The sequence below is a fragment of the Ambystoma mexicanum genome, chromosome 3q (genome assembly GCF_040938575.1).
Source record: "Ambystoma mexicanum isolate Mex_15411 chromosome 3q, UKY_AmexF1_1, whole genome shotgun sequence".
NCBI classification, from domain to species: Eukaryota; Metazoa; Chordata; class Amphibia; order Caudata; family Ambystomatidae; genus Ambystoma; species Ambystoma mexicanum.
Genome location: NC_090926.1, coordinates 1,027,294,760 through 1,027,366,848, shown reverse-complemented (window position 1 = coordinate 1,027,366,848; position 72,089 = coordinate 1,027,294,760).

Genomic DNA, 72,089 nt, shown 5'->3' with positions numbered 1-72,089 from the left:
AAGGGAGGCAGGGTGAATCTTGGGGCATGCCGCATCTGGGTAACCATTCTGCAAGCTGCTAATTAAAGTGGAGATTTATGCCTAGGGGTGTAACCGACCCAATCACAATGGACCAAATAATCTAGGGTCCTATACCTAGTAGAACCAATGAGACGTCGTACTTGTAGTGACGTCTAGCATGAGTGATGTAGTGGGATGGGCATAGACGCTCACCCGATAAGAGTTATCCAATCCTCACACCCCGTTACCATATACAGTTATTGTACCTATACTTAAGTTATCTTTTCCAACCAATAGACTTGCATGACAAACTTTCGAGTGTTACACGTCAATGATGATGAATATTGCCTATAAAAATTGCTGTTTGAATGAAGATTGTGGAAGTTCAAGCGAGATGGGCGATCGCATCGCTGATGATTTCCTAATGTTTGTCCGTGTTTTGTACTTGTCATTAAACGGACTTCCCTTTGACAAACCATTTGAGTTGTCCTTATTGATTGGTGTTGGAGTAAGATAATCCTGCACCCCATCCTCCTCAAGGTGCAGCTATCTCGTCTTAAAGTACTGAAGGGTGACCTCTGATCCCATGGGTGCTCTCAGAGGTCGCTCTGCCCTCCTGTACACACGAACATTAAATATGAGGTTTTTTACTTATTTCGGGAGGATGGGGTGCACCTGTTTATGATGGAGAAAGAGTATTTCCTGCTGGATATGAGGATGGCTGTGGAACAGTAGATGAAGACTTGGGGGTAATAGATGGGCAGAAAAAACACCTCAGGGGAGGATCTATCTCAGTGTCTGGGACACAGTCTTTTGGAGGATGGTTAAGAGAAGCAGAAAGAGTTATTAGCGCGGTAAAGGAGGGGGTTAACACTGTTTGCATGGACAGGCTAGCCCAGGGGGATACAAGAATGGTGTAGAGGTATGAAAGAAGGAGGAGTGTGGCCTGGGGAGAAGATGGGCAGAAATGGGGAAGAAGGGTGAGAGAAACAGGGGTTGAAGGAAGAGACCAAGGAATATTAATTATTAATGAATTAATTAATTATTTGTTTAGTTCATTGTTAATGGTCAGAAGGCTGTAAGGCCAAAGAACCAGTTTAGCGGTTTGTTGTAAGCTGTGGCCTCTCACATTAAAACAATATTTTCCACTACGTGTGAGTCTGAGGGGTTTTGTGCAGTGCAGCCCAAGAGGTCCGAGGCAGAACGCATGTGATCACACAACCACAGTTGCTCGCGAGTGCGTGTACATGCGTCACATGATTTCCCTCAATTTAAGGCAATTGCTGGACGGGAGGCTGCTCTTTTGCTGATACTCTCGCCCGCGCTTCACTGCCCGAACCTTCTTGACCAGAGATGACCAGGTAAGAAATTACAAGACATGACGTTTAGAATGAGAGATTATACTTTTAAGATAGATCATGGTTTAACAAGTGAATTCTGTGATTCACTTTTCAGGGACACCTAGAGGGAAGCCAGTGAAATATGACAACTGCATTGGATGCCTAATATCACAGCCATCAGTAAGTGCATACTACTTTTACTCCTCTTGGAGTACATTTTCTGATTGAATAGCAGAATATAATGGCCTTTTTTAATTGTACTTACAACGTGATTTTGACTTAACAGGGAGACCAGAACAACAGTGATATCCCATAAACGGGTGCCAGACGGGGCCAGCCTCCTGCCAGTGTCATCCAAAAGACACCATTCAGGTGTGAGCTACAATACACAAGAATATCAGATCAGTTTATCTCCTGATTGATAACTGAGTCATAGTTGATGATAGATGCTTTAAGTTTAGAGTTAACCTAAGAATTCCTTGGTTTAACCATAGCCAAAGACACCATCGCCATTAGAAAGACTGACCAATCCATCTAAAGTAACTACAATCTCCTATCCCTTAAAATCACAACCTCACACAACTGCATTATCATATTGCACATTGTCTGCCGCCCCCTTGTCCTCTAGCTGACTTCCACTCCTCCATCACACACATCCTATCAAACAACCTCAAAACCTCATCCAGGGTCATCATTTTAGCAGGCGATCATAGCCTAGGACTGCATGATCCTAGTGATACCCCAGCTATAGCCCTAGCCAAAGCGCTGGAAACACTAAGTCTCTCACACTCTATAATTAACCCAACCCATAGCAAAGGCTGCACCATTGACTGGATATCCCACCACAGCTGCCCACCGGTTGTCACAGCCAACTCTCCCCTCCCATGGGCAGACCACCACCTCATCCTCTTCACCCTCTCCCCACTAAAGATCCAAAAATCAATCGCCACGCCTCTCCCCTCCTCCTGCACCAGAAGCGCACGCCTCCTCACTAAAGAAAGGTTAGCCCCTAACCTCAGTGCCCCAGCCCTTTTGGCTCCTTTCTCCAAAGACCCTAATGCTCTCACCCTCTCCCTCACCACCATTCTCTCTCAGGCAATCAATGCCATTGACCCCCTAACTGTCCGCAAAGCCAAGCGGACCAAGTACTCCAACACATGGTTCACTCCGGAACTCTCGGCCCTGCGCACAAAAAAGCATGCAGCCCTATCAAAGTGGCAAACCAATCAACTGGCCTCAGACAAACTTGAATTCAGCAAACTCTCCAACGAATACAAAAAAGCCATCCTTTTCGGCAGGTCCAAATCATTCAATACAAGAATGACCAATGCCAAATCCAACTGTTAGGAATTATTTACCATCTTCAGGGAGCTAGAAACCCCTGTCCACCCCCTACCCCGAGCCATTCAAAATAATTAAGCCTGGTGCACTGACATCCAAGCAACCATGCTTCACAAGTTTGGCACCCTTCAGGGCAATATCTGACCTAATATACTTCATCCACACCTCCCCAATCCTGCCCAGCCACCTACCACCACCCATGAGGCCTCCAACACAACACTCTTCTCGTTCAGAGAGGTCAATGGGACTGAAATTGCCGCAATCATGAAGAAAATTAATCCCGCCACGTGCAAAGTGGATATCTGCCCAGCCTCCCTTATCAAAGAGGGTGCAGACCTGCTCATACCCTTCATCACAGCGTTTATCAACGCCCCATTTGCATCAGGACCGGTTCCTCCCAGCCTAAAAGAAGCTTGGGTTTGCCCCCTTCCAAAAAAAACTTCACTTGACCATCCAATCCCAATAACTACCGGCCCATAACCCATGTGCCCTTCCTACTTAAAAGACCCCTCGAGGTCAAAACACATGTCGGCTGACCACCACAAGGCTATGGGCCTCATTACATGGTAGGCGGTAGCCATGGCGCTATTAGCGCCATGGCTACCCCCTTACCGCATTCTGTGTCCGTGTTCCCGGAATAGGGACTTACCGGGACATTCCGACCTTGGAGGACCCGGTAAGTCCCCATTCTGGGAATCATTCCCCATTCCCATTTGAGCCCTTACAGGACTCAAATGGGAATGGGGATGGAGCTAATAACGGGCCCGCTAATAGCGGGCCCGTTATTAGCTCTGAAGTCCCTCAACGGGTCCCTTCCCTAACGCCTGGTAAAACCAGGCGTTAGGGGAGGGACCCGCTAAGGGACCTCGTAGTAGGGCGGTAAGGGATTACTGGCACCGGTGTCCTTACCGGTGCCGGTAATGCCTTACCGCCTACTGTGTAATGAGGCCCTATGAGTCTACACTGTAATACAAATCTCACTGTAACAACCATGAACTTGATACCCCAGCCCCTTTGATGAGTAGCAATTACCCTGGAGATGGACGGGGATGCAGACTTTATTCATACATCAATAATAGAGACAATTCAGGAAGTTGGCAAAAGGAAGACTGTTTTAATATCAAGTATCTAAAAGAGGGAGCATAACGAACATCAATGAATTTGCTTGATCCTCTTACTCAATGCATTTCAGAAAAAATTTAGATCTTATATGCAATACTTGTCATCAATGACGTCTAACCTACGTGTTACCAACGTCATCCTACGTGGCAAACTACAAAAACCTATGAGTATGGGTGATTGGCTCTAAGTGAATATCTAAGTATATGATCCATACTAGTCTAAAAAAGTGTAACTATATGATTGGCTACTTAATATCAGGTGGCGCTCTTCCTAAAATGACCACTATGAACGTCACTAAATACACAATGTCACATTGGTTTACACAACTATAGGACCCCTAAATACGCAGTCCTCTACAATTGGTTGGCACTCTAACCTCTGTCAGTACATTTCTACCTATGTCTAGCAGCCTGCGGCCATCCAGGTGCTGGTGAGTCCGTCTTAACATTAGCTTCCCACCAATTAGCATATCAATACATCATCACATCAGTGATCTACTGTCAATTAGGCCTTTGAAGCATGACCTTGGAAGTGTTCTTAGCTCTGAGAAATTTAGGGCGAGAGACGCACGTTCTGCCCTCGTGCATTGGTGTGATAATTTCATTCGTCCAACTTCATGCTTCCATGCGACTGGAGACCATGGAATCGAGCCTTTTTCATGTATTTAATACTATTTTTTTAATAATCCTCTGACATCTTCCTTGTTATGTTCATGCCTTCTGAACAGGAGTTTTTGTTTTTTCACACGATTTGTATCCAATGTCAGTTCACTCCAGTTTGATAAGACCTTGGCTTCTTTGGGAAATCCAGCCTTGTCTGCTAAGATTCACTTTGTAATTCAATTTGCTCTTTACCTGCGACATATTAGAAATGAGGCCTTCTTCCTACTGTCCAGCACCACCTACGTGCATCAATGACATTTGTGATGTCATCTTTCATGTCCTGGGTGTTAGTGTTAGCAGTGCACAGTGGTGCGGGCAGGTATGGTTGCTTAGCCTACCATAACTGGCGAATTTCAGGGGTTTTTCGGTTTTGCTTTAAACCATAATGTCACTTTTGTAAAGTTTATTTAGTGAATTGCACAGGTTTTTAGTAGCGCAACTTAACCATAACGTCCCCATAACAAAGTTTTTGTTTGTGAATTTTACGGGTTTTTACCAGGGCAACTGAACCATAACACCCCTTTAAGAAAGTTTTATTTTAGTGATTTTTACGGGTTTTTAGTAGGGCAACTTAACCATGACGTCCCTTTAACAAAGTTTTCTTTACTCATTTGGACAGGTTTTCAGTACAACAACTTAACCATATCGTCCCTTTTTCAAAGTTTTTTTGCTAAACATGATCGGTTTATAGTAGTGCCACGTAACCATAATGTAATGCAACTTCCTACTTATTTAAACACTTTGCGGAGAATACCACTTGACAATATGCTCGTGTATAGCACGGTAACGTGTCCCAGAATCCGTAAACATTTAACAGTAAAATGTTTGCCTCGTGGACAATGTGGAAACAGATTTTATATTGATATATTGACCTGCAACATTTGCCTTACACAGCACCAACACGTATTAGTACTCAGCCATTAACAATGTAGTACACATTACATACTTTTAGCAAAAGTTTTAGTTATGTGAAAATGACACCAGCTATGGCCATCCCTCCTCCCCAAGATACAGCAGCACTACTGTAATGAAGGAGCATGACAAACACTGGCCCAACCTTATAAATAACAAACGCACAATATTTTTGCACCAGCCACCCACCTCCCCAATTCACTGTTTGATGCGTCTTTTCTCATTTCCTTTCGCAAAAGGCCTTATTAGCTGTAATACCAAAAAACAAACCCATCCGTTAACAAAGTAAATGTTGCGTTAAAAAACACCTTTCGCAATGTAAATGTTTTTTTTAAAAAATCGCATTCACTCCATGTACTTTAAATTTCTCAGCAAAGGATATAGATGCTATAAGATTTATCAGTGATAGTATAGATGTGCAAATAAGTAACGTATACTATGGAAAAATAGGATTTGTGGTTATAATCCGGACCGACTCCGGCGGTCCGGATTACAAAACAAAATCATTTTCCAAGATTGCCATCATCGAAAGGAAAGGCGGTTCTTGCATACATGTCCCGTCCTCATTTTCCATGGCAGCAAGGTAAAAGCAAAAGTACGTGCTGAGACGCAGAACGTCTACATAAACATACAGCGATTACAAATCAAAATCCTTTTTCAAAATGGCCACCATAGAAAGGGAAAGCGGTTGTTACATACATTGCCCCTCTTTGCTTTCCATGACAGCCTCCAAAAAACAACAGCACGTGCCGTGACGCAGAACCTGTAAATAAGGTGGTTGTAGCATACATAGCCGGTCTCATTTTCCATGGCAGCAAGAAAAAAGCAAAAGTACGTGGCGAAACGCAGAACCTGTACATAAACATACAACGATTACAAAACAAAATCCTTTTTCAAGATGGCCACCATAGAAAGGTAAAGCGGTTGTTATATACATTGCCCCTCTTCGCTTTCCATGACAAACTCCAAAAAGCAACAGTACGTGCCGTGAAGCAGAACCTGTAAATAAACATACAGCAACGTCTAATATGGTACCTAACATTTTGAAAAAACATTTCAAAACAGACACAAACATTGTGGAAAGTAGTACACAAATGGAAGTTGACAAACATGACATTTTAAGGAATTATTGGTGTTGACCATAGGTACATATACTGCAAGCCTACAAAGACCGCGAAACAGCAGTCGTTGTAACGGTTAAAAAAATGCCAACTACACAGTGAGCGGGTAATTCAGTTATGAAGCCAACATGAATGGGCAAGGAAGAAAAAATTACATGTCTTGATGTTACACAAGACCAAAAAAAGTGCAACCTGATAGACAAAGCTATGTGGGCAAGCATAACGTTTCAAAGAAGAAGAAGTAACGGTCAACAAGTGAGACTGTACTCATAGCCTTCAAACGCTAACAAAGGGCACTCTCTGTTATTGAAGGAAAAATATAACTACACCAACAAAAAAAATACTTCAGTTACATTGTCACAATTAGTGTTGGGTAATATACGGATGGATGTAGAGTCGTCAAAATTAAACTTACATGATCTTGACAGCCTCCATTGCTTTTCGCAAAGTCAGACAGCAATGTGTTTGCAGCAAAGAATCTTTGTGAACTGATATTTCATGTTTCTTACAAACCATTTTAAAACATAACCTTATCAAACGATATGTTTTTCCAAGCTCTCATTCCTTGCATAGCTTTTGAAGTTTCCCTTTCCCTCAAGGTCAAAAAACAGTAGCCCCTTATGGATTGACTTGGATGCGTGGGCCTACTGAGCTCGCAACCAAAAAAGCAAGTTAACTGATCTTCCCTTTCCCTTACCAAGATGGCAGCACAGAGTGCGAAAGGGGATTCCACAGAATACCTGGGGTTGGTGCTCGGCACTAAACACCGGGTACCCGGGGCTAAGAGGAAACCTGTGAATGGAAACAAGAAAAAGAGCAGGAAGCGACATATTGATGCTCGTGATGTCGAGGAATTCCTGCAAGATGTTCAGGTACAAGATAGGACCCAAGGGTGAGTGAGGGAAGTTTTCATAACGACGCCCTGTCTGCGGCGCAGACAGACCGATCCTTTTAGTTTAGCACGGCAAAGGAGAGGCCGATGATGGGATGGGATGGGAGGTTGAGAGAAACATCGCCTACACCGCGTAGGATCTGAATACCCTGCCATAATGTGCCTTAGGAACCCCAAAGTCACTTCCACAAAGACGCATGAGTTTATTTCAGGACCCCGTGAAGAAGCCAGCGGGACAACTGACAATGGAGCAGTGCACCCCAGTCACCTTGCACAACAACAACCATCCCACATTCTAAAATAACCTTTCGGGTGTTGAAAGGAACACTAAACTATTAACGACAATACTAAAAGAACCCTACCACACTTCCCCTTCCCGGATGCATTCCACCTCCCAAACCCTTATTACGGTGACTTACATGTGTGGGTTGACACCACCAATGGGGCAGGTGTATGCACTAACATTTTCCACATACCCTTAAACCCAACGTGAGCTACTGTGGCGCTGATCGTGCGATCCCCAATGATTCTTATAAAAAATGTGGGGTTGTCCACATTTCTTGCTGATAAAACTGCCTGTACCGCCTCTCCTTGGCTCCCTTTCTCAGTAACTTCCCGCATGCTTGCATTCGACTGTTCGATTGCTCTTGCCATCTCCATGGTTTTGTCTAGTGGAAGATCATTATCGATCCATAACCTTTCCTTATCTTGTTGTTACATGTCTGCATCATTATTTGATCCCTTATATATTCCTCCTTTATTCAGGTGAACTTTAACCCAGTTGTGCTCTAGGATAAAACATGGTATTGCTCCAATACTAGAATAGGTTTCTTGCCAGGTTTTTTCATGGCTGTTTTCGTATTTACTTGTGGTAAATTCTCCCATGCTGCAGTTACATCCTCGCCTGGGAGATTTCTGAATACTCTCAAACCTTCAGTGGCAAAAGAGCTGCTTCCTTCTGATCATCAGTGAAGGTAGCTCCATCTACCCCCCTTAAATACTCTAAATGTGCCTATCCACAAATCCCAAACAAAAGGAGGATCTCGAGAATTGTGCAGGTGCTTGCTGCACTTTGGACACCCAATGAATTATACACCCTTTCGCCCACCCAAAAAAAGTTGAAACTGCAGGAACAATCAAACTCTATGCGCGATGTGCAGTGGCTGTCCACTGAATATTCTTCAGTGCAGATTTACACAGTACTGATAGCATGTCGAAAGTAGGCAGTGCTCACAGCTTCGTAATCTGTCGTGATTGGGTCCTTTCCTGTAGTGTACTGTGATAATGCTCGTGCTTGCCGGCCCTCCCCAGCTCTCGCTTTGCAGGCCTCAACCCAGCTTGCCAAAAAACGGCCGTATAGTGCTGGGCTACACCTTGCATCAAGCTGCCCGCCACATTTCGTGGCAAATTTCTCGGGCCATGCTAGTGCCTGGCCTGGATGTGCCGCCTCGTCATGCTGCAGGCTGCTACTCACTAATCAATCAGTACGCATGGGTCCCGAAATCATGGTTCGTGATCCTGCTCATCGTCCATGAAGTAACTACCCCAGAGGCGCATGAGTGAGTTTATTTCATGGACTCCATGATGAAGCCAGTAGAACTGACCAATCAATGTCCCGCTCACCTTGCACCAAAACAACCTCACATTCTAAAGAACACTGAACAACTACAATACTAACCCCATCTGTAGAGCTGGTACCCCCAATATTCTTAAACATATTCTCGTGAAACGGAAGTCCCTCTTCCTGACTCTGTCATGGAAAACCGAGCCATGGTGGCCCCATAAGAGGCAGTGGGTATGGTGCCTGGCTCGCTGGAGCTACATAAGGAAATGCAGCACTTGGTCCTTCTTGAACACGTTTTATGGTCCCAATCGCGCAAGGCCAAGATCCCCCAAAGGTGGGTACACTCTAGCCAGAGGGATTTGCAGATTGCTCACCATGAGTTCTGCCCAGACTTCACGGTGAGCAGATGGCAGTCATACAAATCTAAAGGTTGTAAAAGCATCTCTCATACCAACCTTATTAACCAGCAACAGTGCATGAATGGGCGACAGATGTGTTCAAACTGTAGTTTGCTGGCCCTGGGTAGTGAAGGAGGCCAGTTAGGGACCAGACTGGACTCTGTAGTATAGAAATGGTGAGTCTTTAATGAACTAGAGGCAGGTGAACTGAGTTAAGAGACTCGGTATGTTGCCATCATGCCTGCCCCATCTGACAAAGATACAACCCTTACCACTGTGCAAGCCACATTCTATTCATAACATACCACAATCACTCAGCAAAAAAGGTTACACAACACCTGTCTAAAACACAGATGTTACCTGACATGCAGCGTATATTGCATCCCAACAACGAGGATCTTGCACGACCATCAAATACTATAGGTATCGCTAAGATAACTGAACACTCCCTTCCTGTTCACTATGAAAACTGTCACTGAAGATTAATTGGAGCTGTCAGAAAAAAACTGAACCAATTCCCTTACATATCGAAACCATACAGGCTAAACACCTGAAATTAAGTAACTCAAAACTGCTCCTCCAGCGATCAGTCAACAAGATTTGTCTGTCCGCCACTGGTATGCTGCTCCCTCTTACCCCCCCTGTGAGCATGTGTGCCTCACCCCACCTCTTGCCCCGTGAGCATGTGTGCGCCCCACCACCTCTTGCCCCTCGTGAGCATATGTGCCTCCACCCCACCGCTTGACCCCCGTGAGCATGTTCTTGCCCCAGTGAGCATTTGTGTGTCCCTTACCGCTCCTCTTGCCCCCCGTGAGCAAGTGTGCCCCCACCTCTTGCCCCCGTGAATGTGTGCCCCCCTCCTTTTGTACCTCTATTCCCCCTTGTTGTTCCTCTATTCCCCCTCCTGCCCCTTCTGCAGGAGCTGTCTGTATACATTGTGTTCATCACCATTGGGATTCTGGTGTTTCACCTTTCCCATCCTTCATGCTGGACTTTCACTGCATTTTGAACTCATGGTGGCATTTGTTTCATTCGTTGACCATCCTATCTTGAAGCCTTGTCTGCATTTGATTGTTCTCTTGCATCGTTATGTGTTATTTATGATTACTGTAATTGTTATTACTCTCCCACTGATCCCCTGTTCAGTCTTTGTGCTCTCCTCAGTTGCCTTTCAGTCCCATTATGTCTGCCCACTTTCCCTCTTCTTCTGTCCCACCCCCCTTCATCCCTCCACTGTTTTCCTTAGCACTTATGCTACTCATAAGTTGTTACCTGACCTGTTTTAATAACTTCTTTTTTGTCTCTCTCTCCCCCGCCCCCATTTGTTGTCTCCTACCTCTCCCCCTCCAGTGCTATCTGAAATGTCGTCAGGCCTAGTATGATAGTTCGATATTTGCTTGTTTTGTTCTTCCCCTTCTCCCTCACTCCTACACCCCCACCTCCTCCTTTTTTATTCCAGCAGTAACGCAATTGTCATCAGGCATAGTAATGAAGCTTAAAGAAAATACTAAGTCCTTGGTTGCGGTTTTACTGAAAAAACACAATAGAACGCTTTGTTATGATTCAATATTAGTTATTTCATGTCAAGGTAAAGAAATAATGATGTTGAAAAATCAGGTAAGGTACACTGGTCTAAAGATGGTTTCTTTGACAATCTAGTTCAGATTTACTGGTTGTCAATGGTTATAGTTCATAATTTCAAAACTCTAGTTCAGATTTACTGGTTGTCAATGGTTATAGTTCATAATTTCAAATCGAAATTCCGCTGAATTTTAGAAAATTGTAGCGTGTACCCTGTAATTTTGACAATCTAGTTGTGATTCGCTGGTTGTAGTTTGTGGTTTCAAATCCTATTTGGTTTCTTCAGAATCTCTGAAAGTTTGTTGCATGTACCCTCCACTGAATTGCTGAAGAGTGATACGTGTGGCCTCGACACTTGTATCCCCGCTCTATGTTGCAAGCGGTTCCTCAGGAGGTATGTTGTCAATAGTACTTTAATTTTGTAACAATAGTCCACTCTATATTGCAGGCGGTTCCTCAGGAAATATGTTGTCAATGGTGCTTGAATTTTGTAACAATAAGGCAGACCTTTTGGTATATTTTCTTTGAACAATGGAACTATTGGTAAGGATTCTTTATATTAGGTGACTATTTAAATAGCCCCTTGCATTAGTATGCGTGAATTGTACCCTACAAAACAAGACGGAGCAAACAATTGTGGACATGTATAAATTCAAATAACTAAGTTTACTAATGAAACATTTTACTCACTCGTTTCTGACTATGAATAATGGATTTCAGTTTCAGGACAAGCATTTGAAATTATGATTGAAATTGAAGCTATTGTAGTTAGGTAAATGGAAGGTTACAAAAAGCGAAATAGTTCCTGGTCAGAGTTCAGGCCCGAAATGGCATGTGTCCATGGTACAAATCCATTGTGCTTCGTGTTTCCTTAGTAGATGTTCTGTGTTACCCCATCGGGAGGATGGGGGGGGCAATACCTTTTCTATGCCAAAGAATGTCAGCTCATCTAGTTGGTCTTGGTTGTGCATTGATTGAAAATGAACTGCTAGTGGTGATCTTTGATCCTGATTTTTAATGGCTCTTATGTGTTCACCAATTCTGTTCTTGAGCGGGCGAATTGTGCTGCCTATACATAGGAGATTTCATATACATCTAATGCCATAGACTACATTTCTACTGTTGGAGTTAATAAGTTGCTGGAAGTGGTATATTGTGCTATTGGGTCTAGAGATGATGGGTTTGGCATTTTCTGAGTACGGGCATAGTGAACATTGGCCACATTTGTAGTTTCCTAGTACAGGTTGTTGAAGCCACATTGTTGCTGATGGTGTGTCTGTTGATTGCTTCTTGATCTGTAAATGTGACAGACTAAGGGCCTGATCACGACTTTGGCGGTAACCCTTAAATCCGGTGGTAGCGCTAATACTGCCGGATTTAAGGGTCCGCCAAATCAGGACTTTGGCGGATTTCGCCCCAGCTCTTAGCTGGGGGGAAATCCGCCGAAAATTCGCGCTATTACCGCCGGCGGGATGTCCGCCGGCGGTAAGAGCGCAAATTTTCCCCATTGAGCCCAATGGGGAATGGGGCATTCTCGAATGGGCTCAATGGGGAATGGGGAATTACTTTACAGCCGAACTCGTGATCCGGCGCTATCAGCGCTGGGGAGTTTGGCGGTAGGGCTATTACCGCCGGTGGTAAAACCGCCGGCGGTAACGCCCAAGTCGTGATCAGGCCCTAAATCTGTTTTTCAAGTTATTGGCTTTTCTAAAGGTGATTGTTGGGTGATCTTCTAATGCTGTATGAAGATCTGGGTCCGCTCTCCAAATGTTCCAATTTTTTGCTAGAATCTATTTGATTGTTGAATTGTTGGTACTATACGTAGTGATGACATTTATTTTTCGCTGTGCACTGAGTGTTGAGACTTTTTTGTTCTTTGCTTGTAAGAGAAATTGTCTACTCCTGCTGAAGGTCTTATGATAACATTTGGTAATAAGGTTCTCACTGTAGCCTCTGTCTTTGAAGTTATTTGATAAATTCTTCATTAGTGGTAGAGATCCTCTTGATCCTTAGCATTTCACCAAAGGGAATATTATTGATAACATGTTTAGGGTGGTTACTTGTTGCATGAAGTAGACTGTTGACTGAACTCTGTTTTTATATATACGGTTATATGGATCATATTGTTATGAATGTAGAGGGTAATGTCCAGAAAGTTGATGCATGATTGACTGAGCTCAGTGGTAAATTGCAAGTTATAAGTATAGTAATGTAGCTGCTTGTCAGTCTCATTCCCATGCCCACTTCTCCTCCCCTCACCAAACGTCAATAGCTCTTGGTCTGTCACTTATGTCTCTTGACCTGATTGATAGCAGCTTGTTTGTCTCTCCTCTCCCACTTCACTTGTTTCTCCTACCTTCTCCCCCCCCAGCACTATTGATGATTGCTCCTTGTTCTGTTCTTCTCCTTCTCCCTCATTCCATCCCCTCTTCTCTTGTTTAATTCTGGCACTACCTCATTTGTCGTCGGGCATAGTAATGTAGCCGCTTGTATGTCTCGTTTTCTCCCCTAAGCCTCATCGTCCAAAGCACTTGCACTATCTGAAATGTCGCCAGGCTGATTAAGATAGTTATTTTTCATTTTCACCTTCTGTTTGTTTCAAGGACTTGTAAAAATGTCACTGTATTTCTCCCATGTCCCTCCCTGCCTTGAAGGGCTTTGAAACAAATTGTGTATAGGAGCTATATAAATAATCAATCAAGAAATAATACATTGGTAAGATGCTACCTGGATGACGGAGCTATGAACTGATCCATGCATGCTGACAATAAATAACATTCATACCCATTCTATGCAAAGAACTAGGTACGATTGTAAGTAGCAATACAGGCAAGAAACTTGACTGCACTATTTGCTAACCATACATATAAAACCTGCCACTGTACAAAGCACTGAAAAGCAATCCTCTAGAACTTGTATGCTTCTCACTACACACTGTGTACACAATACATTAAGAGGGCAACACCATTCATAAGCGTGCCCTCCTGCACAGAAGAAAGATGCCAGTTGCATTCAATGATACTCAAACGACTGAGAGGGTGCATTCAATGATGCATAATTAAATGTTAAAGTGTAATAAACTGAATGTATTTAACGTTTGGACTAGTGCATCAAGTCCATGGATAGTAGCGAAGAAGGCAGAACTAGGGGGTGAAGGGAGTGAAACCATTTCTAGAAGTTGAGTAAACGTTGCACTAACTGAATGTTGATGTAGCATACCAGTCTACACACCATGGGTGCAGTAATCCTTTTTACCGATGTAAGCAGAATATGTGTATGCACCGTAAACTGTCTGAATCCATACTAGGTAAATTCAGTCTACAGAATAATCCAATTAAATCCAAACTGGGTAAACTAATGTAAATGCAAGTCAAATTTAAACGCACTGTAAGTGCATGTGTAACGCCTTTCACTGCTAGAGGTCGTTATTGATACTGGACAAGAACGGGAGATCTGTGGGTGCACTGAGTTAAAAGACCCTCCCTATTGCCCCTCTTGGTGGGGTCTGACCCACGCTTGCTATGTTTCCATTTAGCTCGGAAGTTATATACTGTCATAAAGTGCCTCCACTTATTAATTGGAGGGCACTGGGACCTTACCCCGTGTTCTTTAATAAATGCAATAACCTGCTTGCCCGCTTCCAATAACCACACATGGCATGTGTATGGTGTGGCTTATTGCATTTCCAAATGTTCTTAACCAGTGAACAATTATGTTGTAACGCCAGCAACTTGTTTACAATCGACCAGGATTTAAGACATAGTGGCACCGTTCTAACCTCATGTTGATGTACCCTGGAAGTTGAGATCTTCACCATATCTAGGACATTATATGTAGTTCTACAAAACAAATGACCCATCAACCTCTGGGGTTGATATTTATTTTGCAGATTTAAGGTGTCCCCCTGCCACATCTACCTCCATTATCATTTCCTGGGGCCTGGAAAGGTATCCAGGGTTTCTGGGTTAACTACAGTATTAAAGCTTAGGTTATCTGTAGAGCAACGCTTACCGGTGATGTACTGTTCAGAAGAGAAAACTTCACCCAGTCTCTCTTTTGAGATAAGGGTCTTAATACATCCATAAAGTTCTTAACTGCTTGTGTGGCAGCCAGCCTCTGACCCACTCATTCCAGAGTGCACATGTATGGCTTGAACTTGGAAGCAAGCGAGAAGCTGCTCTTTCCCTTCACATCACCTTAACTAATCCTTTCCTTATTTTGCCCTGTGAGGCATTGAAACTCTTGTTAAAGGCGTGATGCCATCCTTCACGTGTTTCCTCCCCCAAACAATTCTAGATGTAATTTTAAAAATATTTCCTGCCCTTCTAGTCAGTCTGTCATCGTACCATAATGATGTCCAATACCCTCCCGTGAGCTAAGCTCTCTAAAGGGACCTCCGACTTTAGGGCTTGATCTGCATAATGGCGCTCTTTCTGTCATCATGTGTAAAAATTCTCCCCTCCCCACTAGGGGAGGGTAAAGAAATCCTAAGTGGGACACCTATCAGTCAAGGACTTTGTTCACAGAATCACTTACCTGAAAGCAGTCTGTTGCCTTTCACCACCTTGGGGAAAGCCTCTGCTACCCTGTCCTGTCAAGTCTTCAGTCATTGGTTCTATCAGCTGTCAGTCATGCATTCTCTGTGATAGTTACTCCTTTCCAGCATCTTGGAAAGGATCTTAGACCATCCGGCGTCCCCCGGCAAGCAGGTGAGTCCCCTGGAGGCCCCTGGCCACAGTGAAATCTTGGGCCTTCGCCCTGTAGCCCCCAGGCGCCCGCATGCTGCTGTGCAGCCCGGCTCCCTCCCCTGTGTGTCTCCCATCCCAATCCCGCCTCCCAGCCCTCCCCCCACCCTGATTGGTTGCCTGTACTCAGGCACTGAGGACGGCTCACTGCACGGAGGGATCACGCCTTTACCATCCGGCGTCCCCCGGCGAGCAGGTGAGTCCCCTGTAGGCCCCCGGCCCCAGTGAAATCTTGGGCCTTCGCCCTGTAGCTCCCAGGCCCCCGCGTGCTGCCTTGCAGCCCAGCGCCCTCCCCCCACCCGTGATTGGTTGCCTGTACTCAGGCACTGAGTACTGCTCGCTGCACCAGGGGATCACGACTTTACCATCCGGCATCCCCCGGAGAGCAGGTGAGTCCCCTGGAGGCCCTTGGCCCCAGTGAAATCTTGGGCCTTCGCCCTGTAGCCCCCATACCCTCGCGTGCTGCCTTGCAGCCTGACTCCCTCCCCTGTGTGTGTCCCGTCCCAATCCCGCCTCCCAGCCCTCCCCCCACCCGTGATTGGTTGCCTGTACTCAGGCACTGAGGACTGGTCGCTGCACCGGGGGATCACGCCTTTACCATCCGGCGTCCCCGGCGAGCAGGTAAGTCCCGTGGGGGCCCCCGGCCACAGTGAAATCTTGTGCCTTTGCCCTGTAGCCACCAGGCCCCCGCGTGCTGCCTTGCAGCCCGGCTCCCTCCCCTGTGTGTCTTCCGTACCAATCCCGCCGACCATCCCCCACCACCCGTGATTGGTTGCCTGTACTCAGGCACTGAGGACTGCTCGCTGCGCCGGGGGATCACGCCTTTACCATCCGGCGTCCCCCAGCGAGCAGGTGAGGCCCCTGGAGGCCCCTGGCCCCAGTGAAATCTTGGGCCTTTGCCCTGTAGCCCCCAAGCCCCCGCGTACTGCCTTGCAGCCCGGCTCCCTCCCCTGTGTGTCTCCCATCCCAATCTCGCCTCCCAGCCCTCCCCCCACCCATGATTGTTTGCTTCCCGGGCCTTAACGGTTCCTCCCGGGGCAGCCCTCTGCCCGTTGCAACCCCTCGGCAAAGGGCTGCTCCAACAAAGAAGGCTCGAAAGAAGTGTCAGCAAGTGTCCGCAAGGGAAGCCAACAGACACCAACAAAACTGTAAGTGTGGCATGGGTGGGTAGAGCAATCACTCTACTCCAGAAAGCCCCTGCCACTCTACCTTACCATTCCACAATGTTGACTGCCACAAAATTACAACATGCACACTAAAGAGATTAATAACCACCAACCGAAATACATTCTTGGCTGAACTATAAATGTAGCACTGCACTACGCACTAACATACTGTTATGTTATGATACATGGCATTTATATAGCGCTTTATTTACCATTGAAAGATCTGCAAAGTCAATGTTTACTACCTGTAGAGAACGGTCATGATCAACCAGTGTCACCTTAGACAGGTGTAATAATCGTTAGCATATGCCACATCTAGATGGAATTGTGAACGATAGCATTTGCCACACTTAGTTGGAATCCCCAACCTAGCCTGCGTCGCATCTGGACAGATTTGTAAATGTTAGCATGTGCACACATAGAGGGAATTCTTCAGCCTAGCCTGCACCACATCTACATGGAATTGTGAATGTTAGCATGTGCCACACTTAGTTGGAACCCTCAACCTAGCCTGCGTCGCATCTGGATAGATTTGTAAATGTTAACATGTGCACACATAGATGGAACTCTTTAGCCTAGCATGCGCCACATCTAGATGGAATTGTGAATGTCAGCATGTGCACACATAGAGGGAATTCTTTAGCCTAGCATGCGCCACATCTAGATTGAATTGTGAACGTTAGCATGTGCCACACTTAGTTGGAATCCTCAACCTAGCCTTCGTCGCATCTGGATAGAGTGGCAAATGTTAGCATGTGCACACATAGAGGGAATTCTTCGGCCTAGCATGCGCCACATCTAGATGGAATTGTGAATGTTAGCATGTGCCACACTTAGTTGGAATCCTCAACCTAGCCTGCGTCGCATCTGGATAGATTTGTAAATGTAAGCATGTGCACACATAGATGGAACTCTTTAGCCTAGCATGCGCCACATCTAGATGGAATTGTGAATGTCAGCATGTGCACACATAGAGGGAATTCTTTAGCCTAGCATGCGCCACATCTAGATTGAATTGTGAACGTTAGCATGTGCCACACTTAGTTGGAATCCTCAACCTAGCCTGCGTCGCATCTGGATAGATTTGTAAATGTAAGCATGTGCACACATAGAGGGAATTCTTCAGCCTAGCATTGGCATGTGCCTCACTTAGTTGGAATCCTCAACCTAGCCTGTGTTGCATCTGGATAGAATTATAAATGTTAGCATGCGCACACATAGAGGGAATTCTTTAGCCTTCCATGCGCCACATCTAGATAGAAAAGCAATTCAATGACTGATAGGACTCTCCTGCCTAGCCTGGAACTAGCATGCAATCATGAATCAATAACCAACCCACTAACAACTTCAATCCTCTGCATGCACCTCTCAAACTCGAACAAACACAACCACAAGCCTTAACGCAGCAAACCGCACAAACTTCACTACACTGCAACAACAAAACAAACCGAACATAGACTTGCACAACAGCACATGACGCATACTGACCGTAAAACACCCCAAGCTCAGCCAACGGACCCACCGGGCTGAGGCTGCCAACAGCACATGACTGCTATCTTGCACTTCTCCAGCTCATTCACACTAACTCACCCCGCCCCTCCCTTTTTCAGAGCCGCCAGAGAGCCAGGGGACCACTCCGGTGGTGATAGTGCACGGTACAAATATCCATTAACATTAACATTAACATAACTCAGAAGGCAAATACATTCTCACTTTCATCAACATATGACAATCCAATCATGGGAACTACTCCCATACACCTCCAGAACCATTGTTTCCAACAAACACTCCAGGTGGCGGGCTCCGAAATCAAAATGTAGGACGCCAGTCCGACTTTAATATTAATCTGAAAACATTGCAACACAGACGCAGGCATTGGGCGCCGTACATTGAGCACCAACTTTCCCTTTACCATATGAATTTGGTGGCAAGAAAACACCACTTTTACAGTTTGCGCTGCCACATTCCATCCCAAGCTAATTAATGCTCTTCTTCGGAAACAGTATTTCATAAGTATAACAAATCCATAGGTATCTTGTGTTGTATGTGTTACCGGCGATGTCCGTGTACACGAAAACATGAACGCAAGATTGCGGAGGCAGCGAACAAATGTGATGCACTTCACGCTGTTCCACAGCCAATCAGTGAAAATGCCACATGTCCGCGGACATGACGCTACAGATTAGCCAATCAATTTCTTGTCCCCGGTGCGAACAGAGAAGTGTGACCTCGGAGCGGACATAGATATCACTAAATGTTTCTAACCTACTTTTTGATCGTTTTAAAGGAAACTACTGGACGGATTTTCACCAAATTTACAAAAGCACGCTTTCAGGACCAAGCCGCTGCCCCTGCTGCAAATTTGGTGAAAATCCGTCCAGCGGTTGGGGCTGTAGGCGTGCACAGTTATTCCCCCATTCAGTCTATCTTCTCCCCCTGGAACAAACATCACCAAACTTTGCAAAATTAGAGTGGCCCATATACTTTTTTTGCAAAGTTTTGTGAAGATTCGTACAGGGGGAGCGGAGTTATAAGCCACCCAAAAAGTGCTCTTCCTATGGAAACAGCAACTTAACCATAACTACACAGCCACTACCGTGGCTGTGTAATATATATATATATATATATATTTATATATATATATATATATATTCACTAAAAACAACTTTGTTAACGGGACATTATGGTTCAAAGTAAAACCGAAAAAAACCCTTGAAATTCGCCAGTTATGGTAAGCTAAGCAACCATAACTCGCGCCACCACTGTGCACTGCTAAGACTAACACCCAGGACATCAAAGATGACATCACAAATGTTATTGATGACATCACTGATGACATCACATGTACATTTACTCGTCATGAAAACTCTGTAGAAGGTATTCTTATTATAATGTTGACCAAAAAGTGTCAAGGATCATTGGAATAAATATCAAGTGCTAATTAGTGCATTAAGCAATGCATTGATATAAATAGCATTCTATTATGAAGTTCTAACCAGTATACTAAGGCACTCATGTAGAAACATCATGTGCAGTCTACATGATGGAGGTGCAATATTCATAAGCTTACCATGTTGAATAGTGAAATGATAACTGGTTTCTGATTAGAGATTTGCATACTGTGAAACATGTGATAAGTAGGTAATAAAACCCACTTACTACATAATTGCATTATTATAGACAAAACACAAAGAGACAACAACACATACAAATATGAGTATATACAAGGAAATTGAAGTAAGGAAAAAAGCAGCAGTAGTAGCAGAAAGTGTTCATAACCTAACTGATTACCTTTATGCAGAGAAATGATTGCTCTGTTTCAAAGGTGCTACTTACCCTATGCATATGTACAAATAAAGTACCTTTTCAATTTTTAATTCCTGACTGTTACTGAAGAAAACCATGTGGCCTAGATATGTCAGTAAAGGAAAAAAGGGGGAGCCAGACATATGAGCCCGGCAGAGCGTCCCGCAGCAGATGGAATAGAATGTCCCTATCTGTCCTGACTGTCTGCTTTTATGTGTTTTGAAAGTGGGTGGAGAGGCTAGCTTTCTAGGCCCTACCCCTCTCCACCCCTCTCCACTTGTCATTGGCCACTTCCTCCTCTTCCCCTTGATTGGGGGAACAAAATGAAGTGTCATCATGATGAGGTCTGTTTATGATACAGAGAACCCACCCCTGTCAACTTTACACACAATCTATATCTGATCCTAATAGACATATTTCATAGATAGACAGTTGTTTGGCATTGCATACACGCATCATGCATTTACTGATGGTAGCCCCTGTTCCAATTCTGTCGTTTCTAGGAGCTTGGGTTCAAAAATGGCAACATATTTCACTTTTTGGTCGGGTTACCAATATTGGATTTGTCCCCGCATTTACACAAATGTTCGCAAAGCATGTGGGCATTAGGTGGTGGAGTGTCAGATTTTTAACATACATACATTTAGAGTAATATCCTCTTTTCTGCTAAAAACCCCCCTGAACATACCACCGGGTCCTAACACGTCTTCAAATGTGCACAGAAAAATCACAAGAATAATGATATCACTTATAAAATTTTCACAAGTCCGCTCTATGAATGATCCATCTTTTTAGATTTATGTTCTGGCCCCAAAGGGGAGTGGTTTCCCCCAGCACAAGGTTGAATTTCTGGTTTTTCCAGTTCTGCCAAGCCAGCTTGCTCTCACAGGCAGTGATCCTCCCCTTTCCTTCCAGGAGGAAGCCACTTTTACGATCCCCCCCAATAAAACATTTGCCTGAGTCAGGACAGGGCTTTGTTCAATTTCCTGCAGAGCCCAGGTAATTCAATCAGAGAAGTGTCATATCCCTTTTGGTGGGAACAGCAAAAGGCAGCTAGGCCTGGGAACACAGCTGTTGTGCAAATCTCAACTCCTGTCGGGGGTAGCTGGTGGGCAGAATTCAGTTTCATTAAGCCAGGTTTCAGATAAAATGTCACTTTTTGTTCCCCAGTTTAAGTCAAGACAATTTTTACATATGCAGCTAGAATTCTGATTCTAAGTTCAAAACTATGACATTTCAACAGTGACAAACTATGTGACACTCAAAAGTAGGTCACTCAGTTAATTTAAACATTTTCGATTTTTGGTAGTTTTAAATCCAGTTTCAGTTAGGCTGCTGCAGACCTGCAGAGCTCAGCCAGTCTTGTTATGAACATTCAAGTCACTTCAGAATATAACTTTACATTGTATCCACCTCTCAGTAAGTCTTTCTTTGGCCTGCTTTGGGTTCATTTATTCAGTTTTACACAAAAGTCTGGTGGTTTTAAAACGCCGGCTTTCTGATAGTGGTGAGTACTGGTAATGCAACCATTTTGGGGATTTAAGAAAATGAATTCCCCACAGTTCTAGGTTGCTTTTGGCAATCAGCATTGCCATTCCCAATGGTTTCAGGCTAATGTGTGGGTAGTCCAATGGTGGTTTTAGGCAGTGCCCTTCTGTGCCCATAACATCGGCAAAAATGGGTGGCAGCCTATTCTTCATGCATTTCCCTGGGCATTTTCTGGGAAGCTCTGGCTATCATGATGTTTTCAATGCCAGTACTGCACAGTTTTTGTGGTAGGGCTCGGATGCATGGGTAAAAATATCCCACAAGCCCCCCTCTTGCGATGGCCATTCTGTTTCACTGATGGAACTCGCAAGATCTGGGATGTTTCCTCATCTTCTTCCAATAGATGGCACAGTTCAGCATCTTTTTCTCCATCCGGTCGGATCGATCGGTTCTCCTCGCCGGTCCTGATGGGAAGATTGGGCGGTACCCCGGGCCCCTTGCGTCTCTGCTCCCGGTCTCCGGATCGTCCTCCCTGGCCAGTCTCAAGGTTTTCTTTCTCCTAGGACGACAAAGGAAGAGCGGCAATACCTATTCATAGACATTTTTCCCCCACCATTGATATAGTGGGGTGGCATATAAATTTATAGTCAAAACATATGAACATGCACATTTCTTTTTGCATTCAAAAACGAAAACACCCACATTGAGGAACTCAGAATTTGATAGGCGATATGTAGGATATTTTAAGTTAGAACTGAATTAATCAGAGACAGTACCCTCTAGGATTACCGAGGACTCCTCCAGTTGCTGCAAAGTGTGCCTGGGATGGCAACACTTCAACTGGTTTATATGGACCCACTTTTCTTCCCCCTCTGCCAAACCGCCTTTGGGGATGCGGATCTTGTAGGCCACAGGGGAGATCTTGTCTATAATCTCATAGGGTCCCTTACATGTAGGCAAAAATGTTCGCTGCTTGGCCTGGTTCCTTTGGAAATTGTATAGATAGACCCGGTCCCCCACCTGATATTCCTTCCTGGAAGTTTTCAGGTCATAGTGGGTCTTCATACTCTCAGCTGATCTTTCTAGATTCCGCTGAGCATAGGCAAAAGCATGCTGAAGGTGTTTCCTTAAATTCTCCACATACTCATGAGTTGTGGAGGCATTTATCAACGTTTGCTCTTGGGTTCTGTAGAGCAAATGCTGAGGAAGCACCATCTTGCGTCCAGACATCAACTCAAATGGTGACATTTTGGTTGCAGATGAAGGGGTAGATCTGATGGCCATTAGGACCAGAGGTAATCGGATATCCCAACTTGGCCCAGAATCTGACACAAACTTTTTTAAGATGCTCACAATGGTTCGGTTATATCTCTCTACTGCCCCAGAAGAAGCTGGCCGGTAAGCAATATGCAACTTCCTTTTGACCCCCAGTATCTCCCACATCTTTGTCATCACTTCACTGGTGAAGTGGCTACCTCTGTCTGACTCAATCCTTTGAGGTAGACCAAAATGGGAAAATATGTGGTTAATCATCAAGGCAGCTGCCGTTTCTGCCTTGCAGTTTGGGGCTGGGAGACATTCCACCCACTTGGTAAACAAGCATGTCACAGTCACCATGTACTTATTCCCCCTAGCAGAGCGAATCACGGGCCTACAAAGTCGATTTGCAAATCTGACCATGGCAGTGTCATCCCCCTCTTTTGGAGGGGTGCACGGTGCGTGAGGGATGATGGCTGAAATTGTGCACACACAAGACACCCCTTCAAGTATTGGTCAAGGTCCTGCCCCATGTATGGCCAGTATGCAACCTCTCTTAAGATTTCCAGTGTTGTGTGAAACCCCCTATGACCGGCGGTGGCTGCATCATGGGCGTGACTTAACATCAGGCTTCGGAATGAGGTAGGAACCACCCACTGATCGTGGCCAGCTTTGGATTTCCTTACCAGCAAACCGTCTTGGATTCGGAACATTTTTGGACATTTCATCAACACTCTTAGGTCCTCTTTCCCAATGTAATCGGTATCCGTCAGGGGAAAGTTCTCAGGGTCCTCAAGGTGTTGGTAAAACTTACCAATAATTGGATCCCCCTTCTGAGCTGTAATCAAATCAGCATCAGGGGTCTCCTTACTCCATTGTGCAATTGAAAGATCATTGTGAGCATTTGTCTGGGACCTAGTGATAGCAGTGACCTGGATTTCCCCCAACAGGGACTCAATCTGAATTAGATCCCCTTGGATGGCCCCGGTTTTGGCCAGCTGATCAGCTAAGTCATTTCCAGTTTTGTCTGGTCCCTCTACTTTGGAATGACCCTTGATCTTTTTCCAATAGATGGTCATCTCATTCGAGGTGACCAGATCGTCAATGTTTTGGATCAACTTCCCATGTTTCAAGGGTTTGTTGTTAGCACATAACATGCCTCTGGTTTTCCAATTAACCAGGTGCTCCACGAACCCGTTCCGTACATAATCAGAATCTGTGATTATGACCAGTTCGTGGAGTTGATGTTGGACAGCAGTGATGATGGCTTGATGCACAGCCATCAATTCTGCCACCTGACTACTTCGGGGACCAATTTTGTATCCAGCGGAGGGTTCTGGAAACTCCTTCACCCATGCATTCCCTACGCCAGCCACCAGTTCTTTCTCCCCGTCGTTGTCAACATGGTAAGAGCATCCATCCACATAGACAGTGGGCATTCCCTCACACTTGTCTTCTTCAAAGACTTTGTGTGGGGAATTAAGGTATGCCTCCGTGTTGTCCTTGATCTTTAGACTTTCGTCCTCGAGACAGTTTTCTCTGGCACAATCATGCAAGTCAGCCAGACCTTGCGCGAGGGGACTCTTCTTGTTTTGGCCATATCTGACCTCCACAGGAAAGCCTTGCATTGACAGAATCCAGGAAGTAATACGGGAATTACTCACATTTCCGGCCCGGATTCTGTCACTTTGGAGATATTGCAGAGGCTGGTGTGGAGTCTCCACTATGATGTGTTCCCCCTGGATAAACGGGCGGTAATTCTTCAATGCCCACACCGTTGCCAGGAGTGCCTTCTAACAATCGTTGAATTTTTCCTCCACAGAGGATAAAGTTTTGCTCGCATAGGAGATTACTTTATTGACCTTGTCATGCTTTTGGTATAATACCGCCGTCAAGCACGTATTAGAGAACCCCGTCTCCAGGAAGAACTCCTTGTTTCTGACAGGGTAAGCTAGGCAAGGCGCTTGTGAGAGGCTTCTCTTGAGTTGTTTTACCGCCTCGGCTTGTTCTGGACCCCATTCCCACTTGACCCCCCCTTTCAGGAGATGAATCAGGGGTCTGGTGATCTCTGCGTAGCCCTCAATGAACTTTCTGCTGTAATTAGTCAGTCCAAGGAGGCTCCTTAGTTCCCGCAGAGTTGTGGGGTCTTTCAGTTTCTGAAGTGCTTCCACTTTCTTTCCCTGGGGACAGAGACCCTGAGGAGTAATCTCATGCCCCAAGAAATTAACACGGGTTCTACACCACTGTGCTTTCTGAAAGGAAAGTTTTGCTCCGGCGGCCCTCAACTGCGTCAGAACATAACGGATCTCCGCTATGTGTTCCTCCACGGATGAACTTTTGATGAGGACATCATCTACATAAGCCAGGTTACCCCTTGCACCCAGGTCGGGCATGGCCTTGTGTAGGAAAATGTTGACTTCATTGCCGGAGGTGAGGTATCCGAAGGGAGTCCGGGTCCATGTGTACTGCTGGCCCCCAAAGGTAAAAGCCAGCTTGTATTGGTCCTCCCTACTGACAGGCACAGTCCAGTATCCATTGGTCAGGTCTATTGCAGTGAATACCTGTGACCCCTGGATCTGGGCCAGCCCTTGGTCAATGTAGGGCAGAGGCCATCGGGACGTATGGACCCGTTTGTTGAGCTCCCTGAGGTCGGCGCAGAGTCTCCACTGACCGTTTGGCTTCAATATTCCCAGCACCGGATTATTGAAGGTGCTGTGAACTGGACGGATTATTCCCTGGGACTCAAGGTTCTTAATTATTTCAGTAAGGGACTCCATGGATGCGAGAGGCAAACGATATTGCTTCACAAACACTGGAGTCATGCAGGGTCCGTGGGGATTGTTGTTGTGTGGATGTCGGTGCGGCCACAGTCATATGAGTCTACCGCAAAGAGATCTTGGAAATCCAAGAAAACTTGTTTCAACTTTTGCTTTTGTTCCAGAGTCACACAGGCATCAGCTAGGTTGACTCTCTCTTCCACCATCTGCCTGAAGCCTGGAAAGACTTCTGGTTTGGCTATCTCAGCGGCCTCCTCCAGCTGGGTGGAGAAGTCCCTGGTCAGAGTGCTGATTTGGACTGGAGACTTCAGGTGGGAAAGGCAGCCCTCATGGACCTGGAAAATCACTTCATCCCTCCTGAAGTCACAAGTCACATCTTCCTTACCATAAGGGCAAGAAGTGTACACAAGGAAGTTCCCCACATGCCGGGTAGAAATCCTGTCTGGTGTTGTATTGTCATCACTGTCACTGTCAAAGCAGTCCTTGGGGATTGGCCCTAACAGTTCATTACCTAAATCGATGGAAAAATGTCGGTCATCAACCGCCATTCCAATAATGGTGCCTGCAGCTAGAGTAATACTCTTTAAGTCGCTGTTATCCACCTCTATTAGAATGGTGTCATGTTCTATGTTGACTAATGGAGTTGGGTTTACCCCCAAACCTTGCTGTTGGAGAGAAGCGTTTAGATGTATGTAAGCATCAGGGTTTTTCAAATGTTGTCCTCTTTTAGCTTTCACTTCCAGGGAGAATTGTCGGGTCCTTTCTGGGATGGTGACTTCCTCTTTGATCTGAATTTCAACTGCATAAGGTAGCAATTGAGCTGACCTAAATGCTTTTTCTGGATCATCAAAGCCCATGGGATTATCCGCTAATCGGGACCAAGCTTTGAAGTTTATTAGGTCCAAACTAATGGCAAAGCGATGGAGAATGTCACTGCCTAAGTAAAAAGCGGCAGTGACGTCTCGCACGACCCAACAATTGTGGACTATGCTCTTGTTGCCAATGGAGATTTTGAGCATACACCTGCTTGGCAGGAGATGTTTGGAATTGGGTGCTTCCAGGTCCATTTCCCATTTGTCTATCAGTTTGAATGTGGGAATGGCTGGATCTTTTGGGAGTTGGCGGAACATGGCTTCGCTGATGAAGCTCTTACCGTTGTTCACACACACTCGAGCGAGAACAGAGTCCTTCCCATCATTTAACTGAACAGGGATGAACAACTGCTCTCCAATTTGCTGAATATCAGCCAGGCTCTGGACTGATTTCACATCTTTCTGGACTATAGGAGGGGGAGTTTCTGATTGTGGATTAGTATAGAATTTCAGAGTGTTTCCTTCCAGCGTGGAATACCACTTTAGACTGGAAGGAAGGTTGATTTTCAGAAATAGAGAGGACCCCCCATCACCAGTCTGTTGTCCTACTGCTATTACTGTCACGTCTGGAATTTGGTTATTCTGGAAGCGGAATTCTACTTGGTCAGATTTTTGTTCAACCATGTGGCATGTGCTGTTTAAACTAACATGGTTGACACTCTGTTTTAATTTTATGGGTCGGCTAGTCTGGGTCCAGAGGACCTTGTTTACGCAATCTATTAGGGGTGACAACCTTCTCAGGAGGTCATTACCTAGTAAACAAGGCGTGCCCTCTGGAGTCACAACTATGACCGGGTGTTTCAACTTGTGTCGCCCAATTTTAATGTCCAAATCTGCCGTCCCCTCGACGGGAATTTCCTTCCCGTCAAAGTTCTGGAGTTGTCCAGGAAGTGAGGTGAGAGGAATTTGGTAATTCCCTCCCCTTCCTGCATTCAGTTCATCAAAGGCCCTTCTAGACAGAAGGGTAGCTTGAGATCCCGTGTCCACCAGCGCTGAAATCATACCCTGCCCCTTTACTTTTACCGGGGCATAATATCTTCCCTCCTTCTCCTCAAGGGGGCACAGATAATGCACATTTCTGGACAACTGGTGGGCTAACTTTCTGGTTTTGGACATTGCAAGAGAAGAAATTTGGGCAGAATTCTGTGGAGAGCCTTGGGAATCTGAAAGAAAAAGTTGGCAACTGGAGATCAGAGCCATTGTGGGTTCCCCTGGTTCCGGTTCTGGGCCGCCCCCCCCCTTTTTGGAGGCAGTCATCAGGATGGGTTTGAACCAGGGGATTTTGGTATTGTGGGTTCTGGGGTGAGATGATGGGCGGCGGTAGCTCAGTCTCCATATCTCCCCAGTCTGAATTGGCATCCCTTGGGACACATTTTTCCTTGGGAGGAGTTCCCCCATCGCTGAAGGAGAAGGTCCTTTCCCCAGGATCCTCTGAGGATCCCTCTCCCTCAAATTGGAAGACCTGTACCTCCTCCACAAAGTGGGTCTGTTTGGGTCCTTTGTTTCTCCTACCCCCCCTCTGCTCCTTGGGAGGCAGGCTTTCAGGGGCAGGAGATTTTGTTTCCGGTTCCTGGTTTTCCAGGGGCTGTTTACAAGTTGGGAAGGAAGCTTCCTCCAAGGCTTTACACCCCCCTTCCCCTTGTGCCTCCTCCCTAGGAACCGGTGTGTTATCGGGGTGCTGCTCCCGTCACTGTTCTGGAGCACCAGGTCCAGAGTTTGGGGCATTCTGCGGTGGCATGCTCATCTGAGGGTTCTGTTGAGCCCTCAGTATGTGACCCAGATCCCGTGCAATATTTTGGACCTGGCGCTCTAACTGGGAAACCCGCTCAGGCTGATACGGGGCTCTATTTTCTCCCCTGGGCTGATCCCGGGAAGGGTAGCTCTCCCTTCTCTGGTAGTACCCCTGGTTGGGAAGATTTTGGTACCCCTCCACCCTTGGCCTCCCCTCTCCCGGATTAGGTTGTCTGGGCTCAGGGAATTGGGGAAAGAAGGATGGATGATTTTGGGGCTGGAAATTGGGTGGATACCTGGGGAAGTAGTTCTGCCCAGGGTTTGGAGAATTTCTGCCCTCCTGTGGGAAGTTAGGAGGGAAGTTCCCTGGGCTAGGTGCTTTGCTGGATCCCCCCCCTTGGGCTGGAGGAGTCCACACATAACCCAGGATGGGTCGATTTCCCTTGTAACGGGGACTTACATATTCAAGAGAGCGAGGGACCCCATTTGTGGGACTACCTCCTTGACTCCCTGTTTGTGACTGGCCCGAGGACCTTCTGGGCCTAGCATTATTAGGTGCAGGTAGGTTTTTAGGCCCCCCATCTCCAAATCTAAAACGGGGGCAACCTTTACCTCTGCCACCTTGGCAGCAGCAGGGGTGCTGTTGGTTTTGGGGTTTTTGGGCTGGTTTTTGTTTTCCACCGGTTTCTGCACCTCGTAGATGCGGCTGGCTTGTTCAATGACCCATCCTAAAGATCTTTTCTCATGAAAATCTCTCACGAGCTGGGTCATTATGTATTTGGGCAAGGCATGGAAAAAAGTATTAACAAATTCTCTGCTGTCCGTGCGCACCCTTCTGGTGGTCTGCGCAAAAGCACGCTTTAATTCTTGCACAAACTCTTGTACGGCCTGATCCTCCCCACATTGCAAATTGTAGGCCGCCTTTCGAGCCTCTTGGGGATTTCTGTGAACAGAAAAATGTTTTAATATGGCCGCCCTATAGGTGGACCACCTTGAATGATTTTGGTCCTCCAGCCCCGCAAAGAAACTGGAGTACTCTGGGGAGAATGTCCACTTTACATATTGGATACAGCTTTGGCTGTCCTTCAAATGAAAAGTCTCCATCATTTGCTCATAGAGCTCCAAGTGTTCCCAAACAGAGTACTTGGCGTTCTTATGATAAGGCGTGATGACACTCCTGATTGCCTTAATCTGTTTCAATGGGTCCTTAAGCAAGGCCCTTTTTGCCTTATTGGCCTTTTTGGTTCGGGTAACCCTGGTCCATTCATCCTCTGACTCAGAGGCACTGCTCCCAGAGGTTCCTGTCTGATCTTCCAGGTTTTCCCGGATTCTGCGAGCCTGGAAATGGCTGGCAGAATGTGGGGACCTGGTCTCCTGTGTCCTGCGCCGTTCAGAGGAGTCTTCAGATTCCTCCTTGCTGCCAGGATTTGATGGGTACCCCCCACTGACCTAACTGGGCAGAAGTTTTCAGGATGCCCTTAATGGGCCTATTCTCCTGGGGTTCCCCACTAAATTGCACTGTGCTTGGGTGCCCATACCCAGATGCCCGCCCATCCATTCCTGGGAGGTACTGGCCTATGAGCCCCATGCTTCTGGCTGGATAGTAATCTGCCATCCCTGTGGCCCGGTGCTCATGTGCGCCAGGGGACAGGGGGGTGGCAGAGTCAAGGGACTGAGAGAGATAAATGCCTCTGGTACTAGGGCTCCTGAGGTTATGCTCAGGAGTTTCCCTTTCCCAGCGAATCTGGTCTCTATCCGCCCCTGCTCCCTGTTGCAATGCAAGAGCCTGCGCCTTCAGTTCCTCAGTTAAGGCCTTACTAGACCCTATCAGTCTCTCCTGCATCGCTACCTGTTGTTGGAGCCTATCATTGTGCTGGCAGAGAGCCTCATTCTCTCTCTGCGTTTCCTGATTGGTCCTGGAGCACTGGGACAGTCTTTGCTGCAGGAGGGTTACCTCCTGAGCTGTGTCCCTATTGGCCTGCTCCTGTCTTGCCAGAGCCTCCTCCACCCTCCTGGTGTGCTCTAGCAAGTCCTGGTGTTCTTTTTGGAGGTCACCCAGTCCCTGGTGGGCCAGGTGATTTTCTTCCATTTTTCTTCTTAAGTGGCAGACTTCCTGGCCTAAGGTGTTCCTTTCCTGACCAAGAGCTTGAATTTGTGATGCCAGGTCGTCCCTTTGCCTTTGGAAGGCACCAGCTTTCTGGCGCTCCTGATCAAACTCTGCCTGGGTATCCAGGTCGTTCAGGATCAGTTTATTGCTCTTCTCTTTCTCTCTGTCTAGTTGGATTTGCAGGGTGGCTACCTGCTCTGTGCATGCCCTGTTGAAATTGATCTGTTGCTCCAGCTTTTTCTGGCTCTGCAGTAGGGAGTCCAAACTGTCTTGGCGTTCCTTCTGCAAAGCCAGAATTCTGGTATCCTGGTCTGTCTTTTCCTGTTGCAGTATATCCATGTCCTCTTTTATTTTGATGATATACTGCCTACTATCATTTTCTGACTCCTGGCTCCCCTGCAGCCTCTTCTCAGAAGAGACCAGGTCAGATTGGACCTTCTCTAACGCCATCTGTCGCTTATTCGCCAGATCTTGGCTTTCAGTACATTTATCCTGCATGTCTCCCATATATAGGTACAGGTATGCCGCTATCCTAACCATCTTGTCTTTTTCATCCTTAGCTTTAGGAGCCATGTATAGTTCACTCAGGGCCACATGTAAGGGACCCTGATCTCTCCATATATCTGACCCTGTTTCAGTGACCTGTTGCGTGATGGCCTGCAACCAGACCGTTTGGTCCTGATGAGTCCACTCACCTCTCACAAATAGCTTATGTAAGAAGTGTTCTCTGGCTATTTTCATGTCTACTAAGGTCGTCATTCTAGAGATTGGTCTCTGTCCTGACTTACAGAAGTTTGTATTTTATTTTTGCAAAACAGACCTTTTCCTTAGAGCGTTCCTTTGAGGAGTGCTTTACAGCGTAACACAGCATGGTGATCCGACCGGATATGTGTATCTGGTCAGCTGGCACGCTGTATTAATCTGCACAAGTGATAGATCTAACCCAAACGTCCGGCTCGAGCCCCCAATTTGTAAGAGGATTCAATTCAACACTACAGCTAAGTCAATGCCTAGTCTGGGATACTGAATGGAAACCCTTATGGATATATCTTTACGTCCAGTTCATGCGTTCTGGATGACTACCCCTATATAACACCCCTCTCTTGGAATCCCCCTGATCCCACTGAGCCACGAAGTAGTTCTGTTTTGCAAGTTTAAACGGTTTATTTGATAATTTAAACCATATATATATATATCACACTTTATAATAAATTAATAATTGAATCTCACACTTAATCTGAGCAGTAATCAATAATGGATAGTCCGGCACTAGCACACTTCTTTATAATCAATGATGAGCGGTTATAGGATGGATACAATAGCAACAATACTTTTATGGTTTCAAATGGATGCAATGTGGAATGAAATGCAGTACAGAAATTAACTTGATAGGATTTCAGCAAAAGACAATGTAATCACTTTCTTGGACAATTCACCCCCCCCTTTTATGCACTGTAAGGAGATGAAGATGACAAGGTTCTTAGGAATGCAATCAAATAGAATTCAGTTCAATTCCCCCCCAGCAGCTTATACAACAGATAGGAGTTTTGAAACACAGGCAAAATGCTTTGAATATGGTGACAATGCAGTGAGAAATATGCTGAAAATGGTTTTAATTCCCTTTAGGAGGTTCAGGGTGAGTGAAATATACTTGGGATGAGTTCAGGCTCACTTTAGCAAGGATCTAGGAGTAACAAGCAGGTTAAACGAATTTTTGGCAAAGGAAAGCAATGAAGCTGCTGTTTTCACACGTGGCTGGATTTTTAACCAAATCGCAAATCGCGGTAAAATTCGCGAGTGCGAGAATCGTGATTATGGAGAAAGTATAAGGAATAGGAAGTCGGTTCTAGGCTCGTTGAAAAGCTGAGATTCTAAGCTTTCAGAGGAAAGTTAAACCAAACGGTTCCAGAGATACGGACGATTAAATAAAGGTAGTTTTTCGGATTTGAAATTTTAAAAGTTCAAAGCGACAGGTTACAACTTGCAGATAGAAAATGACAGGTGACAGCTTTGCAAATGACAGATGAGAGTTAGGAGGCAGTTCTGGTTAGATTAAAATAGATTGTATTATATTATTTTAACTAAGAGATTGGTTCTGCACAGTTCTGCTAGGTACTCACAATATAATTTTGAATTAGGCCTCGCTACGGATCTGGTCAGGTTTTGGACTGGACTCCGGTCTGGTCTTGGCACTTCACAGTGATCTGGGTCAGCTCTCTGGTTCTGCTAACAGCGATCTCCGGTTCAGCTGGTCTCTCTCTGGATACAACACTGCTCTCTGGCAAATGGCAAGAGTTCTTGCAAAGAATTCAAACAGATCGCCTGGCTGTGAATAGTGGCAATGATTTGAGGCCTGCTAAAGAGGGATTTAGCTTGTAGTTGACCTCTCTGCTACAAATTCTGAAGTAAAGTCTTGGTCTCTGAAGGTGGATAGATTGAAGTCTCTATGTTGGCTCTCTGGAGGTTGATGGAGGTAAAGTATGGATTTTCCCGGCAGAGCGTCCCGCAGCAGATGGAATAGAATGTCCCTATCTGTCCTGACTGTCTGCTTTTATGTGTTTTGAAAGTGGGTGGAGAGGCTAGCTTTCTAGGCCCTACCCCTCTCCACTTGTCATTGGCCACTTCCTCCTCTTCCCCTTGATTGGGGGAATGAAATTAAGTGTCATCATGATGAGGTCTGTTTATGATACAGAGAACCCACCCCTGTCAACTTTACACACAATCTATATCTGATCCTAATAGACATATTTCATAGATAGACAGTTGTTTGGCATTGCATACACGCATCATGCATTTACTGATGGTAGCCCCTGGTCCAATTCTGTCGTTTCTAGGAGCTTGGGTTCAAAAATGGCAACATATTTCACTTTTTGGTTGGGTTACCAATATTGGATTTGTCCCCGCATTTACACAAATGTTCGCAAAGCATGTGGGCATTAGGTGGTGGAGTGTCGGATTTTTAACATACATACATTTAGGGTAATATCCTCTTTTCCGCTAAAAACCCCCCTGAACATACCACCAGGTCCTAACACGTCTTCAAATGTGCACAGAAAAATCACAAGAATAATGATATCACTTATAACATTTTCACAAGTCCGCTCTATGAATGATCCATCTTTTTAGATTTATGTTCTGGCCCCAAAGGGGTGTGGTTTCCCCCAGCACAAGGTTGAATTTCTGGTTTTTCCAGTTCTGCCAAGCCAGCTTGCTCTCACAGGCAGTGCTCCTCCCCTTTCCTTCCAGGAGGAAGCCACTTTTACGATCCCCCCAATAAACCCCAATAAAACATTTGCCTGAGTCAGGACAGGGCTTTGTTCAATTTCCTGCAGAGCCCAGGTAATTCAATCAGAGAAGTGTCATATCCCTTTTGGTGGGAACAGCAAAAGGCAGCTAGGCCTGGGAACACAGCTGTTGTGCAAGTCTCAACTCCTGTCGGGGGTAGCTGGTGGGCAGAATTCAGTTTCATTAAGCCAGGTTTCAGATAAAATGTCACTTTTTGTTCCCCAGTTTAAGTCAAGACAATGTTTACATATGCAGCTAGAATGCTGATTCTAAGTTCAAAACTATGACATTTCAACAGTGACAAACTATGTGACACTCAAAAGTAGGTCACTCAGTTAATTTAAACATTTTCGATTTTTGGTAGTTTTAAATCCAGTTTCAGTTAGGCTGCTGCAGACCTGCAGAGCTCAGCCAGTCTTGTTATGAACATTCAAGTCACTTCAGAATATAACTTTACATTGTATCCACCTCTCAGTAAGTCTTTCTTTGGCCTGCTTTGGGTTCATTTATTCAGTTTTACACAAAAGTCTGGTGGTTTTAAAACGCCGGCTTTCTGATAGTGGTGAGTACTGGTAATGCAACCATTTTGGGGATTTAAGAAAATGAATTCCCCACAGTTCTAGGTTGCTTTTGGCAATCAGCATTGCCATTCCCAATGGTTTAAGGCTACTGTGTGGGTAGTCCAATGGTGGTTTTAGGCAGTGCCCTTCTGTGCCCATAACATCGGCAAACATGGGTGGCAGCCTATTCTTCATGCATTTCCCTGGGCATTTTCTGGGAAGCTCTGGCTATCATGATGTTTTCAATGCCAGTACTGCACAGTTTTTGTGGTAGGGCTCGGATGCATGGGTAAAAACATCCCACAGACCCTTACCTTTCGAGGGTCACAATATTGTGTATGTAATACTCTGCAGGGGGGAGAGTCTTCGAAGTGCTTTTGAGAGCACCAGAAGAACTGCTACCTACCTAAATAAGGCCCACCCTACATCTTTCTCTCTCCACCTGCCCTTTCTTATCCCTGTGGTTGGTGTCCCTGCCTTACCCTCCTTTCCCCTGCTCTCCTAGTGTGTTGGTGTAGAAAAAGCCAAAAAAATATATAAAACAACAAAAAGGGAAAAAAAGGCTCTTTTCAGAGCCGCCTTTCTCAGTTTAAAAATAAAACTATCAAGTAAACGGTGCAGGCCCCAGCGCATTTTTAAAAGTCCGCAGACAGTCTTAGGACACAAAAGATTTTGGGGTGCAACCCTAGCAAAACCAATGCTCTTTTCTCAGAGAGTAAGTGGTGGCTCTGAAAAGAGCATTTTGGTGGTGTTTTGTGTGTTTGAAAAACTGGGAATCGTCAACATGTAATACAAAATAGATAACTATATTTCCAAAAAAGGTTGCAATGCATTTTGTACATTTTGATTGCCAGCATATGTAAGATGGACTCCATCGCTGTGAAAAATGAATGTGCTACGAAACATAATATTTTCATTGTGGAAAGAGGACATGCCAACATCTCTTAGAAAGGCACAAACAGCCTTATTGACATTGCGCCTCACTTTCTCCATTTGTGGACCAAATGAAGAAGAATGGGGCCTCATTTGTCTTTGCGCAATACGAGAAAAAATTACTTGCCAATTTGGAAACTTGTCCATCACCTTCGCAAATTGCAAAGAAATTCCAGACACATGTCCTAAACTGTTCCCTCCACAATGAATTATAATTATGTCAGGATGACGCTCTGTCTGTAAAGTAGCAAGTCCAGCCACTTCATTCCACGCACTCCATGCCAGTGCACTTCCACATGAGGGAATCCAAGATCTGCAGATATACCACAACGTTCTGCATGCACCTTCAACCAATGTATCCATGAGTCTCCCAAAATCCAGATAATCTGTTTTCGAGCACACACAGGCATAGCTGTCTGTTCTCCTCTTTGAAAAAAGACGCCCTCACTAAATCTCTCCGTACACAACACACCCACTAAACTTTACTGACCAATCCCTAGCTCTGCTCATTCTCATTTGCATGCCTCTCCACCCCAGAATCCCCGTATGTAATACGCGCTGTCCGCAAACTACCGCCATGTCCGCGGACATGTAGAAGATCTGAGCATGGCAAATGTACATTTAAATAGTGTTCCCCATTTCCCCTTTAAGGTGGGCCCCGTTTTTTTTTGTTTTTTTTGGTTTTTTTTGCAGATGCCTGTCGGACACCTGTTATTTTGTATTTTTTGGGGATTTTTTTCTTCTTACTTTACAACTAAAATCTTCACATAACCTTCTCCAAAGCAACCCTTACATTCCAAAAAAACATAGCATTTCCCAAAAAAGATAAAGAAACACCATCTGCTTCAAAATAAGCCGCATTACTTGAAACAATGTTCTCGTGGCTACAGAAAAACATACCAGTTCTTAGCATGAAAGCAAGCATGCCTCGATTGATTGCACACCTAGCAATGCTTTGATCAGGACAAAAAACAGAACTGTTGTCCCATTTTGCTCTAGGAAGTAATCCTGAAAAAATGACTTTCGCAGTTTGAAAAATGTTGATTTCTTCAACCAACTTTTCCAAATCTCCCAACAAAGTAGGGGTACTCACGTACCCCAAATGGAAAGAACCATAGTGCAAAACTACCAAATGGGAACTGTTCATCCTACGCATATCTCTGCAAACTTGGAGAATTGCCTCTACATTGCAGTCATTCGCAACGCTCCACACCACCTCCACTCCTCTAATATCGAAATTGTTTGCCACATGCATGCATTGAGAATAGTGCTGTAAACCATGGACAAAAATATCTCCGAGCACCAACACCCTGACTGTCTCCACCTCTGCCATCTTCACTACACACACTCTCTTTCTACACAAATCAACAACGACAACATCTGATTGGCTTATCCCTACAGTCCCCTTTCCATGCTGGATTTGCTGTAAAACCCTGTATGTGGCAGGCCATAACCACGGACAGGCGCGGTGTCCGCGCGGCACGTTACTCTTAGCCAGCCCTTCCACCCTTTCCACATCACGCACAAATCCATTCCCTCATTGCACACAGCTAAGCAGTCACACAACCATCCACCAATCACATCCAAGACCTCTACATCTAACTCCAGCATCAGAGTTCCGCACTTCAAATGTACTGTTGATACTCTGAATACAAGTCTCATATCATTGGAAAGCACCTACTACAAAAACTACTGTGCAAGTCTCGAAGATTTCTACTTACAGCTCCATGCATATCCACATGCATGATTACAAAGTACAGGTATGCATATTTTATTCAGAGTACATGTACAACTCTTATGAATCCATATGAAAAAAGTAAAGCCACTAAATCTGCATAGCCAATACATACATGCCAACGCTCTCACTTTAGCGCGAGACTTGCGATTTTTCATTTAAAAATCCCACTACTGTTTACTATCTCCCCCATAACCTATAGCTACATGCCAACCCTCCAGATTTAAGCGCAAAACACGATTTTTCATTAAAAAAATGTCACAATTGTTTAGTGTCTCCCGCCTAAATTAATGCTAATCCCAATGCGATCGTATGAGAAAAATAAACGTTGCCAATTGCTGTGGTGAAATCTCCCTCTCAGGTGCTCCCGATCGTTTGCATGTCTAGTTGAAATTATTCAAATTTTTCCCATCTACTATAATGAACTATCACTTCCAAACCTCTCTGCTATCTACAACACAGCTGCAAAACAACAAGTGAATTTCATAAACTTAAAATTGTACTCATTTGCGAAGCAGGTTGAACTAACATACTGCAAATAACATATAAAGGCTGCACATAGTCAAATAAAATGGTTGCATACACTATGTTCAGATATCAAATGGGAAAACTACCATGAAAACATAAAAGTTAACGTGTACATTAATATCAGTGCTATAAACACACAAAATTACTTCTTCCTTTTACAATTGCAGTGAAGACCACTCTCCTGAAAATCAACAGCATCTAACCTACAAACAACATATCCGAAGAACCTGCTTATTCTACAAAAAAAAAGTAGGTGGATTAATTCCTTTATATTCTTACTGTTCCTCAAAGAGACTATGTGGGTCATTCATGTAATTTGCGCACCAAGAAAAACATCGATTTCTGAACCATTCTGCCCACAAATCCCCATTTAGTAAACAGAGATTAACAGGCAGAATGGCAGAGAAATCCCCGTTTTTTGGAACACAAATAACATACTGAAGCCTTAGAATGTTAGTACTACAAAACAAATAACTGTTTTAATTTCATACCATTACGTTTACTATTAATGCTTCTCCTCATCACTAGCTCACTTTTTACTCTCATCTGAACCAGAGTGTAGTAACACACAAACAGAAAAATAGCCTTCCCAACTCATTGTAACTGCCCAATGCACATTCACACACTACCACAAACAACTTCCCCATCAAACTAATACACGTATGCACACAGCACACATAAATTGTAAAACAGACCAACCCATACCTTCTTTTTTTTTTAACAGACCCCAAAGAATGCATACCAAAAAGCAAGTCCGTAGAAAGGAACGCAGAAATAGAGCAAATTAAAATAAAAGTGTCCAAAATAAGCATCAATCTCTACCAGAGTTTGTACAAAACATTGAAACAAAACAGCTAATGCAGTCATTTAGCAAAACAAAAGAAGCTTCAACTATAGAAACCTTGCCTCCTCTATCAAAATGTGAAACAAAACAGAAAATGCTTAACAGGAATTTGGCTACCACTACCTCCAACACTGCTCCTATAAATCCTCGTATACTAGCACGAAACCATACTAAAAAAAAGTATTTTAGGAAAAATGTTCTGCCACAGAGTCCTTCTGAATCTAATAAGAACAGGAGCGAAACCATCCACAACCCTTAAAACCACCTACCATAGAAAATTAATCCTAGAAGCTCTCATAGACAGTGCAATCCTTCTCAAAAGGAAGTTATTTATTTTAGTTTTAAACAGAATGAAACCACTAACAAAACTAAGTACTAAACGGAATGTCAACAAAAATAACTTCTTAAATATCTGTGGAGGTGAATGGAGTCACACCACGACCACAGAACCATATTTTAATGAAGAAGCATACAAACAGAAACAAACAAACACAATTGCCATCCATAGCAGTATACCAGGATATGGAAAAATCAATAATACCATCATGGAACAAGAAACACTGCTTACAAAAGTATCCCCAGAAAGCTCAGAATTACCTCTCCATTCTACTGAACCTAAACGTCCAGTATACAAATGGCCGTGCACGTCAATGTGTAACATTCCCAACAAATGTTTCAAATCTTTACGCCAGTTCCTCAATCAGTATGTGAAAGGTAAAGACTAAATCAAAATGAAAGTGCTGGAAAATATGGATACCTGTCCAGTGCGCAAATACACATGACTACAAGGACATTCATTAGCCTGCATTTCAGGACCTATTTGCAAAAGCACCTTCCATGATATAAAAATGATATCAACACATCATTCAAAAGTAAGAAATCTAGTGTATAAAATATACTATGCTAAAAGTCCTGCTTTAGAACTAGTCAATTTAAATAACATTCTTCTACATGGTACACACAAGAAGAAATCGACCGTATCCAAAGAAAATATTTTGGAAGTAAAAGCCACTTACAAAATGCAATAGCTTTAGAATAGACTAGCAACAATTGTGCACATGGCAACCTTCTATTACACACATACAAAAAAGAAATACGAAAATGTAAAAGTACATCCGCTGAAGTACCAAACCATGTGTGTGTGTTGCCGCAGAACTTTTCACAAAAGTAACACAAAAACTATAGATGTAACATACAAAGTAGAAGACAATGAAGATTCCAAATGGTTAGAATTAGCTCTCTACCTTTTAGCAGAAAACAAATACGAAATAAGTGAACCCTTAATATATTGCAGTTACTGCACTACAAAACTTGACAACAACCAAACTCCTTCACGTGCTATCACAAATAACTTGGAATTATTCCCACTACCAAAACCCCTGCAACACCTCAATTTGTATGAGAGCATCATAATTCAAACAGTACACCCATTTCAAGCAATAATACGCCTTAAACCAAAAACAGCAAAATTACCTCCCTCTGAATTGGTGAAAGGCATTCGTGGCAAAGTAGTTTATTTGCCATTAGATATGACAGAAAATGTGCACACTCTAGGTGTGCAACGTCCAATAGAACATTCTTTAATTGTCTTAGTAAATGGTGTCCCAACAAAAGACAAAAGAATTTGACAACAACTTGTGGACTTACATAAAGTTAGACACGCCTTGCAATATCTGAAAGACAATAATGAATACTACAAAGAAATAAATATTGAAGAAGGCTTAAGGGAAACAACTGAAATAATTCAAGAGTCATCAGAAACTGGTCAATTTGAACTTCTGGATCCTGCTGCAGTATCCACTCTTTTGTACCATTATACAATTCATCCATTGCACTCTAATGAGAGCATAGACGATGCACTAGAAACTTACCAAATGCGACAAACCAAAGGTTCACCAATGAGCATATGGGAAAAAAGTATAGAAGCACGTGCTTTTCCACTACTATTTCCTTCCGGCAAAGGAGGAAGATACGATGATAGACCCACTCAGATAACAGCATCAGAATACCGCTCATTACGAATGTATTCTGAAGATCCCAGATTTAGACAAAATGTGGAATACATATTCCACCTACTCTTTGAAAGTGAACTAGCAATCCGATGTTATGGGGTTGCACACATATTGAAATCTGGAACCCACTTTCAAAATATGTCAGCTACGCAATTAATACAAAAAGTGCAAGAAAAAGATGAACTTTACAATCAAGCATAACTAATCTGTTTGCAAACATGCGTGGTACGAAAGAATACTGGTTCCGACATCACAGAGATGTACATTGTATGATCCAAAACCTTGGACCATCCACTTGGTTTGTTACATTAAGTTGTGCAGAATATGCATGGGAAGACTTACATGATTTCCGACGCATATCAAACAACAACAAAACCAACATAGACATACTAACACCTGGAGAACTTTTCTCTCTAGATCCTGTTAATGTTTCAAGATATTTCCACCATCATTTCATTGCTATGCTACACTTTATTTGTAATAAAACTGTTCCACCCCTCGAAGAAGTGCAACACTTCTTTTGGAGAAAAGAATACCAAGACAGAGGAGCACCACATATCCACATGCTTTTATGGATTAAAGGTGCACCTAAATTTGGTCAGGACAGTGATGCCACTGTTTTGCAGTTCATCCAAAAATATGTCAATTGTGAAATCCCTTCACAAACGACACATAGTGACCTTCATGGACAAATTGTACAATTTCAAAGACACAAATGTGGCAAATATTGTCGTTGCAAATATAAAAACAATGGGAAATACTACACCAAATGCTGCTTTGGTTTCCCTAGACCAGTTACAAAAACAGTTGAAGTGAACAACTTCATGTCTTCAGTTCAACATAGTGTTAAAGGTAAATCACCTAAGAACACGTATTACATAAAAAGAACAGAAGAATCAAAATATATCAATGATTACAATGCAATGCAAACATAGATGTGCAGTACATTGCAGACAATTCCACTGCAGCTGCATGATATGTTACAGCCTACTTAACAAAAGCAGAAAAAACAGGGCTTCAAGACCTCTGGAATGACCTATCATCAGACAAAACACTATGGCCCTCATTACGACCCTGGCGGAAAGTGACTGACCGGACCGCCACAGCGTAAATAGCGTTTCCGCCATTGCACGATGGAGCAAAGTGCGGCCCATTCCGACCCATCGGGCACGAGCACCACGCCATGGCGGAAGTGCAAAGTCCGCGATGGCGGAAATGACCCCAAAACGGCCCACACCGCCGCCGTACGGCGCCCTAGGTGCAATACCGCCACCCATCATAGCGGACACCGCAGTGAGCACCAACCGGAAAGTACGGTGACCGTAAATATACGGAAACGGAAGTAAAAACATGGGCCCGGAACGGGAAACAACACCCCGTACACCTATAAAACCACAAAATACACACAACCACTAAGAACACCACCCTGAGCCACATCCCAACCCGTCATCCACCCTAGTGAAACCAAGAAAAATGGGAAAAGTAGCGAAGAAAGCGTGCGACCGCAAGCGGCAGGTCCACTTCTCCCGTGAGGAACTCACCGTGCTTACAGAGACCCTCCAGGAGAATGCCGCCGCCGTCTTCTCCACGCAAATGACCAGGACGGCACTTGCGAACAAGAAGGCCATATGGGCCCTGGTGGCACAGCGGGTAAGTGCGGTGGGGACCGCACCCCGCAACCCACAGCAATGCAGGAAGCGGTGGGACGACCTGCGGATACGCGTCCGTAGCATACTTTCTGCCAACCGCAACATTGCCACAGCCACCGGGGGAGGATCGGAATCACCCATTAAGTTGACCCCCTGGGAAGAAATCTGTGCCTCCACCATTGGAATGGAGAGCATAGAGGGAGTCGGAGGGATGGAGAAAGGAGTGCAGACATCCGGAGAATCAGGTAGGTGCCCCAAATAAAACCATGCCAAATCCACAATGTCCAATCATGTGACTCACATGTGTCCACATAGCGCAACAGCAACACATGGCCAGGAGAACGTCCACACACATTGGCCTGATAGCGCACTTTAAAACCCACAATAAATACATAAATAAGTAAAAACCCCAAAAACACCCACTACACGTGCAGCAGGCACACCCTAACTGCAGGCTGCCAAACAACTGCACCCTCACTCCACACACAAATGAAAGCACCTCCAAGGCCCCGACCCAAATCACCCTCAGGTACCACCCCAATGCATGTGATACATTGCCATTCCAATTCCCACAGACCCATTAATAACGCCCGCCCTCCTTTACTCCACCACAGGGTCCGATCCAAACGACGAGCTCCAGGACACCCCTACCAGCACACCTGCAAAGAGGGCCAAGACCGACGGCCAAAGACCCTCCACCTCAGCTGCACGCATCAAGACACGGCAGCAGCACATATCAAGTGGCAGCACACAGGAGGGAACATCAACAGGCACCCCAGCAGCCAGCATGCCCACAACAGCACCACCACAGGTCCCCCCAATGGATGCCACAGAAGGTACTGCCTCTGGTGGCAGCAGCACCATAGGTGACACCCCATTAATGGCAGCATGCTCCGACACAGAAGACGGGGATGTCGAAGTCAGATCCATCCATGACCTGTCCCAATCCCCCTGTCTGTTCCATCCCGTACACCATGAGGATACCAAGCAGGGGCACCCACAAGACGACGACTGGCCATCCCCCACAAGCCCTGTGGCAGGGCAACATGAGGCGAACAGCCCCTCTGTGACACCACCGCAAATGGCCATGGCCCAGCAGAGGCAACAGTCCCTCGACCAGTTAATCGTGCAACAGCAGCAACTGGCCACGCTCCTCAAGGACCATGCCGATGGATGTGGGGGCACTAAGGCAGACATAGAAACATCAACTGAGACACTTAGGGCACAAATGGAGAGTAGCACCGAGAGCCTGAGAGTCCAAATGGAGAGTAGCACCGAGAGCCTGAGAGTCCAAATGGAGAGTAGCACCGAGAGCCTGAGAGTCCAAATGGAGAGAAGCACCGAGAGCCTGAGGGGGGAACTGCATGCGACGTCCAAAGACGTATGTGCCGAACTTGCCGCAGTGCGCCGTGTGCTCACTGAGCTCTCACAAACCCTTAGGGACATGCATGGACGTGAGCAGGCAGAGACATCATCCGTTGCAAGTTCCGTCCAGGGCAGCCCCCAACGTAGATCTGGGAGGAACCTGCGCTCCACAGGCAGGGGTGCCCCTGATACCCGCAGAGGGGGCTTGCAATAGCGACTGCCCACTGACAATGAGCATCTTTGGACACTGGTGTTCGGGGGGGAGGTAGGAGGGTGGAGGGGGTGTGTTGGGCTCACTTGGTTGGCGGGTCGATAGGGTGTTCAACATGATATCACATATGCCATAAACAATGCACGATCAAACAATGAGATGTGTGGACAATGATCTTTGTGTACTAGGCCATCATAGGCGTACAGTCCATATTGTGCATGTACCAGACACACACAGTGCCACGAGTCCCGTGTCCATGTATCAGCCACCAGGCATGAGTGCTAGAAGCATGCATCTATGAGATGCTGACGAATTTCACGGCCCTCCTGTGCCTCGCAGACTCCTTGAGGTGCTGCCACATCCCCACCCTCATCATGACCATCTTCAGGTGCTTGCAGTTCTGCGTCAGGGGGCATGGGCACATTTCTACGTACGCACATGTTGTGGAGCATGACACATGCCATCACCATCTTTGCAACCTTCTCATGGCGGTACAGGAGTGCCCCGCCAGACCTGCTGAGGCACCGGAAACGGGTCTTCAGTAGGCCGAATGCCTGTTCAATGACTACACGGGTACGTGAGTGGGCATGGTTGTAGTCCTCCTCATGCTGGTCCCGTGGGTTCCGGACTGGTGTGAGGAGCCATCTCTTCAGTGGATATCCGGCATCACCTGTATGTGGACGATAAACGAATTATGTGGAATGCCATTGCTACGTACGCACCCCCCCCCTTCCTGCCAGGTCATTGCCGCATCACATACCCCACATCATCATGCATGAAATGAGACTCACCGAGTAGCCAGGATCTGTTCCCTGCGTGTCGCTCCATGTAGCGTGGTATTGTAGAGTTCCTCAAGACCATAGAATCATGGGTTGATCCAGGGAATCGGGCACAACAATGTGTAATGATCCTGTTGGAGTCACACACCATTTGTACATTCAGTGAATGAAATTGTTTTCGGTTGCGGTACTGGGCCTCCATGGCATGTAGGACGACCAATTCCACATGGGTGCAGTCGATGGCACCAATGCAACCCGGTATGCCGCCAAGTGCATGGAATCCCACTTTTGTGTTGGTTATTTCCTGCTCCGAGCGTGGTAGAGAGATGTAGTCGTCTGCGTGCTGCAGGAGGGCATCGAGCACTTGCAATAGTGTCCGTGAGAGCAGTGGCTGAGAAATGCCATGCAACTGTCCGACTGTGTGCTGGTAGGTGCCTGTGGCCAGGAAGTGGAGTACAGACACCACCTTCAGTAGGGGTGGGATGGCGGTTGGGCTATCTATCATGCTGACAAGGTCAGCCTGTGTCATGTCCACAATGGCGGCTATGGTGTCCCGGTCCAAACGGTAGAGGGTGTGGATCTGCTCATCAGTGAGGTTGAACGGATGTGCTCGGAGGCGTGGGATTGCGGGCTGCCTGCGTGGTGGTAGTGGCTGTGCTGGCAGCCCTTGCTGGCCCTGCCTTGCCCTCCTCCTCCTCCTGCGTCTCCTCCGTGCGGCCGGTTGTAGTTGGTGTTCGTCTTCTTCTTGGAGTTGGAGTACTTGCAGTGCTATCAGGTCCCCCAGGGCCAACATCGCGAGTCCTGCCGGTAGCATTTCGGAGTGGGTGTGGTTGTGGGAGGAGACTGGGTGTGCAATTTATGTGTTTTCAGGCTGTATGGCCTCCACCTGTGGTGATTCATTCCACCTGTGCAAGCTGCTCTCCCCTTTAGGCGAGCACGTCCCGCACACAACGCTGCAATTCGAGGAATGGCATCTTGCTATTACAATCATGTATTAGTACCCGATGGCCGTGTAACATTGGTTGATATGTTCATTCGGCTATGGTCCCATTGTTTCACATGCATTCTTTGCAGTCGCGAACAGACTTGTGAAGGGTCAGTGGAACGTAGTACTCGAGTAACGGTGGACCCTCATGCATCACTGTACCGAGGTTCACCGACGGGCGGGGCCTCCCATTTGTGAGTGAAGGCAGTTGCCATTTTCACACACAGCCGCACTAGATGGATTAATTTGTGATTTCAAGCGGCCACAGATGCCTTTTCGACGTGATGTTGCAAATGAGGAATTCGAAGGGCGGCGCTTTCGGTCTTCAGCTAGCGGCGAGGAGATGCCCACAGGTCTGACTGCAAATATAACGTTCTATTGTTCAGTGTCCTTGGGACAGGGGCCATGGCGAGGATGCAATGATTGATATGAATAGTTTGGGATGCGCAATAGCGAAGTGGATGATGAGGCCGGACGTTCCCAAATACATGTTACTTCACAACACTGGAATTACGGGCTGGGGCACAGTGGATTTTGCAGGCTGCATAACGCACAGACTCAATGGAATTCTCACATGTTATGTGAGTATGGAAACAGGCGTTATCATTACGGGATGAGGGAATGATGAATGGATGCATGGGCAGATGATTTGATACGGTGTTTGCCATGTACAGGGCTTCTTGGAATCTGTCCGCCTCCCCTGCGCTATGTGATGCAGGGCTGCCATAGTGGGACCATCGTCTATCTGGCCTTGTTGAGCCCTCCCTGTCTCGACGCGCCTTCAGACACTTGTGTCCATGCACGTTACCAATCCCATCTGATGGATTCTGTTTTCACAGACGCATGCACAGGTACACTCGTTTGTGATGGTGTTTTCACCTCGATATGGATAGTTATGAGTCGCAAGTGGTTTTGGGGTGGTGTTGATCCTTTGGAGTGGGCTAGCATGCATATGGCTGTGGATCTAGTGTGATCATTGAAGTGAGTTGTTCGAATGTAGTTCTGATGGCCATTCTATTCTTTTTCTTTTCTTTTGGTTGACAGGTATCTCCTCCCCTTTTGCCACTGCCATCTGTATGCCACTCCTGCAGATGGGTTTTACTCCCGACACCTGCTGCTTCGTGTTAATCAGTGGAGCAGCATTACGATCTTATGGGACGATCGCCAATGGGCCACATGCCCTTACGCAGTACTAGTGGCTCGGAGCAACATTTCGGCCTTTCAGCTGGACTAGTGCCTCCCTATTGGGACGGCCCTGCGGTTCTAGGCGCTTCCATGTTGCCTTTTCGTACGAGAATGTAGCCCCTGTGTACCATGAAGGAACAGGGCGTCACACAAGAAGTAGCTGGTCATTTATTGCGGATGCAGCCCACAATGGTGAAATGTGTTTTGGAGTTCATGGCCTAATGGCTGTATGGGCTTGGTGAATTTGTTGTGCATTAAATTTCTATTCTGATATGGGCCGTGTAGCGTTCTTCTTTGCAAGTGATGTGGCATATTCCTATTTGGGGAGCGATGTATTGTGAGGAGATCTGCATTGGGTTCCAGCTTCGGAGTATGGTTGCGTGGTACTGTGCTGGGCGCGTTTGCCTACGAAGCCCAGTGAGGTCAGGGGTGAGGGCTGCCAATATGACTGTTTGAATGATGTCATGCTCAGGGGCGGGGGATTAGGTTTTGTGTAACAGATGCCGGTCAGCCAGGTGGATTGGTGGAATGATGTGATTATCGGAATATTGCTGGTCACAGGTGCCTGTGTTTGCGTGCGTTTCTTGGTGGGAGACTGAGGTCATGTCCATTGGTATAGCTTCTGTATTCGTGCCATCTGTGCCGTGCAGCTCCCATTGGCCCCTCTTGTGATTCTTTTGTTCGTTGGCATGCATGGGTGACTTGTACATTTCACTGGTTGCATTGTGACTTCGTTGCACCTACGGGGAGTTGTACTATGTGGCCAGGGAGCGGTGTACAGGCACTCAGTGGGGCCGTTTACGGTTGATTCGCGATGCCGTACTTCTCACCATGGCGGAATGGTACTTTCCGCCGTGCTTGATGGCGTTAAGTACATGTCCGCTAGGGTCGGAATTCGCGTACCCTTGCGCCATGGTGCTAATTACGGTTTGGCATGGCGCGCGCGCGCGTACTTGGTGCAGTTAGCGTTGGCGTTCACTACGGTGTCGCTAATGGCATCGTACTTTACGGTGACGGGTCATAATCGCACCGAGCGCTATTCGATGGCGGTATTGCATTTCCGCCATCGTTTTTCGATTTCCGCCAGGGTCGTAATGAGGGCCTATCTCAGAAATTGTACAGGCTAGGCATAAAAATGCTCTCTCATAGAGAATGTGGCACCTAAGAAGCTGCAGATCATTTAACCGGTACTGCTTTGTATGGAAAATCTGAAAATATAGTATGGCTAAGTCTTGGTCCTGCTAAATCTAGAAAAAGAGTTCTCAAATCATATGGGGAAATAGAAACAATAGCCAAAAATGATCCCAACAGCCAAGACATTTTGAAAAACCATTTACTGGACACATACTACCCGAACAGGAGTACTACTTTGGAAACCATGTGTCTATACCACATAGCCCAAAACTTTGCATACAAAAATAATATAAAACCTGATGAAAAAAAAGGTAGATATAGAGTGACAGATTGTGAAGGCAGCTTAGTGAAACTTACCAAACGAAGCTTAATTAATCATGTCAAATTGTCATTAAAACTCCTCAATAGAAAGAACTATATTACATGTCCCTGCTACAACTTTTTAAACCATGGAGAAAAGAAGAAGAGATACTAGATAACTATGACTGCTATGAAGACACTTTCAAAGCAAATGAAAGCACTCTCATCGATGTGAACTTTAGGCAGTACAAAACAATGATGCACAATGAACAGCAACACGAAGAAGAACTCCAGGCCCAACTAGATAAGGACACTTCCGACAGTAGTCAACCTTTTCTAACAGGAGGCCAAGAACCACTAGGACAGCCACTAATAGCAAATGAGGCAGAATTAGCTATGACAGAAGTAGAAAACACCATTTGTCACTATAAAGAAGATACAGAAGACATAACTGTACTACAATCAAAACTTAACAAAGACCAGCACACCATTTTTGAAGAAGTAACAAAAGAAATTGCACATGGTGTACAACACGAATATAAAGAATGTACCTGCCAAAATTGCAAACCTATACTGCTGTACGTCAGTGGTGAAGCTGGTTCAGGCAAAACATTCCTAATCAAAATCATCAGCAAGTTCCTTCAACAATTGACAAACAACAAACTGTCAGCTGTTGTAACTGTCCCCATAGGTTTAGCTGCCTACAACATAGACGGTGTCACTTTACACCGATTACTACTCCCTCCAGTAGAACACCAAAACAAATGAGACTATTACAAACTTTCTACATAAGCTGCAATGGAACTACGCAGAGTATTAAAACAAATGAAAATGCTACTAATAGATTAAGTCAGCATGGTCTCCAACCTAATGTTGGCTTTGATTCACCTCAGATTGCAAGAAGTACTTAAAACAAACTACGAAGAACTCTTTGGAGGATAACACATTATTGTTTTTGGCAACATTTCCAATACAGAGAATTGACAGAAAACATGCGTCAATCTGCAGACCTCACTTACGCCAGCATTTTAAAAAGTATTAGAGTTGGTGTACTATCTCAAGAAGCACAAGCAATATTGAAATCCCGGCACATCCATTCACTTTATGGCGATAACGCATGTGCTACTGATGTTATGGAACAATTAGCGCACAAAAATGTCAATTGTATGGCCTTAATGCCAACTCTTGCAAGCTGTTCCAAATTCAATGAAACAATGTTAAAAAAAGAAATGCAACCAATAATTGAAATTTGCTCCACAGACAAACTGGATGTACATGGTATGACACTACCCATGTGTCAACAAGCCGCAACAAGACTAAATACTTTAGAAAATTCAATCTCCAACACTGCTGGGGTGGAAAAAATATTAAAATTATCCTTAAATTTTAGAGTAATGCTTAAACATAATCTTGACGTGGAGTAAGGACTAGTTAATGGAGCACTGGTTACAGTTGTTGGCTTTCAAACATGCCCACGTGACAAAAACATTCAGTTTGTCAATATTCTCTTTGACAAACTTTCAGAAGTAAAAAGGATAGGGCGCTCAACATCTCGATTCCTTCTCTTCAAAGACATGTATGTACGTAGAGAACAATTTTCTCTAACTCTTGCGTATGCAGTCACCATTCATAAATCCCAAGGTCTTACCCTGGACAAAGCATTGATAGATATTGGAAACACAGTCTGTAAAGAAGGCATGAGCTACGTAGCACTATCACGCTTACTTACACTTGACGGTCTATTTCTAATCAACTTTGATGCAAGTAAAGTAAACGCTGATATTCCTTGCATTTTAGAATACAATAGACTACGTTCAATGTACAGCCCCCATCTGAAATCATATCCTGTTCCACAAAAAGGAAAACGTTGTAAAAGAAAAGTAATTCAAACAGAAATGCAACAGGATCTGACTGCAAATCCTTCAAAGAGAGTTAAAGAAGCTAATACTTCATCAATTACCGCAACCAAAGAAAAACCTATTATTGAAAGTAACTCAAGTTCTTCTTTAAAGAAGCTACACAAACTCTGAAAAAATGACTCAGACACAGACCTATCTGTTCATTCAAATTTTCAAATGTAACTGGTGTAAGTTGCTACACAAATGTAGTAATAAATATTCTATTTCAATTGCCACCAATTCTTAACAACATTTACTTACACAGTACAGACCAATTGTGTTTGCAAATGTTAGTCCTTCATAGAAACGCAACAAACAATCCTGACAACACGTATAGTGTTCACAGAATAAGACAAGAATTGGACTACTGTGCTGGAATGGTGAGGTTCACTATAAACTCACAAGACGATCCACAAGAATTTCTAATGTACTTACTACAAGTACTGGAAAATAAAAACATACCTATAAATGAAATCTTCCAGATTTCATACATGTGGAAACATACATGCACTCTCTGCAACAATGTGACACAGGAACAAATCCCTAATGAGCGCTTTGTGTATGTATCCATACCTAATTGTGAATCCATTCCATTTCAACAACTTGTACAAAATGCAAACCATGGCAGATTATGTACTATCTGCAATTCAGATAATCGATCCACCTTACTAATACAAACACACAGTAACTACGTAATACTAATGCTTCTATGTTACAATGCAGATGGTACCAAAAACAACTGCAAGCTGACTGGATTCACACACGGTCAAGTGTCACTTGGTAAGAAAACCGTCACAACAATAGGTATAATCTACCACGCAGGAGCCACAACCAATGCAGGTCACTACACTGCATATATTAAAAAGAAATGTGGATAGTTCGAATGTAATGATAGTATCATTACTCTAAAGCAGAGATTACCAGCAAATCTTACAAACGCTTATTTAATCTTCTTAAAGCCAACATTTAATAACTAATCTGCACTTCAACATTCACAAAAATGCAATTAAAAGGCTATAAACAGTTAGAATACGCCAACAGGTATCTAACTGCCCAAGATTGTATAACAACCACACAGATAAATGTAGAGCACTGAATTGAAAAAAAAAATACACAGTTAGAATACACCAACAGGCATCTAATTGCTTCGAAAATCTGCAACAAGCCAACAGATAGGACATTAACCGGAAACAACAAGTGAACACTAAAAGGAAACAAACAAATAGTTTGTAGCATAGCAAAAAAAGGTTTTTTTTAATCCAACAAGGATTTTTTTCCCCAGAACCAATGATTTGAAAAACAAACACAGAAAATGAGCAAAATTTCTATTATACAATGTAATAGGTCTTTATAAAATACATACACTAACATGCTCTTTTCTTTTATCACAGAAATGCACCCAAGACTCTAGGTCTTAGCCACAACCACCACAACATATGAAACCCATGGTGGCTTATAACTTCACTGCTTATAACTTTGGTCTTGGGTGCATGACCTTCCGCCATACACCCAAGACTGTAGGTCCTGGACACAACCACTGCAGTATAGGAAACCCATGGTGGCTTATAAATTCAGTGCTTATAATTTTGTTTTTGGGTGCATGGCCTTGGCCATGCACCCAAGACTCTAGGTACTGGCCACAACCACCGCAGCATATCACACCCATTGTTGCTTGTAACTTCACTACTTATAAATTTGGTCTTGGGTGCATGGCCTCTTTACATCAGGTGTTTCAAAGGTCATTATATTTTCTGAACATGCAGCAAGTTTTGCTTCATCATCTGCTGCTTGGTTCCCACGTGAGATAAAGTCTGCCCTTTTGGTATGAGCTGCGCATTTAACTACCGCGATGGCCACTGGGAGTTGCAGTGCCCTAATAAGCCTGTCCATTAAGGTGGCGTGCTGTACTGGTGTGCCATCCGCTCGGAGGTAGCCCCTCTGTTTCCACCATGCTAACCCGGCGTGCACCATTGATGTCACATAGGGGTAGTCGCTGTACACTGTTACTTCCTGGACTGCCTGGTTCTCGAGCGCGACTATCAGCGCCACTAGCTCTGCAGCTTGTGCTGAAAAAATGAGACGGGAGTCATGCACTTACCAGTGTCTGAAACTCCACATGGGCTGTGTGTTTTACCACAGCAGCACCCGTATATCTCTGTCCATCATTTTGGTCAATTCTTGAAGAACCATCAATAAATACAATTTCTCCCCCTGACAAGGAATTTTCTTTTATCCTAGAGATTTCATCATAGAACTCTTCATAGTTCCAACAATCATGCGCATGCTCATCCCTCTATAAACACGGCAGGGTTCACTATTCTGCATCGAACTATTTTGATCGCCGGATTTGATATGACTTTGAGAAGTCAACCTGCCTTTTGGTCTCTCTAGAATGCAAATAGTGCGTGCTCAACAAACGTCATAGAGCATCGTGCTCCAGCGGGTATATTACATAAGATTGTAGCTGGATTAGGAACTAGAGGGAACTCGGCCTCTACAATCTGGTTTATTGGCCTTAAATCTTGAATTAGTTTCCAAGACCCCCTTTCCCTTTTTTCACAGGATAAAGTGCCATATTACAGGGTGACTCTGACGTCACTTAGAAACACTGATCCATCATGGCAGAAATCGTCTTAAAAATACCTTCATCTGTCTCTCGAGACAAGGGATAATGTTGTGCTGGAGGTAAAATTGCTCCTGGTTTCAATGTAATTTTTACTTCTCTGACCTCCTTCAACAGGCCTACGTCATAGGGAATTTTAGGCCATAATGAGGTTGGCACTTTTGCCATGTCTTCATCAAAATACTCAGGACGTTGTTGAGCTAGCATCATTTTCTAAGGAACCTCTCGTTTGATTGCTCAAACCCAGTAAGTAATACTCATGTCAAATATCACTTCGTCATCAGATGAATGATCGCCAAATAGATCGTCATCAGTGACGACAGTTAATCTGTAACCTTCCCCGATGGCAATTACTGCACACCATTGTCTGCCCTTGTCATCATTTCCATCAAGCAAAGCCATTTCACCTCGCACTATGACTGCTTGTACTTCTAAGGGAAAGACTTGTCCCTCTTCTTCACGCACAGGTATCTTTGGCCTAAACAAAAATTCATCAGGTACTCTCATTGTTCTGCCTACTAGGCATGGCAGCCATGTCAATACAATGCATACTCCATAATGAAAAACATCTGGTTCTAACGGTATGGCCCTCATGGCTATTTGTCCTGAAAATGCCATAATAAACTTGCTCACATTTAAATAATGCATTCCTGGAGTTGAACACACTATGCCTTCATTGGTGAACGAGATTGTCATAGTTAACTTTGTCATCAAATCTCGACCCATGGAGACTGGTAATTCATCAGTGAAAGGAACTCTACTTGTAGCTCCTGAAAAACTTTGAATATTCATGGCATTGCAGACATTGAAAACTTTCCCTCTCGTATACATGAGCGCGCTGCACCTGTGTCTACTAAAAACAAACTTTTGCCTCCTATATTGCCTCCTATATTGACGTCTACTCTCGGTTCTTCGTGAGGATTCGGCGTCACAGATATTACTGAACACATCAAGTCTCCCAGTGAGCTGTCCTATTGTGGGTACAGCCTTATTCCGTTACCTGTAAAAGGATTCCCTCCATTGACAGTGACACCCCCTATTCTAGGATTCATAAGCTGTCCTGTACTTTTGCTCTGCTGAATCTGCATAGGTGACTGCTGTGCTTGCACTTGTGGCATAGCCACTGCTACCTGCTGTGTCTGCAAGCCTTGCTGTACTCTTGGTTCTTGCTGCTGCTGTATCGTTTGATTCTGAGTAAACCCACCACCACTCTGCTGTGAATACGCTGGCCGTTTTGAACGAACCCTTGACTCCTACACATACGTGCAAAATGCCCTGTCATCCCTCATGTCCAACATATAGGTGGCCTCCTAATTTGCCCATCCTGCATGTTTTGACCATCATTCTGCATATTTTGAAACCCACCTTGATTGTTCTGAGAGCTTCCCTGATTAGTCTGCCGATTCCCTTGAATATTTTGAAAACCTCTTCCTCGAAATCCTCACCTTCCTCACAGAGTAAACCCATGAATACTCTGATCAAACTGCCTTTGGTTATTCACCTGTGGCATATTTGCAATCTGCTGTGAATTCGATCCATCTATTATAATCAACATTGCCCCTTCAATGGCATACTTAGACAATTTTTTCTGCACTAATTTTGCCTCTTTGCTCTTCCGGGCATCGTGTTTTTTGCGATTCTTTTCCTGCAAGAGTCTACAATAATGCGCAAAAGTCCGCTGAATCTCCAACCACGGTTTGGCTTCTATACATACTAACCTCTTGAGCTGCATCTGTATAGGATCTGGCAGCCATTGGCACAATATATGATAAAATACAGGAATAGATCTTCCCCAAGATTCGCGCGTCTCCAAGTTCCACTGCTCTTGAAAATTCTGAAAGTAAACAAGTGGATCATCTCCGTCCTGCATCTTGTTTATCATTATAGCTCCCATATCGGACGTGTCTGGATACAGTACTTTAAGCGCTTTCCAGACTGCTGCCCTACAATTATTGAACAGTGCTCCGTCATGAGCAGTATTAACTGTAGCAACACCAGCATATCCTGCCCTCGTCCATACATCATCAGCTCTCTCACCAAGTATGGTGATCAGGAAACCCTTAATGTCCCCTATAGCTAACGTGTTTTATCCCATCATTTTTTCTAACTCATGTATCGATTTCCCAGTGCCAGAAGTTATACTTGGGAGTTTACACCTTAAATTATCCTTATCCATCTGGGGCCACGGTATATACTGTGGTCTGGCCTCTCCTTTTTCTAACAAGGGAAACTGTGAAGCCCCAAACTCATTCTCCTCTCTCATCATTTGTCTGTCCACCGCAGGGACAATATTCCCACATCGCCTTCTTCCTGGTAGCAATCTTAATCTGCTCAAATAAGGCGGCGACTCCCCCCTCTCACCATGGAGTTGCCCTGTAGGTTGGTCTGACTGTGTCAATGGTTCTGACCCCTTAGTTACAGGTGCATTTAAATCTGACCATCTGACTTCTTTCTCCATCGAAAAACATCCCTCAGGACCACATACATTCCCTCTCTCTTCCCCATGGAAGGTGTCTCTGTCTTCGTCCGACATTTCTTGTGCCCAACTCGTGCAACGTCTCTCCTCATCATGTCTATTCAGAGTCAGTCTATCTAGAGACAACTCCTTTTGCCTCATACTACATGAGGCTCTTTCTCTTCCCTCTCTGTCATACAACTGAGTGCTCTCAAGTCGTCATTTTTTCCCTTCCCCTTTGAGTCTTTCTGGTCTTTCATGTTATGATATACTTTATCGATCGCTTCCCCAATGCTTCTAGAGTCAAACTCGTCTTCTAGATTTACTCATGACGGGCCTGGTAATGACTTGTATTCTGGGAAGAATTTCTCTATATGCTCCCATGCTACTTCTGGCTCAGGATCTCTTATCTCTTTTTCCAGGCAATCGAGATTGTGTGCTCTCTGCCTTCTTTTACTTTCCATATCATTGACAAATTCTCTTAATTTCCTTGCTTCCTCTCTGACTTTGTCTTCTTCCTTTTTGTTCATATCCTTTCTATCATTTGCCCTGCGTATCTCCTCATCTTTTCATCTCTGTATTCTCTTATCCCATAACTTCAGTTCCTCTTTTTCTATTCTTTTTCTCTCTAACCTTTCCTGCTCATCTATCGCTCTCTGTCTGTTATCTTGCTTTCTTTGCTCTTCTGCTCTCTCTTGTTTTCTTGACTGCTCCTCTTGGTATAAAAGCTCTCGTCTTTACCTATCCTTCCTTTTTGCTCCTTCGCTCCTCTCTTTCTTTCCCTTTTTTATCTTGCTCATCTTGATCTTCCCTTCGTCTTACATCCTCAATGCTTTCACCATCGAGTTTGAGCAAAATCTGACCACCCATCCATTAATTCTGTAAAAGCGCCATCTCATCAGCTTTTTCTCTTTCTGCTTTCCATCTCTTTATTTCTCTTCCTATATCTAGAGATGTGCTTGCTCGATCACTTCTCTCTTTATCGCGTCCCTCCCTGTCCCTCGGGACTTTAGGAATTGCATCTCTTTCTGTACTTTTCTCTGCACACTTGTCACTACTTTGCTTAGGTGACTCATATGCCGGGTTACTATACCATGTCACTGCCTTGAGCTCCCTCAGTGGGTATAACCCATCATCTTTCTTGCTCTCGTCTTCTGTTTCAACCAGGGCGGGAGGACCAGAGGGCTCCTCACCCCCCTCTTTGCATACATTAAGTATCCAATCTCCAGGGGCCGGTTCATCTTGCTCCTCCTAGTTTTCCAGAGCTCTAAGTTCCCTAGGCCCTTGTCTAGCTTCTTCCCATTATATGCTCCATGCAAATATGCTGCATATGCTGCAGGACTGCCTTCGATAGTGACCTGTTATGCTCACCTGGTCTCTGCGGGGACGTTGGGACACAGTTGCAGCCCTCCCTGGAAATGGCTTCCCTTTGTCAGGCTTCTTCCCCTTCTCGTGTGTTGTGGACTGCGCTGGTTGTTGGCACTGCCCCGCGAGGATATGAGAAGTCGTGAGAATACTGTGATATGACTGCTGTGTCCCTCGAAACCTTCTTCCCAGAATGTGGTGAGCATGCGCCGACCCATATAGTCTCACCTGTTTAATGATGATGGCGAGCTCTCCGTCCTGATTCTCACTGCAGGGGCACTTTGGATGGACCGAGTTTCTTCACTGGTCCATGTGCATGGCAGCCCAGACCGGCTGTGGCTGAACCACTCCGAAGGTAAGTATCCTTTCAATAGAGTGTTTCCTTGATTATTGTCTGTATCCTTTTGTAATGTCTTTCCTTGATTATTGTCCATATCCTTTTATAATGTCTTTCCTTTGCTTTCTCCCAATAGGTGATATGCGGCCCAGCGGTAGTTGCGACGCAAGAAGTGAGCCCCAATGGAAGGGAAGAGAGTTTATGATGTTCCAATAGATGGTAAGGTTGGTTTTAAGGTCAAGCGAGAGGATTTGTCTGAGCCAACCGCAGTGTAATGTCTTTAGTGATTTTCTAATCTTGCTTGTCTTTTTCTCTTGCAGGAATTGTTTGCCGATGTTGGACTGCAGTGCTGCTATCCAGAGATCTGCCAGCGAATGATGGATGCCTGGATACGCAGTGATGCAGACTGAAATGGACTCCCGGTAAGTGTTGTGGCAGGTAGCTGGAATCAGGCAAGGATGCGCTCTGACTGTGGTTGCTGCTGGAATCAGGTAAGGATGCACTCCGACTGCGGTTGCTGCTGGAATCAGGTAAGGATGCACTCCGACTGTGGTTGCTGCTGGAATCAGGTAAGGATGCGCTCCGACTGCGGTTGCTGTGGGAATCACGTAAGGATGCGCTCCGACTGCTTTTGCTGCTGGAATCAGGTAAGGATGCGCGCTGACTGTGGTTGCTGCTGCAATCAGATAAGGATGCGCTCGTTACGCTGCCATAAGCAGCTTAACGCAAAGCGTTTACATGCGGGTGGGGCAGGCTTAAATAGCCTAGCTCCAGCCACGCCCATTATTTCTGACTCATGGCGCCACCTTGCCACTCCTTGAGGATGCTGCACGTGCAGCCCAACTCACTCCTATGGCCAAGCCTGACCTGGAGGCACGTGGAGGCCCTGCAAGGGGAATCCAGCACTTGCACCAGAATAAAAGTGTGCAGGGCACACTTACTCATGAGCCTAGCACCAAAGGCTCCAGGACTGAGTCCAACTGGACCCTTTAAGTTGTGGAGTCGGTGGTTCTTGCCCAGTGGCCATGACATGACCTTCCTTGTGGCCACGGCATAAACATTTTATCTGCGGTTCCTTTAAGCCATTCCGCACTATACTGTCTACGCTTGGGTGCATGTTTTGACAACTGCTTGCAGAGATGCACAAGTGGCGTGATATCCTTCATCCTCAACTCATCCACTCTTAACCTATTTTATACTTGTTTGTTTTTAATCACAGATTTAAAATGTGCGGTTCAGCAAAAATAATACAATATAAGCGAGCACCAATCGTCGCACGCTCCAATCCCGTTAACCACAATTTTTACTTTAATCTTGCTAAAAAACAAGCATCAAGTTCCATTTTTAAAAACGATTAATTTTCTTTCTTCCGTTTAAGATGTCATCATTTTTCAAAACCACATAAAACAAACAGACAAACTCGACCGGTCACATGAATCTACTACAATCTTTTCGCTAAGACTTGTCTTGCCCTCTAAAATACTTCATACGAAGTGTAAATTACCCCTTTAGATTTGCCTTTAATGGAATCTGTTTTCTACTTGTTCCCCTGTGGGACTTTGGGTTCAAATTTCTTCTGTTTCGTTTCTGAAAAATGCAGGCCAAGGCGTATTCTCTTATTGTGGCCTCTCTCACGATTATATATTGCTTGGCCACACTCAAGTCAATGGGCCTCATTACGACCCTTGCGGAAATGGAAAAATGATGGCGGAAATGCAATACCGCCATCGAACACCGCTCGTTGCGATCATGACCCGTCACCGTAAAGTACGATGCCATTAGCGACACCGCAGTGAACGGCAACGCTAACTGCACCAAGTACGCGCACGCGCGCCTTGCAAAACCGGAATCACCGCCATGGCGCAACGGTACGCGAATTCTGACCCTAGCGGACATGTACTGAACGCCATCAAGCACGTCGTAAAGTACCATTCCGCCATGGCGAGAAATACGGCAACGCGAACCAACCGTAAATGGCCCACTGAGTGCCTGTACTCCACTCCCTGGCCTCATTGCACAACTCCTGGCAGGCGCAATGTACACACACTATGCAACCAGTGAAATCCACTATTCACCCATGCATGCCAACGTAGAAAAGCATGCAGGGGCTCAAAGCGCCCCGTGAGTGGGCATCCATGTACGGCATGTCACCATAGCCGTACTGACGCAGCACAGGCATGTGAAGGTACAACACATCAAAATGAAAATCAAGAACACATGACACAAAACAACAGTAGTCCCCCATCGCTTGCCACCAGCGCAAGGCAACATCCACAACAGCATCCTGAGGGGGATTGCACCAGCCCTGTACTCATGCCAGTAAACAAACCAACCATCAGCAGAAGCATGTACCACACAAGTCAACTCAGAAGGCGGAACACAAAGCAGATCATCATGCAATACATACCGCCACAAAGCGAAAATCGCCACATCACCTGCAAAGAACAACGCAACACGACAAATATCGGAATACAATTTAAATGCACATCCAAATGACAAAGGCCCCACATCAATTTGCAAAATCCCACCAAAACAACCATCATCACCGAGGGCTGCATCTGCAATAATTGACCGGCTTCCACTTGTGTGACGCCCTGTACCATCATGGCACACAGGGCTTACATCAACGTTCCAAAAGGCAACATGGAAGCGGCAAGAACCGCAGGTCCGTCCCATGAGGCAGGCACTAGTCGAGCTGAAAGGCCGAAATGTTGCACCTAGCCACCAGTACAGCGTAAGGGCATGTGGCCCATTGGCGATCGTCCCATATGATCGAAATGGTGCTCCACTGATTCACCCGAAGCTGCAGGAGTCGAGAGTAAAAACCATCTGGAGGAGTGGCGTAGAGATGGCATCTGCAATAGGGCAGGAGATACCTGTCACCCAAAAGAAACACAAATCAACCGATTGCATTACGGGACTCATGATGCATTACAATCTTCATTCAACACACCAAATCCACACCCATATGCATGCTAGCCCACTCCAAAGGAATATACACACCCCTAATCCAGTATCGAATCACAACGAAACCAATCGAGCTAAATACACCATTGGCAACGTCGGTTACTGTGCATGCGTCCGTCAAGATAGAACCCATGACATGGGATTAGTAACGTGCCTAGACACAAGTGTATGAAGGCGCGTCGAGACAGGGAGGATCCGACAAGGGCAGAGAGACGTATGTCCCACTATGGCAGCCTTGCATCACATAACGCAGGGGAAGGGGAGTGAACCAAGAAACCCATGTACATGGCAGACCCTAAACGGATTCATCAGTCCATGCATCCACACATCATTCCCTCATCCCGCAATGAAAACGCATGAATATTCACTCACATAATATGTGAAACTTCCATCGCGTCTGTGCGTAATGCAGTCCGCAAAAACCACTGTGCCCCCGGCCGGATCTGTAGTGTTGTGAAGCAAGATGGATTTGGGAACGTCCTGCCTTATCGTCCACTACGCTATTGCGCATCCCATTCAATTCATATCATTCATTGCCTGCTCGTTATGGGCCATGTCCCAAGGACATTCTACAATAGAACGTTACATTTCCAGCCAGACCTGTGGGCGTATCCTCGCCGCTACTTCAAAACCAAAAATGCTGGCCTTCGAATTCCTCACTTGCAACATTACGTCGAAAAGGCTTCTGTGAACGCTTGCATTCACAATTACATCAATGTAGTGCGGCTGTGTGTCATGATGCTAACTGGCTGCAATCACAAATGGCACGCCACGCCCGTCGGTGAAGTACGTTACTGTGCTGCATGAGGGTCGGCCATCGATCGAGCCCTACATACCACTGACTCTTCACAGGTATGTAAGCGGCTGCAATCATAGCATGTGTAACAATGGGAGCATAGCATGAAAATCAGTCAAAGTACATCACACTGCCATCGGGATTTGATACATGATTCCAATCCCAAGATGCCATGCGGCCAAATGCAGCCTTACGTGCGGGCCGTGCTCGACCAGAAGGGATTGCATCTGCCACAGATTCATTCAATCAGCACAGGTGGAGGCCATACAGGCCGACAGCACATATATTGCAGACCCAAACCCCTCCCACAACCACTCCCACTCCAAAATGCTACCGGCAGGACTAGCGATGTTGGGCCTGGGGTACCAGATAGCACTGCAAGTGCTACAACTACAAGAAGACGACGAACAACAACAGGTACAACAACCGGGCGCACAGGGGAGACGGAGGAGAAGGAGGAGGAGGAGGGCAAGGCAGGGTCAGCAAGGCCCACAAGCACTGCCACCACCACCACGCAGGCGGCCCGCAATCCCACGCCTCCGAGCCGATCCGTTCAACCTCACTGCTGAGCAGATCCACACCCTCTACCGTTTGGACCGGGACACCATAATCGCCATTGTGGACATGACACATGCTGACCTCGTGAGCATGATAGATAGCCCAACCGCCATCCCACCCCTACTGAAGGTGGTGTCTGCACTCCACTTCCTGGCCACAGGCACCTACCAGCACACAGTGGGACAGTTGCATGGCATTTCACAGCCACTGTTCTCACGGACACTCTTCCAAGTGCACGATGCCCTCCTGAAGCACGCCGACGACCACATCACACTACCACGCACGTACCAGGAGATTACCAACGCTAAAGTGGGATTCCATGCACTTGGCGGCATCCCGGGTTGCATTGGTGCCATCGACTGCACCCATGTTGAATTGGTTGTCCCACATGCCATGGAGGTCCAGTACCGCAACCGGAAACAATTTCATTCAATCAATGTGCAAATGGTGTGTGACTCCAACAAGATCTTTACGCATTGTTGTGCCAGATTTCCAGGATCTACCCATGATTCAATGGTCCTGAGGAACACAAGAATACCACGCTACATGGAGCGACACGCAGGGCACAGATCCTGGCTACTCGGTGAGTCTCATTTCATGCATGACATCGTGGCCCATTTGATGCGTCAATGTCCTTGCAGGGGGGGGGGGGGGGGGGGGCTACTTAGCACTATCATTCCACTGACACCCTTTATTCGTCTCATACAGGTGATGCCGGGTATCCACTGAAGAGATGGCTCCTTACACCAATCCGGAACCCACAGAACGAGCATGAGGAGGACTACAACCATGCCCACTCACGTACCCGTGTGGTCATTGAACAGGCATTCGGCCTACTGAAGGCTCGTTTCCGCAGCCTCAGCAGGTCTGGCGGGGCACTCATATACAGCCATGAGAAGGTTTCTAAGATGGTCATGGCATGTGTCATGCTGCACAACATGTGCATACGTAGGAATGTGCCCATGCCCCCTGACGCTGTACTGCATGCACCTGAAGATGATGATGATGATGAGGGTGGGGATGTGGAGGCACCTCAAGGAGTCCATGAGGCACAGGATGCACGTGCAATCCGACAGAGCATCATAGATGCATGCTTCTAGCAACCACGCATGGTGCCTATTACACGGAAAGGGGACCTGTGGCACTGTGTGTGTGTAGTACAGGCACATTGTGGACTGTACGCCTATGAAGGCCTCGTACGCAAATATCAATGTCCACACATGTCATTGGATGATAATGAGGTGCTGTATTGTTGATGTGATTTGATTTATACACCCTATGGACCCGCCACCCAGTGAAGCCCAACACACCCCCTCCACCCTACTACCTCCCCCCCCAACACCAGTGTCCAAATATGCATGCTGTCCGTGGGTAGACGCTATTGCAAGCCCCCTCTACGGGTATCAGGGGCACCCCTGCCCGTGGAGCGCAGGTTCCTGCCAGATCTGCGTTGGGGGCTGCCCTGGACGGAACTTGCCACGGATGAGGTCTCTGCCTGCTCGCGTCCATGCATGTCTCTGAGGGTTTGTGAGAGCTCCGAGAGCACACGGCGCACAGCAGCAAGTTCAGCACAAACGTCTTTGGACGTCGCATGCAGTTCCCCCCTCAGGCTCTCGGTGCTTTTCTCCATTTGTGCTCTCAGGCTCTCGGTGCTTCTCTCCATTTCTCCCCTGAGGCTCTCACTACTTTTCTCTATTTGTGCCCTGAGTGTCTCGGTGGATGTTTCCATGGCTGCCCTGGAACCCCCGCATTCATTTGCATGGTCCTTGAGTAGCGTGGACGCTTCCTGCTGTTGCTCGATCAGCAGGTCGAGGGACTGTTGCCTCTGCTGGGCCATGGACATTTGCGGTGGTGTGACAGGGGGGCTGCTCAACACATGTTGCCTTGGCACAGGACTTGTGGGGGTTGGCCAGTCGTCGTCTTCAGGGTGCCCCTGCGTGGTTTCGTCATGGTGTAGGGGATGGGACATGCAGGGGGATTGGGAAAGGTCATGGATGGTACCTACGTCGCCAGCACTGTTTTCCGTGTCGGAGCATGCTGGCATGACAGCTGTGTCCCCTATGGTGCTGCTACCACCAGAGGCGGTGCCATCAGATACGTTCTTTGGGGGGACCTGTGGTGCTGGGGTTGTGGACTTGCTGGCTGCTGGGGTGCCTGTTGCAGTCCCCTCCAGTGTGCTGCCACTTGATTCCTGCTGCTGCCGTGTCTTGATCCTTGCACCTGAGGTGGAGGCTCTTGGGACGTTGGTCCTGGCCCTCTTTGCAGGCGTGCTGGTAGGGGTGTCCTGCAGCTCGTCGTTGGTATCGGACCCTGTGGTGGAGTAAAGAGGGGCGAGCGTTAGTTATGGGTCTGTCGGATTTGGAATGGCAACGTATCAAATGCATTGGGGTGGTACATGAGGCTGGTTTGGGACTGGGCCTTGGAGGTGGTCTCATTTCCGTGTGGATTGAGGATGCATTCATTTGGCTGCCTGCAGTTAGGGGGTGCATGCTGCACATGTAGGGGTTGTTTATGGCTTCTTGATTGATTTGTTTGTTCATTCTGACTTTTAGAGGGCGCTGTCAGGGCTAAGTATGTATTGCACTATGGGGTCACATGGTACTGCACATGTTCGTGGTTTGTGGATTTCGCATTGTTTCTCTTGGCCAACCTACCTGATTCTCCGGATGTCGGCACTCCTTTCTCCATCCCTCCGACTCCCTCTATGCTCTCCATTCCTATGGTGGAGGCGCAGATTTCCTCCCAGGGGGTCAACTTGATGGGCGACTCTGAACCCCCCCCGGTAGCTGTGGCGATGTTCCTGTTCGCAGAAAGTATGCTGCGTACGCGGATCCGCAGGTCGTCCCACCGCTTGCGACATTGCTGTGGCGTGCGGGGTGTTGTCCCCACCGCACTTACGCGCTGTGCCACCAGGGCCCATATGGCCTTCTTGTTGGCAAGGGCCGTCCTGGTCATTTGACTGGAGAAGACGACGGCGGAATTTTCCTGTAGGGTCTCGGTGAGCACGGTCAGTTCCTCTCGGGAGAAGTGTACCTGCCGCTTGCGGTCACACGCTTTCTTGGCTACCTTTCCCATATTTATTTTTTTAACTGGGGTTGCTAACGGGTTGGGATGTGTCAGGGTCGGATTTTTTATGGTTGTGTTGGGATTCGGATTTTATAGTTGTGCGGCGTGCTGTTTCCCGTTCCGGCCACATGCTTTTACTTCCGTTTCCGTATATTTACGGTGGCCGTAATTTGCGGTGCACGCTCGTTACGGTGACCGCTCATTACGGTGACCGCTAAGATGGGTGGCGGTATTGCACCTGGTGCAGCGTACGGCGGCGGTAAGGGCCGTTTTGGGGTCATTTCCGCCATCGCAGCCTTTCGGATTCCGCCATGGCGTAATGCTCGTGCCCGATGGGTCGTGATTGGCCGCACTTTGCTCCTTCGTGCAATGGCGGAAACGCTATTTACGCTGTTGCGGTCCGGTCAGTCGATTTCCGCAAGGGTCGTAATGAGGGCCAATATCTCATTCCCCATATATATATTACACTCTTACTCTCACGTTATGTTTTATTCCACCACCATCCGTTACTCACTTTGTTTCTTCACTCATCACCCATACTTTTGCCAACTCACTCAGTTTTTTACTCACCACTATCATTTTTGTCTTCTGACTCTCTGGATCGGCCGCCTTTTTTACCGCCTCTTCAACCTTTCTGATTGATCCGCTTCTCTTTGACGTGGGAGGGGATTCTGTAGAAACTAGAGGACCGTCACACTCGACTTGCAAGTTCTTTCAAATTACACTAATCACTATCTACGGGGAGCTAAATGGCCTTTCAGCCGAATGGCAAAGGTCGTCCGATATTTCCAAAACTCTAAAGTTTACTCAGGTCGATGGCTCAGAACCATCCTCTGCTACCAAGTCAACTGTATAACTCAGCCCCTTTGATGAGTAGCAATTACCCTGGAGATGGATGGGGATGCAAACTTTATTCATACATCAATAATAGAGACAACTCAGGAAGTTGGAAAAAGGAATACTGTTTTAATATCAAATATCTAAAACAGGGAGCATAACGAACATCAATGAATTCGCTCGATCCTCTTACTCAATGCATTTAAGAAAAAACTGTGATCTTATTAGCAATACTCATCATCAATGACGTCTAACCTACGTGTTACCAACGTCATCCTACGTGGCAAACTACAAAAACCTATGAGTATGGGTGATTGGCACTGCACTGAGTGAATATCTAAGTATACGATCCATACTAGTCTAAAAAAGTGCAACTATGTGATTGGCTCAGGAGGGGTAACTAACCGCTCCCCCAAAAATGGCCACTATGAACTTCACTAAATACACAATGTCCCATTGCTTTACACAACTATAGAACCCCAAAATACGCAGTCCTCTACAATTGTTTGGCACTCTAACCTCCGTCAGTACTTTTCCACCTACGTCTAGCAGCCTGCAGGCTGGCCATCCAGGTGCTGGTGAGTTTGCCTAAACATTATTAGCTTCCCATCAATTAGCATATCGATCCATCATCACCTCAGTGATCTACTGTCAATTAGGCCTTTGAAGCATGACCTTGGGAGTGTTCTTAGCTCTGAGAAATTTAGGGAGTGAGAAGCACGGTCTGCCCTCGTGCGTAGGTTTGATCATTTCATCCGTCCAACTTCATGCTTCCATGTGACTGGAGACCATGGAATCGAGTCTTTTCGTGCATTTAATACTATTGTTTAATAAACCTCTGACATCTTCCTTTTATGTTCATGCCTTATGAACAGGAGTTTTTGTTCTTGCACACGATTTGTATCCAATGTCAGTTCACTCCAGTTTGATAAGACCTTTGCTTCTTTGGCTCATCCAGCCTTGTCTGCTGAGATTCACTTTGTAATTCAATTTTCTTTTTAACTGTGACACACTAGAAATTAGGCCTTCTTGCTACTGTCCAACACTGCTATAATGAGTAGTGGAAACATCCATCTTTTACTTATGCATATATATATATATAAATATATATATATATATATATATATTGGTGCTTGCCGCAATCTATTCACTACAAAGCTGGCCTTAAGATTACTTCGTCTGCTTGCGTTTCTTTGCATCTGTACATGTGTAAAATGACTTGATATCTTCATCTGTTTCTGTGGCATAAGCTCCTTCATCTTGATCCCAAGATGTCACCTAACTTTGATACTTTCTTGATACCTTATACAATATCTGCTTTCTCTGGTCTCTGCATCTCTTCTAAGTACATCATCTCAGCTCTGTGTGACGTACACTGGTGATGGTTGGCGTCTTTACCATTCATCCTTGGCGTTTATTGGCTCTGCTTCTTCAGGGATTTCATTCAAATTACCATCATATTTTCTTGTATGCAGGTATGGTTTTCTCAATGGGAACCTTGCCTCCAGGAGTCTCTTTGCTGTCGGTATTTTCACTGATACCGCATAGAGTGCATACTCTGCCCTTTGCTGATTCAACTGTTTTGTGTACGTCGCATACTCTGGTTTCCATCATACAGGTAAAAGGGGTGGGACGGTTGAGGTAGGGGTACTGGTCTCCTCCTCTATAAGTACATTGAATGTGGGAATCAATTCATATACAGAATTTTCAAATGAACACATTGCGAGGTAACCAGGACTGTCTCTCTATACCTACCAACAGGTGTGGGTTCATCTCTAACCAACCTTTGACCGCGCACATAAGAATTAGGACTACAAGATTAACAAATTGAGTTTAGCGCAGGAGCGTTCAAAACTAGATCCCAACTTCTCTCTAATTTGTAAGATTTCATGCCTCTACACCTCTGCAACCATTTCCTTGTTCTCATTTATCCAAGAATAAATTACCCGGCGGGAGGCAGAACATTTCAATTGATCTGGCTAAGCCAGATTGCTCTAATTCAGCTGAGTCCCCTTTGAAGCCTGCTGTCTTCATATTTGGTGATTCCGATTGTGGTTATGCTCCTGTGGGTCCCTCTACAGCAGCACAGTTACCGTTTTCTGAGCCACGATTGGTGTCTCCTGTGGGGGTGGTGACTGGGTCAACAATACACCCTGTGATGGAAATAAATTTGATGACTCATTTGATACTTTGCTGCCAGCAAGCAAGGGTTTGTTATGAGACATCACTGATCTGGAGATGGTTTCCATCCACAAGCATCATTGAAAGAGAAGTGGAAGCATCCAGCTAGTATTGACTTGATTGCACTAAAAACTCTGGCTGATGTTCAAGAAAATTTGGGGAGGGTGTTAACAGGAGAACAGTCTGCTTTTAACAACTTTCGCAATTGTATTGTGTACCTTGATGGTTTTGCTAAGGGAGATGTCCCTATAGGTGATAACATGGGACACATAAAAGACACACAGTCCTGAGAAACTCTACAGGTTGGAGGATAAGATAACAAAAATATATGAGAGTATCATTACAAGGGCTGTGCCTCTACATGTTGCAATGGTCAATGAGAGGGTGGTTCTGGTTCCGGCTCTTAGTGCCATGGGTACAATGCTGGAAGAGGCCCATCCGTTCATGGATATAAATTTGATAGATTCAGATGTAATGCCTAACAGTCCACATTTTTTGTTGGAGGCTGCTACTAATTTGGAGAACTCGACGATGGCTTCTCAAAAGCCCCTGGAAACATGTGGTGACTTGGCTGAAATGGATGAGACAGTGGCTACCACAGTGTTGTCATGACCACAGGCCCCAGAACACAAATCCCACACCATCTAGTGATGGGGGCAATGGGTCACTTGACTCACTTATGTCCCATTGGGACCTGTAAACACAGGGGCCCGAGCTGGACTCAGTCCTGATGCCTTTGGTGCCAGCCTTATATAGAGATGTGAGCTGGAACACTTTATTTCAGTGCAGAAGAGCTTTTAATTTATTTCAGTGCAGGAGTGATTTTATTTTACAAGAACTTTCCAGGAGCTGAAAGCCTTTATTCCAGAGAACATCCTCATCGGGTGTGGTTCCCTAGGCCTAGTCTTCATGTGCTGACTCATCAGGTGTGGCAGGGTGTGGCAGGCAGGCTGAACCTGGTGGGCATGGCTTCAGAAGCTCAGCTATATAAGTTGCTCCATCCTTAAGGCCGGTGCTTCGCATTACTGTGCACTTGCTTGCAACGTGACGCTCAACAACATTTGGACCAGTTTACTTACCTTTGAAACCAGGCGTTCTCCTGCATACTCACCTCCAGGAAACCGGTGCTTCATTGCTTCATCTGCAGACTCATCTCCTGACATCCAGTGATCTTGATCCCGACGCCACAGCACTGCCCTCTGCATCCACGAACTAGGACCCTGTGCAGAAGAAGAAAGACAAGGTTAGAACATCCGTCCTAGGGCCACACCTCATTTGAACCCCGCGCTCCCCCTAGTTAACAATTTACCAGCTACGGTACCACTGCAGCTTCGTTCCTCATTCCCTCCGGCTGTTGCCTCGAGCTCCGCAGCTTCTGCCGGGCCTGCAACATCACCTGCAAGGGAAGAAAGCAAAAGAGCAAACATCAAAAGTGGAACGAACAGCAATACAAGACAACAAACTTTACAATACAACAAAAACAGATGAGGAAAGACAAAGGCAAACAGGAACACTTACCTGAAGTATAGTGGCTTAGTCGCAGCAGGACTGGACTATCACGTGCAAGGGACCAGTGAAGGAACTTAGTCCAGATCATACAAGCGCCCCTGCCAGAAGCAGCAGGATGGAGTACTCGCTAAAACTAATCAACAGTTGGGCTTTCCAGGGACAGCGCATCCCATGGGTACCACGGTTTGGAAGAAGGGGTCTGGAAGGGGATCAGGCTCACAAGCTGGCATACTCACGTCCCCTATTCTCCACACAGGAGCAGTCCCGAGCAGCATCACCCATTGCCACCTGTCACCATGTAAGCGCAGAGAGCGAAGTCGGACCCGTGCGACCTCACCCCCGGGAGGGCTGCAACCGTCCCCAACGCATCCGCAGAGACCAGGTGAGCGTAACAAGTGCTTAATAACAACTGTACATCTTCTAAGGGTGGACATCTGTCAAGAAATCAAAAAATAAAAAAAATCTAAAAGTATGCCGGCTGCAAAAATGAGGGGACGTAATGCATCCCTTAAAGGGATATATCAATGATCTACTGTTGACTAAATGATTGACTTAGATCCTCAGAACCGATTGAATGAGGCAATTAACAGTGAACAATGCCAGGCCGGCAAGAGCGAGTTCAGAATGGTCAGGGTGTGAGTAGTGAGACTACACCAGCGTTGGTTCTTTCTACCATGCCCGGGGATCAGCCAACAATTACTGCCGGTACAAGGTGAGATAGGGACACTTACCCCGGACATGAGGCCTCGACGAGTGAGTCGGTTTTACGATCTAATAATTCACTTCAAAATCTTCTTCCTGAGTGTCTGAGTCTCCTTGGTCTGAGTCTAGGGGTCGCACTGAAACTAAACAAACTAAAATAACTTCTTTCGGGAGGATTATATCTGAAATCTGTCCTCGTTCGATGGTAGCAAGCCGGACTATACAGATGACTGATGGAAATTCCAGTTTTGGAGAAGACCGGCCTTCCGGGTGCCATATATTTGGGCACCCCAACATCTCATAGCCTGGTTGATTATGGGAAGGACTGCTGTTTGATCACTAAAGAAGGTGGCCATTGGTCTACTAATGAGCCCGGGCGGGCCACTAACGGGCGTTGCCTTTCTAAGATCTTAGGTTGGATATCAGATGCACAGTTAAATGGGCCTACAAGACTCAATAGGTCAAGAATCCTATATATTTTTTAAATGATTCCCCATTTGAGATCAATTACATCGGACGATATGGACTGGATAACTTTACCCCTTTTAAATAATCAACATATAGCTAGCTAATTTCATTCAAAAATTGTTTCCAATATGGTATGGAAACAGTGGGCTTATTTGCTGTCTTTGGGGTATGAATTACATGGCCTTAAATAAGCAGATGATGCTAAGTCATTTCTGGACTTCAAACTACAGAGGCTTCTCCAGACGGTCTCAAGGGCATCTATATCTGGGGTAAAGAATGGCGATTCTGACTCTGTTGCACTGGTCGCCAATCTTTTACAAGCTGGGCAGGATTGGTCTTGGGTGGGCTCTGCTCTGAACACCTTTGAAGAGATCAGACAAGGACTAGGGCAATCCTAGCCTTTCGAGTGTAAATGTGATTTCATGGAATTTTGTTTGTGGACTGGTCAACCCACATACATTTCGGGGGAGTTTGATGATGGTTGGTGGTTTTAAAATGTTTATGTTCCAGGAGACCATAGCAACAAATCCCTTTGACTTGGAAGGTTACAATACATTTACCAGCCCTGCTAGTAGAGCAGATTTGGGTCTTCCGGGGGTGGGGGGTGATAGGTTGGCAGTAGCAGTAGATTCCATTTTAAAGATGATGGGTAAAGTAGTTTTAAAGATGATTTTGCAGCATGGTGGCAAGGGCAGGAGCCCCCACTCACCTGCTACCCCGGGAGGAGCCGATCATCACGTCTGCAGCATCAAGGAAGCCTCATCGCTGATCAACATACTTCTGTGCCTGCTGATCCACTGTTGTGGCACCTTCTGTGATTTGTGCTCCCATGATCCATCCAGCACCTAATTTTCGCTCTGAGCAGCCCGGGTGCACGTACCAGCATCAGCGCTGACATTTTAGCATAAACAAAATGTTGGGCGCGACGTGGCACCATAGCGAGGCTGAGCGTTGCTTTGGTTGCTAAGCAACCCTTGTTTGTAAATCACCCACATCCGCCAGCAGGCGGAAGAGCCTGCCTCTTCAAAGGCCTTCTAAGGCCCAGTTTGCCCCAAATCCAACCATTTGCAGCCAGGTGGCGAGGGCAGGAGCCCCCACTCACCTGCTATCCCCGGAGGAGCCGATCATTTGCCTCTGCAGCATCGAGGAAGCCTCATCGCTGATCAACATACTTCAGTGCCCGCTGATCCACTGTTGTGGCACCTTCCATGATTTCTGCTCCCCATGACCCATCCAGCACCTGATTTTCACACTGAGCAGCCCGGGTCCGCGTACCAGCATCAGCACCGACATTTTAGCATAAACAAAATGTCGGCCGCAACGCGGCACCATAGCGAGGCTGAGCATTGCTTTGGTTGCTGAGCAACCCTCGTTTGTAAATCGCCTACATCCGCCGGCAGGCGGAAGAGCTGGACTCTTCAAAGGCCTTCTAAGGCCCTGTTTGCCCCTGTTAGCCGCTGTTCGCTGCTCCATCTGAACTTTTGTCGCTCCATTGTTATAAACTGCTAACTAAGTCAAGACCAGCATCTACGACTACTCTCAAGTACGGACTAATCTGTAAGTAATAGGCATGATTCCTGCATATCCCCCCACCCGTCCACCAATATATATAGCACACTCACTTCACTTTTGTATTAATTGATTGTTCATATTCTGCCTATTGCTCTCTGCGCACGCCGAAACCAATGCCTATTTCAACTATGTCTGCTTAAACACCCTGTGCACCACCGAATGCATCAACCCAACACAATATGATTAAGCTTGCCATTCACACCAAACAATCATGCTTCAACTATATTAGCCATCTATGCCCTAATGCATTTTAGCCTATTGTGTCTTGAGTTAACCTGCACACTGTGCCTGACAGTACCAGCCTACGGTCCCCAACTGCAGTAGCCTGTGTTCCCCAATTGAACTAGCCTGTTGTGCCTAATTTGAACCAATATATTCTCCCCTAATGTACTAGCATGCTTTACTAGCCTACTTTCCACAATTGAACTAGCCTGTGGTGCCTAACTGTACTAGCCTACTTTCCCCAATTGAACTAGCCTGTTGTGCCTAACTGTACTAGCCTGCTGTGCCTAATTGTACTAGCCTATACTCCCCAACTGAACTAGCCTGTTGTGCCTAACTGTACTAGCCTACTTTCCCCAATTGAACTAGCCTGCTGTGCCTAATTTGAACCAGTGTATTCTCCCCTAATGTACTAGCATGCTGTGCCTAACTGTGCTAGCCTACACTCCCCAATTGAACTAGCCTGCTGTGCTTAACTGTACTAGCCTACTTTCCACAATTGAACTAGCCTGTGGTGCCTAACTGTACTAGCCTACTTTCCCCAATTGAACTAGCCTGTTGTGCCTAACTGTACTAGCCTGCTGTGCCTAAATGTACTAGCCTACTTTCCCCAATTGAACTAGCCTGTTGTGCCTAACTGTACTAG